Source organism: Homo sapiens, chromosome 3, assembly GCF_000001405.40.
Source record: "Homo sapiens chromosome 3, GRCh38.p14 Primary Assembly".
NCBI classification, from domain to species: domain Eukaryota; kingdom Metazoa; phylum Chordata; class Mammalia; order Primates; family Hominidae; genus Homo; species Homo sapiens.
This window is the reverse complement of record NC_000003.12, coordinates 27,005,895-27,075,724: the sequence shown is the minus strand read 5'-3', so window position 1 is coordinate 27,075,724 and position 69,830 is coordinate 27,005,895. Positions and strand designations below refer to the sequence as shown.

At 38.8% G+C, this 69,830-nt stretch overlaps 3 annotated features.

Annotated features, from left to right (window-relative positions):
* Window positions 31,545–32,109: an enhancer, noted in NCBI's record as "OCT4-NANOG-H3K27ac-H3K4me1 hESC enhancer chr3:27085107-27085671 (GRCh37/hg19 assembly coordinates)". NCBI's record gives its function as "activates a minimal SCP1, AML or CMV promoter by ChIP-STARR-seq in primed H9 embryonic stem cells {active_cell/tissue: H9 hESC(primed)}" and the evidence as "EXISTENCE:reporter gene assay evidence [ECO:0000049][PMID:30033119]".
* Window positions 32,110–32,673: an enhancer, noted in NCBI's record as "OCT4-NANOG-H3K27ac hESC enhancer chr3:27084543-27085106 (GRCh37/hg19 assembly coordinates)". NCBI's record gives its function as "activates a minimal SCP1, AML or CMV promoter by ChIP-STARR-seq in primed H9 embryonic stem cells {active_cell/tissue: H9 hESC(primed)}" and the evidence as "EXISTENCE:reporter gene assay evidence [ECO:0000049][PMID:30033119]".
* Window positions 32,674–33,238: an enhancer, noted in NCBI's record as "OCT4-NANOG-H3K27ac hESC enhancer chr3:27083978-27084542 (GRCh37/hg19 assembly coordinates)". NCBI's record gives its function as "activates a minimal SCP1, AML or CMV promoter by ChIP-STARR-seq in naive and primed H9 embryonic stem cells {active_cell/tissue: H9 hESC(naive and primed)}" and the evidence as "EXISTENCE:reporter gene assay evidence [ECO:0000049][PMID:30033119]".

Below are 69,830 nucleotides of genomic sequence, written 5' to 3'. Positions count from 1 at the left end.
ATTAGAGGTTGTCCTCAGAGACTTGCATATAGAACGAAGGGAACTAAAACATGTAATTCATTCCTTGATTGTGCAGGCACTGGGTAGAATTTATTTTTGTCTCTTGTGTGTGCACATCCTTACTGCCATTATTCCCTTTAGGATTTGTCCACATGCTCCTTCGTTTCAATTTGTTTATGGTTCCTCGGACTCTGGCTGGATTGCCATTTACTGCCTGGTTTCCTTCTTTGCTTTATTTCATGGTCGGTTCTCAGAATGGACATGTTCTGTGTTATCCTGGTTCATGGAGCCACCCACAAAGCCCTTAGCTTTTCACCCATCAATCCTCCGGACTCATTTCTACTTGAGTTTCCTTTGTATCCTCCCTTCCGTGCACATTACCATATAGAAACACACAGTGCCGGGGTATGATCTGTGAAGTATACCAAACTGGGACATCCTCAAAATATTCTAAACAGATATTTTGTCATAGAGAACTAAAACACATATCTCCTTACAATTAACAAGCATAAATTAATTCCTCTGACTAAAAATAAGAAATGCGTTGAACATTGCTAAAGTGCAGTATAAACGACACCTTGCATTTTCAAATTAACGTATGACTAATGCTCTCTGACACTTAGCTTATTCATAGCTGGGTTTTGAAGACTCTGAGTCCACTTACCATTCCAGGTTATCACTGCCATTTTTATTTGTCTGTGTGTTAGAGAGCCAAGAGATTAGGAAGACCTCAGGCTACCAGAATGCTGAGATGTTCATGTTATCTTTTTTGTTTGTTTCATTTTTCAAAATGAATACAAAATTTTATAGAGAACCGAGAAGAAAGGAATTGAGAATTGGTGTAGGCCAAAACAGAAAATGAAGAATTTCATGTGTCAGCTGTCAGAGCAGGAATAGTACTTTAAGCTCTGTTAGAATTCTCTAATTAGGGAGCAGTTATCCCAGCCTTAAGAATATTGTAATTGGGTGATATCAACTGGGAAATAGGTTAAATACGTAGTTATCATGACTGGATTTAAACTTCTTATTTTTTAAGCTAATTCAATGTTTAATTTTAGAGGCATGAATCTTCAGTGTGCTCACAAGGGTAAAATACACTTCCTTAATTCCTTATGGGCCTAATAATAATTTCTTACATCCTTTATGGTTATATCACCAACATCACCTTGAAGTTTATTAACACGTCTTATTGCTAAATATAGTCACTGCCTGCTGTCTGTCATGGGATGTGGTGGATGACCTAAAAAAGTTGTAAATCCACAGATAATCCTCAAAATACTCTTGGCCAGCAGTTACACCATCAGTGTTTTTGCCTAGATATAAATAAGCTGCACATCACACGATTAGATGATTAGAGTGTTTCTACTCTCTGTTTCTGGGCTCTTTCTCTGATAGAAGTAACGATAAGCATTAAAAAAGGTTGTGGGGACACTTATCAAGAGCTGACAGGGTTTTACATTTATAACTCATTCACGTTTTACAATCAGTAGCACTTATACTCTACTGCTTATGAGAATCATCTGGGAGAGTTTTCAACAAATTCCACTGACCAGGTTACATCACAGAAGACCTCAGTGTTTTATGAATTTCCCAGGGGAGTCCAACGTGCAGCCAGGACATTGCTCACAGTGGCCCCTTCTGTACATTGGACTCTGAAGCCTAGTAACTTTAATTGACTTACTCAAGGTAATAGCCAGGAGTAAGTCTTAGAGGCAACATTTGAATGCAAATCTGCTAGCGTCCAAGCTTAATGCTCTTTTACCTATACTTTCTCAGCCTCTCATATTTGAATAAATAACCCTTGGGAAATTGGAGTGCATCACATAAGAACCAATATATTTAAAGTGTTTGCCACACTATTTATGTTAACATTCTATTCTATTCTGTATTTCATTTCTTATGTTGCTGCTTTTTTAGAAACTATACCATGGTGAAAAGGCAGTTATGCCTACTTCATTGGTTGAGACTTAGTGGCTGCAGGATGCATGTTCCTGGATTAATGGATTTTTCCTATGAGCCTCCAGGACCCCAAATGGATATTTAGCTGTGCTGAGGCTTTCTTGCCTCCTCTTGCAAGTTCTTCCTGTGGATACACTCCCAGAAACAGATGCTGAGTTGGTAGCCACAATGCTCAGTGCTGAAGAGGAGGCAGCTTTGCCACCTCTAACTGAGGTTTGGAAGTAGTCAGATGGCGGACCTCCCCCACCTGCCTTCTCCTTTCCTGGTCTGCTGGGCTGTGGGCATTAGCATTTAGATAAATAAAGGGATTAGGTTCCTGGGTCTGTGCAGACAATTTCCTCTTGCCATTTTTCAACCTCAGGAGATTGCCTGGTGTGACAGAAAACATTCTAAGCGAGACTGAATTTTAAGGAGGAAATGAAGCAGTTGGCTTATGTGAGAGCAACAGGGTAGAATATTAACTTTATTTGTCTTCCTTGTTATGGTTATTGAATCTTGAGGGAAGGCTATGCCGATTAGGCTTCTTTTCCTACTAAGATTCACCAGGAGCACTGTTTATTACTGAAGGTAAACGTGGAGAGTGAGGAGGAAAGGAAGCACGTGGGAAGCCAAGAAGGACTAAGCACCTTAAAAGATGTGGCATTGCTAACCACTAGCAGTGGGGAGGTCACAGACTGCAGAGGGAAGATGCTTTCCTGCTTTCCTGCTTTCCAATAGCAGTTTTGTAGGTAGTCTCAAAGGGACTTCTTCCCCCAGCCCTGCAGTTAGCATTTCAGGTTGACAGGTGGGGCCGACTGAGTCTGGCTTGTGGGTCTGCTTTGTCACCAAGGCCTTTCAAGTCCACAGAGCTCCATTTATTTGTTTCTTTTAACAATCAATTTTGAGGCTGCAGTGGTGGATGCGCTTGGCTGGGAATGAGGGAAGCCGGAATAAGTGTCCTAGCAGAACCAGTGGGTGGAGATTTTTTGCTCTTTTGATTTAAAGTGCAGAGGATGTCTCGCAGGGGAAACAGGAATTCCAAAAAACAACTGCGCCTCCAGGGAGGTAGCTTTTGACAAATCTTAGTCTTTGCCCCATTCTGGCACTGCTTAGTAGAGGTTACTATGCCTTGAGAGTAGGAAATTGCGCAGGTTGCCTCCTTCCAAGGAGGAAAATACGAACGTTTCTTTGAGAGAAAAATAACCTCGAATGCAACCATCACAGTATTGTGGTTGAGTGGGCAGCCTCAGGAAACAGACATATGTGTGGTTACAATCCAGGTGTGTCACCCCAGAGATTAATTTAGCCCCTCCAACCCTATTATCTGTACATAAGGGGTGTAAGAATAAGAGCAGTGGGTCTCAAGCTTTATTTGCATCAAAATCACCAGGTGGACTTGTTAAATATAGATTGCTGGGCTTTACTCCCAGAGTTTCTGATTCAGTAGGCCTGAGATGGAGTTGAAGAATCTGTATCTCTAACCAGCTCCCCAGTGGTGCTGATGCTGCTTGTCTGGGAACCACATTCATTAATTCCGTGGATATTTATAAACCATGTGCCTGGCACTTATCTGGACACTGAAGCTGCAGTAGTGAACAAAAATATATTCTTGCCCTCATGAAGTTTATATCTAGTTATAAACCAGATAAAGAATAGACAGTAAATATTTAGTTAAATAAGTATGTAGCATAAAATAAACAGGATAGGGGCTATGTCAAGTTATGGTAGACATATTCTTCTACGTCCAATGGTCAGAGTAGAATTCACCAATATGTTGACATTTGAGCAGAAACATGAAACAGGCGAGTGAATAGACATTACAGATATTTGGGGAAGAGCATTTTAGGCAGGCAAAATAGCAAGTCCAAAGGCCCTGAGGCAGGAGTGTGCTACATGTGTTTGAAGAATAGTGAAGTGGCCACTATGGCTTGATAAGGAGTGATCATGGTAGAGTGTAGGAGGAGGTAGGGTCAGAAGTGTAATTGGGGGAATGCCTCTGGGACATTGACATGGGCCATTGAAATAGGATGGCAGTGGAGAATTTTATTAGAGGGGGAACCTAGCCTGACTTCCATTATAAAAGATTTACTCTGGTTGCTGTGTTGAGAGTAGACTGTGGTAAAGTAAGGATGGAAGTATGGAAATTAGGTAAGAGGCCATTGCAATAACCTGGGTGATACAGAATGGTACCCTGGATCAAGGTTGGGAGAAGTGGTTGAAAATATAAATAAATTATGTGGGTATAACTAACAGAATTTACTGATGGATTTAATGTGGGATAAGGGAGACAAAAAGAGGAGTCAAGAATCACTCCAAGGTTGACTTCATTGTCTGGAAAAATGAGGTTGCTATTGACATATATAAGGAAGACAGGGAGAATCAAGTTGCACAGGAAAGGGTTAACACAGCAGGTCATGCACTTTTTCCCTTTGATGATTGTCATCAATATCCTTTCACTATAATAAACCATCGCCTGAATATAAGAGCTTTTCTGATTCCGGTGAGTGCTTCTAGTCAGTCATCAAGCCAGAGTGTGGACTGGGGGGTCCCCTGACACACAACGTACAAGGGCAGCCTGTGAATTTGATTTTGGACATGTTAAGTTTGAGATAGCTATTAGAGAGACATCAAAATGGAGATGTCTGCTAAGTAGCAGGAGATATAAGTCTGACATTCAGAGGAAGGATTTGGGCTGGAAATATAAGTGGGAGAGATGGTTGTAGTGTAAAATCTGTTATTCTCTATAGTCCTCAGAGTTCTCCTTCTTCATATATTAGGTTTGGATGAGAACCTAGCAGGTAGTACTCAGAGTTCTCCTTCTTCATATATTAGGTTTGGGTGAGAACCTAGCAGGTAGTACTTCTTCCAGAGGTATTAATATTTAGTATGTTGAAGTCTCTTTCTACCACAGTATAATCATTTTTAGCTTTTTACTTAGAAACATGTTTCCATTAGAATAAAGTGAAAAGCATGATCCTACTTAGCTGCTGGTAAGTAAGTGCATAGATGTGGGACAGAAATAGCCAGAGAATAACTGAATTTATTACAAGATTTGCTGCTCTCCAACCCTCTGTTTTACAGCCATTCAGTGTTTCAGATATCTTCTAACATCATCCTAGGTTTTTGCTTGAGAGATGACAGAAAATGGTAGGAGGACTAATCCAACTGCTTTGCACTAATAATAATGAAAGGAAAATATTTAGGTAGAATACCTCTGGCTGGGCCCCTCCTCTGTTGTGTTTAAAGCATTTGTGAGCAAAATATCCTTCTCACTAAGGACTAAGAAACCCATTGTGTGAGTGAACAGGTTCTTGGTCACTGCCCATAGACATCCAATAGAGACATCATTATAAAATGGGCTCACTGAGAACAATTGAGTGTGTAGACAAGTAAGCTACTAAGATCACAAATTATAGACACTTAGCACTGAGTTTTAAGCCTGGGTCTACTGCTATTCCCTTTAGGATGACTAGCTCTTGTGGTTTCTCCAGGACTGAGAGGTTTTTGTTTGTTTGGTTATTTGTTTTTATTTTTTTATTATTATTATTATTATTATTATTATTATTATTATTATTATTATTATTATTTTTGAGATGGAGTCTTGCTCTGTCGCCCAGGTTGGAGTGCAGTGGCACGATCTCCACTCACTGCAAGCTCCGCCTCCCAGGTTCACGCCATTCTCCTGCCTCAGCCTCCCAAGTAGCTGAAACTACAGGCGCCCGCCACCAAGCCTGGCTAATTTTTTGTATTTTTAGTAGAGATGGAGTTTCGCCATGTTAGCCAAGATGGTCTCGATCTCCTGACCTCGTGATCCACCCGCCTCGGCCTCCCAAAGTGCTGGGATTACAGGCATGAGCCAGCGTGCCCGGCCCAGCTTACTTGTTTTTCCGTGCTAACCTAGGAGAGTCCCAGACAAACTGGGATGAGTTAGTTACCCTAAAGGACTCGGAGAAACATATTAAACTTTTGCCCTTCATCTGTCAAATGCAAATAATGATTCATATTTCACAAGGTGGTTATGAGGATTTGAGGAAATCATGTATTCCAAGGAAGTTACACAGAGGGAGTACACACAAATATTTGTTCTCTCTCATTCCTGAAACCTAGACCTTACATGGTGTGGTAAGAATGTATTTTGCTATTGTCTAGGGCCCTAGACAACAGAAATTTTAGAGTTAAATGTAATCAAAGGTTGGCTGGAATGTTAACTAACCATCCCTAATTACACATTACATTTCGTGCTGCACCTAGCTGCCTATAAAAACCCTTTTGCATTCTTCATTGCATTTGATCTCATTAAAGGTCCTGCATTTTGCAGATGAGAGATGAGAAACTCTGACATGCCATGGTTGTAAGAGTAGCAGCCAGGGCTTCAACATCAGATATTCTGGTTTCAAGTCCAAGATATGGTATTTATGCGTATCTAAGGGGTGAAAATGGTAATCTGTTAAGTGACACTTTACCTGAATGTAGTAACCATACACATACCCCTCGCTTCCCATGAATATATTATTTTTCTTTTCTTTTCTTTTGAGATGGAGTCTTACTCTGTCACCCAGGCTGGAGTGCAGTGGTGTGATCTCAGCTCACTGCAACCTCCGCCTCCCAGGTTCAAGTGATCCACTCACCTCATCCTCCTGAGTAACTGAGACTACAGGCTTGCACCACCACACCCAGCTAATTTTTGTATTTTTAGTAGAGGCAGGGTTTCACTGTGTTGGCCAGGATGGTCTTGAACTCCTGGCCTCAGGTGATCTGCTTGCCTTGGCCTCCCAAAGTGCTGGAATTCCAGGAGTGAGTCACAGCACCTAGCCATATTATTTTTCAATTGAAAGCTTTGGTTACCTCCAACCTCCAAAATATCTCCTCAAGTACTGTGAAGAATGGAAGAACACTGGCATATGTTGGTGAATTCTATGTTTTCTGAGACCAGACCTATCTTATCTCCCAATGCTAAGCTTGAAAAGGCCATTTTCTATATAAGGCCTATGTAACTCTAATAGACTCTATTATTGTTAAAAAAAAAAAAAAAAAAACCAAACCCAAGCCTTTTTTTATGTGGTACTTCAGAAAGTTAAAAATGACTTTGTAAATTAATTGTTGAAAATAGTGATCCTATACAGAACAGTGTATTGGCAAACTTTTTAATAAGGAGACAGATAGTAAACATTTTAGGCTTTATGAGCCATAGGATCTCTACTGCAATTATTTAACTCTGCTATTACAGTGTAAAAGCAGCAATAGATCATACTTTAATGGGTACACCTATGTTCCAATAAAGCTTTATTTATAAAAACATGGTGGCTGCCATGGGCCTTAGTTAGAATCCTTTAAAACACACTGTCAATATATTTCATAAGCATAAGACGTATTCTTGCACTTAAAAATAGTGGCTAAGACTAATAAATATTAATATACACCATCCTGGTATAGTTATGACTTGGAGTGGTTTACTTATTTTCTGTGTTAATTTCTGAGCCCTCTGCCATTTTCTGTAGTGGTAGCCTTCTGGAGAGTCTAAGACATTGCATTAATTTCCACCATAACTAACTCTTCCCTACTTTCCTAATATACCCACCACCATACCTTCTTCTTAGACAATCTGTATTGCCTGAAGTTCTAGAAGGGAAGGACTATAATTCATGGGACAGCAGTGAAACAGGCTAGGGGAGAATATTTAATCAAGATGGGAGTTAGTATTTTCTTTGCATGGGCATTGGAAAAAAGATGAGAGTCAGTTATTTTTAAGGAGTTGATTTTGAAAGTCAGATTGACCCAAAGGCTGAGTGAGGCTGCCGCCTAGGTAGGTATCTGAGTGAGCATAGAAGTTTTTCTCCAGAAAAAGAAGAATGAAGCATATGACCAATGCCAACCTGGACCTAGAGGCCACAGGGGCTCAGGAAGAGAGAAATGGAGAGACTAACTACTCAGGAATAGTCCAATTCCCAAAGTTCTACTTTTTGCAACTGGATTCCATGAGATTCTTATGAAATCCTAAAACCAATTTTTAAATGAGTTTCTTTAAATGAGTTTCACTTCCTTCTATCATTACAGTCCTTGTCTAAGATTGTGTCAAACTCTTCTCTTTTTTTCTTATTTATTCTCTGCTTTAAAAGCCTTCTATGATGTACTGCCTGCTGGAACTTCTGATATAGGAACAGCACTGACAACTTTGAAGAAGGTTAGAATAACAGAAAATCCCTTTTATGAAATGTAGCTTGGCCATTATATCAGTAAAGTGCGGAGTTATGGAAAGATCATTGACTTTAGAGTAAGATGCATCTGGCTTTGAATCCTGGCTGTACCACATACTAGCATTGTGATTATGAGCCAATGATTTAACTTTTTGGAGCCTACATTTCCTTATCTGTAAAATGGACACATTAATATCAATATCATCATATTGGAATTAAAATGAAATAAAATAATATAGCTAGAGGTATTGGTACAGCACTGGCAATGAGTTGGGGCTGAATGCAAAGTAAATTTATAAGCAGTGAACATCATTTTTGTTATAGTATCAAATTGAGAGGGGTCAGGAGGCTCTCTTCAAGGAATTATAGCAGATACTAGGCTGGAATGGAGGATAGAGTAAACTTTCTCTTAAGTTTGGGAGAGGGATGGGAAGTGACTTTGGTTGGTTGTTGTCAAGGATTATCCATCTGGTAAAGTCTGAAGCGCTGAGGTAAATGAGAAGATCTGGGCAAAGTCAGGTGCCTCAGATTCACAGTCTCCTGGAGGAAGAGCTTTGAGTGTATGAAGGAAAGCAGTTGGTTGAAGTGTCAAGATAAATATTGCAATTGAGAAACCTTCTTCTTATGGCTGTCTGTATGCTTGCTCTCCAGCCTTCCTGGTGCACATGAAATATGAACTCTCTGCTACTTCATTCTCCTCTCTTCTCAGAATTTCCTTTTATGTGCACTTGATTATGTTCTTATTTTCACTTGAACTTCATTCCCATATTTCTATTAAGTAATGATGATCTCTTAAGGCCTGGTTCAAATGACCCCTTCAATCTTTCCAATTGTAGGCTCTTTTTCACCTTTAATTTTCTGTAGTCCTTTATCCGTGTTTCTGTCTATACCATTTAGTATTATATGCCCTGCATTATAATTTATAGCACAACAGATATTATAAATTTATTAGACTTCCCAGCCCATTACCCCATTCTGTTAAAGAAACTTAGATTTTGCCTATCTGCATTTTATAATTCCTACTAGGATCCTCTTAATGACAGACTACTTCATTAGGCCTTCATAATATAGAATTTGGATACTTGGAAGAAGCAGGTTTGGGTCATATTTCTGATTGTCTATGTAACACCAGTTCCTTCTTTCTTCTTTGCTAACAGAATCCATTTTGGGAATTGGGTAGGTATCAGCGCCCTTAGTTAAGGAGGTATTTCTCCAGTCTTAGGATATAATATGGTTTGTCTCTGTATTTCCACCCAAATCTCACATTGAGTTATAATTTCCAGTATTGGAGGTGGGGCCTTGTGGGAGGTGATTGGATCATGGTGGTGGAATTCCCCCTTGCTGTTTTCGTGATAGAGTTCTCACAATAGCTGGTTGTTTGAAAGTGTGTAGCATGTCCCCCTTCTCTCTGTCTCTCTCCTGACACCGTGTAAAGATGTGTTTGCTTCCCCTTCACCCTCCACCATAATTGTAAGTTTCCTGAAGCCTCCCCAGAAGCAGAAGCCTGTACAGTCCACAGAACCATAAACAAATTCAACCATTTTTCTTATAAATTACCTAGTCTCAGGTATGTCTTTATAGCAGTGTGAGAAGGAACTAATATAGGGGAAAAATCAGAGTTAGCTTTATCTAGTCATGGTGCTCTCAATTCCTTTACTAATGACTAGAGAACATAAGACTCAGTTTTGGCCAGTGAGAAGATGCGGAAGTCTGCTGAGGGGTCCTAGAGAAAGTTTTACTTTCCAATAAGAGATATAGATAGACACATATAGACATAGATATGGATATATAGATCTTCCTTCTAATTTTGCTTCCATACATATTGGGTGAGGGTATTATGCTTGCAGCTACAGATATCTTGCAGCCATGGTAGGAGATTTTGCCAACACACCAAGGAGAACATAGCAGAGCAGAACAAGTAGAAAATCCACAATTGAGGTGCTAACTCAATCCTATCTCTTTTCTTTTGTATAGTGAAATAATGTATTAGGGTAGACTAAGTGTCTATAAAAAATTTATACCCCCTAAATCCAGTAACTTAAGGTAATTGCTTACTTCTTGTTCATGTAATGGTCAGTGGTATTCAAGTCAGTGAGGATATTTCCTTTCCGCATGGTCATTTAGGGATTCAGGGTTTTTTCATCTGTAGCTCTGCCTTCTCTTTTGCATCAAGTCATGGGAAAGAGAAATAGCATGGGAAAATCCACATAGGAGGTTTTTATGGGCTAGGCCAGGAAGTGACATACGACTTCCACTCATATTCTATTGAAGAGAACATAAAAATTTACAGACAACTTCATCTAACTTCAAGAGAGGCTGGGAGACATAGTGTATCTCTGAACCAAATATGGGGAAAAGTTTTTGTTAGAAATCTAGTGAGCTCTCTTACAAATATACTCATCCTTACTGTTTAAGCCACTTTTAGTCATATTTTCTGTTATAGTTCAAAGCATCCAAACAGATACAAGCTAAACCACAGAGACAGAAAAAGAGAGAGAGGTAAAGAGAACATGAGTGCTAGATCTGGGGAAGAAGTTCTTTTCTTGGAGAAATAAACTTTATAAATCAGGGGTGGGACAGGGGTATGAGAGTAATGTTTAAAAAAAGAAGCGCTGGATTAGCAGTGACATGTGAGGTTAAGTGGATTGTAAAGAAGGGAGATTTAATAAGTGTTTCTATATATTTTGTCTTTGGATCCTGTTTTCTGCATTTAAGACACTCCAGTTTTAGTGTTTAAGTCAAGAAACACCTTGACTTACTTAAAAATTCATCTAAGTTGCATCACTCTGTTTTTTTTTTTTTTTAAATCTTGGAATTACCCTGAGAATGAACCACATGAGTATCTTATTTCATAAGGGTTACCTAGTATGTACATCTAATCCATCCCACTAGACTACATAGTTTTTTGAGGATAGTGAGGTCAATGTGACAGAATTTGGAGAAGACAGAGGCAGAGATAACAGCTATATTAACAGAGAAGTGATAAAAACCTCAATTAAGATCTTTGAAAATAATCTTCACTGCCTGAACTGGCCTTGGGCATGTGGATAGAAGGAATGAACCAGGATTCCAAAAGTAGGGTACGGATAAGCAATGTCACTCTAGCGTGCCCTGTGTTGGGATCCTGGCTAATAATTAAGCCCAAATACTCTCATGGGGAGCAAGGAGATTTGAAGAAGTCTCCTTACCTTCTGAAGTTATCTTGTCCACTCTCCTATTCAAAAATATTGAACTTATAATTACAAAAAATTTCTCAAGAGCACCATCTGTCTTTCACTTTGGGGACTTTTCATGGGACATTCTCTCTATTCCCCATTTTCCCTCATGCTCCTCTACTCCAAGCATATTCATTTTGTTCAGTTAACCCTGAATTATCCTTTAGGTGTATGATTAGAATGTCACTTCCTCTAGAAAGTCAACTCAGCTCTCCCTAAACTGGGTTAAGCTCCTCTATTGCATGCCATCATAGCACTTTTATCTTCCTTAGCATATTTCCAGTCACATGGCTTGGCATGCCCTTGTTGAATTATCTGCCTCTCTAACTGTGCCAAAAGTTCCCTGAGCTCAGGGATGTGTCCTCTCTTTGCTGGTAGCCCCTAGCACAGAGCTGACAACAGGTGAATGCTCTATAAAGACTTGTTAATTGAATGAATGAGTGAATGAATAGGAGATTGATATGAGCCTGAGATAGTGGCAGAGTAGCATTGAGTCAGAGGGCTGCCTTGTCAAAGTATGGGAGAGAGAGGAGCATGAGTACAGCCTGGTGCTGGAGGTGGGTTGGGTATCTTGCGGTTGCAGGACATCAGCAGCATAACCTGAGCAGCTAAAATCTGCCTGCTGGTCCAGTGCCCATGCTGAGCTTTAGCAGGATTTGCTATGGAGTGGAAAATAGAAAGATCTAAATAACTGAAAGTGAGACAAAGTGAAGTTTAAGCAGTTGCCATTAGGGTCTGCCTTTTATACACACAGCAACCATGATAAGCTAATTAGGAATTAACTAGACCTTGATTTGAACTAATATCTGACTTGATTTTATCCCATTCACTATTGTAGACAAGAGATAAAATTAAACAGTTCCATGTCAATATGACATAATGAGCAGAAGACTGGAGAACTTGACTGGAGACCATCTACTCTTCTACTAAATACACATCCACCTTCTCCCCAGGGGAAATCACAACTCATTTCAGCCTAAGGAAAGAAAGCTGGGATTGATCCCCACATTGGAGTAACCAGGAAACCTGGGTGGGAAAATGATCTGACAGATGACACTGTCAATATTTAGAGTTAAGCTCTTATTAATCAAGAGGCCCTCCTGAAAAGCGACTGAGTGTATTGTGTGTAACCTGGAGAGTAAATCCTTTTTATCTCTGTATCTATCATCGAGGGCAGGGCCTCCTGGTGCTTGACACAGTTTCTGGCAGAGAAGGTCCTCAGTATGAGTTTAGTGAAAGAATGAATGAGTGGGTGAATGAATAGAGTCCTACATGTTAAGTAGGGGTGGGGGATGAGGAGGAGGACATGAACATTTCTTGCATACCTAAGTACCAGATGATATCGTATAAAATCATGCATCTTCTTATTACAATAACTCTGTGAAATTGGAGAGATGTTCTGTTTTCCCCATGAGCAGTTTCATCTTTTACCAGCTATGTGACCTCAGGCAAGTTAACGGACTCTCCTTGCACCTTCATCTTTCTCATCAGTAGAATGGGAATAAAAATACATATTTTACAGGGGTGTGATGAGAATGAAATTAAAGAAGGTATACAAAGTACTGAAGAAATAGTGGGCACCCAATTAATGTTCAGTTTCCTTTCCTCAGTAAGCATTTCTGTGGTCACCAAATGGTAGATTTAAAGACAGTGACTTATACGGGTACTTTGGCACGTTCTAAATTGATGATATAGTCACACAATTTTTTGTTTAGTCTTTGTGAGTAAGTGATCATCCAAAGAATTCCCTGAATCAAAGATATGGGATGTTCCATACATGAGATTTCACTGCTCTGGAGCACCAGGTATGTGAAGTCCAGCCAAGGTAGCTATCAGGCTGTAATTCAACCAGAAAAAAAGGTGAGAAGGGAAATTTCTAGGGGAAGGTGGCACCTGTCACTAGGGCCACTCTCTTTTTGGGTGGTGATGCTGGATGGCCCAGCTCTCTGTAGCGAGAGGCTTTCCCTGAGGAAGAGTCCCACACTTCCACAATGAAGGTAGAAATATAGGCATCTGACAGCAAAGGAGTCCCAGCTGGATGTCTTTTTGTGTCAGTGTGTTTGTCTCCAGGATTGTTGGAAATTTCACTGCCTTGCAATGTAGACATCTGGTTGAGGAACACAGGATTGCTTTTTCCTTATGTGAATCTTCTTTATTGCCTGACATGTTTTTCTGCAGTGTCTTGAAATTTCAAAATTGAGAATGACAAAACATGCAAAAATGAATCACAGGTAAGAGTGATGGTTGAGAAATGACAAAATGGGCTGCAGGTGGAATGCAGTTTGAACTGGAATATGAATGGCAAAACGCTTTCTCTTCCTTTTTCTCTCTTCACCCTACTCCCAACTCTTGTCTAGGAAGAAAGGCAAAAGACAATGTGAGGAATAACATGTACTATACTCAACAAGCCATGTGAGAGATGGAATTATAAAACTGCACAATTAGGACAAGAGAAAAGGAATAAAAGGTGAGGCCAGGGATGAGGGCTAAAATGAACACAATTTTATTGCTCAAGACTGGGTTGCATTATCATTTCCTTCAGTCTGCAATAGAGAGCCGAGGGACAGGGTAAAATAGGTAAAATAGGGAGATACATGTTGTGGAAAATGACACACTTTTGATTTTCAGTTGTGGTACAAGTCATGCCAAAGCTGCAATTCTAAAGAAGGAGAAATTAGTCACATATTGCACTGGCATTATTTGTGTATCAGTTAGTGATTGCTATGTAACAGAGGCCCAGGCTAAGGTGGCAGCAGCCACCTGAGGGAACTCTTCTCATGTCAATGGCAGAAGTACAGGAAGCCAAAAGGAAACATATGATGCTTTTAAGGTCCAGGCTTGAAATTGGCACATTGTTACTCTTCCCCACAATTTATTCCCAGCCATTCTTATGGCCAAGACCAATGTAAAGGTGGAGGGAATATACATTTTGCTCAGGTGGGAAGAACTGCCCAATTAGATGGAAAAGGGTGTGGATACCAGAATGGGCAAAGAAAGGTCTCCATTAATTACACCACAATTAGCACGGTCTCTAAACTTCTCATCTTGTGCTTTTAGAGGGGTTTTGTTAGGAAAACTGAACAGGGCTACTATAACCCGCACTGGGGGAAGAACTCAAATTTCAGCCTTTTTGGCTGACCTGGGATAAGAGCAACTTATTTCAAGAAAGGATGAGGTGTAAACCCCTTCTACCCTGAAGGGTCACAGGATGGACAAATTGAATTGCCGATTTTTGTTACTTAGTTTAAATTGATTCACTAAGGAGCCACTATTCTCACTATGGGAGAATGGCTTATTGCAGAGTTTGAGAGGCATCTGTAAGAGGGCTGATAAATGCATTGCAGGCCTCCCACAACAGAGCTGTTCCAGAAAAGCTGGTGAAAAAGGACATTTCCAATTAGTGGACTTTATTTCCCATTTTATGAATACAGGCATGTACAGTAAGGGGGAAATCTTCAACTTTTTGATTAAATTCATTGAAAATTTATTTGAAAAAGTACCTATATTATTACTTTCTTTGTGTTTGTTTGGAGATTAGAATGTGAATTCTTGTTGGCAACTTCCTCTCTAATGCTTTGCTGTCTCTAGGGTATTATTTTTGCTGTCTCTTCTTTTTCTTTTTGTTTTTTTTTTTTTGCTGTAAGATCGTCGACTTTGGTCTTCCAGTTAAAAGATGACTTTGAATTTAATTTGACTTTACTATTTTACTTTCCATTTCTATTTACTGACCTTTATTGTTTTAGTAATTGGTTCACCTTTTTGTTTACTTTAAAAAGTAGATAAAATCAACCACAGAAGACAAATCTATAGCTCAGTGAATTATTATAAGGCAAACACCCATGAAACCACTGCCCAGGTCAACAAAGAATGTTGCCAGCACCCCAGGAAGCTTCTATGTGCCTTTTTCCAATCATAGGCCCTCTCTCTTTCCAAAAGTAAACACTGACAACTTTTGAATAAAACTTTCTTGCATTTCTTAATGGTTTTATATCCCAAATGTTCATTCCTTAACATAATAGTTTGAGTTTTCTCATTACATTAAAAAAATTTTGAAGTCTCTTTTTAAATCTGGAGATTCACCTTTCATCTTTTTTTTTTTCTGTTACAATTTTTTAAGTCTCTTTTTAAATCTGGAGATTCACCTTTCATCTTTTTTTTTCTCTTACAATTTAACTGCTGAAACACCTGTGTCATTTGACCTGTAGAATTTTGCAGTCTGGATGTTATGGATTGCATAACCATGGTATAGTTCAACTACATCCTTCTGTATTTCCTATAAATGTACAGTGGAATGAAATTTTATCAGACTTAACTTCACCCTTTGACTAGACTCTAGATGATATATATATATTATCATTAGGTGCATAATGTCTCATTTATTCTCTCTCTTTTTAGCAGGAATTGATGCCTAGGTCCATTAATTACTTAGGTGTTGTAAAATGGTGATATTCTATCATTTTATTTGCACTTACTAGTCGGAATTGTTTTATAAAGAGATACTTCTCCTTCATCAACTAATTAGTTACCCAGTGGTACAGTTCACCTAGGAAAGGTGAAATGGATCCTTAATTTGTTCCCTTTAATTGCCAGTTTTCAAAAACAATGAATTTGTTTTCTGTCATCCTTTGAATAGGACCAATTTTTGATATTATTATTATTATTAATTCATGAATTTAAAATATTTGATGAGTTTGCAATTCTTATCTTTACTGAAGCTCAAACTGTCCCAAATTTGGCCAGCAGGAGACTCATTATGTTGGCTCATGACTCCATTTCCACATCCACCTATTGGGTTTTGGTATCTTCCTACCTGGTAGAAGGTTACAGTTCATCTTGTAATTTCCTGGTCAAGAGTGGAAAAGGAAGCCTGAGCATCAGGGATGTCCCTAGCTATTTGACTTGTGATTCCTTTATTTGCCTTTCCAATGGTTGGACCTGGCTGTATTTGAGGGAAACCTTGGAGTGTAGTTTTGTCGTAAGCATTGTTCTTGGTTTTTAGTGTTGGTGTCTAGTTGCTCTGTTCATTTTTATGTGGAAATTTGGGAAGAAGCAAAAACTATGTTGTCTTTATTATGGTTACCTTTAATTTGATTTTACTATTTGAAATAGGGAAATATTAAAGAATATAAAAACGTGATTGTCATGTTAACTCACATAACTGAATGGGAAAGGAAACATGTAGGGGAAAAGCTCACTTCTTTTTCAAGTATGTACTTTTTTGTTTTCTCGAGGATCCAATCTTATAGTAAGATATTTGGAATTTTCTGGATTATACACTTAATGATTCTTAAATTTCATTATCAATTTCTCCTTTTACTTGTGTCAAAGGTGAGCTGAAGAGTAATACTTTATAACAAGTGTCACCATTAATCTTTTATCTTACTTTTAATATTTCTTTAATTTGAAGATTTTAGTGCTGTTAAATGACTTAATTTAATATTTGAATAATTTTTCAAAGTGAATGTTATTTTCTGCAGTCTCAGAGGAATGCCTCACAAATATCCTTTGGGCTTACTCTGGCTTCCTCTTGCTCACATTTGATGCCTAATAAACAGCCTATCATCATAGATGTCACCAGGATTGATGTACACACCTTGGGAGAGGAAGTGCTGGGCCTGGCAGATGTTAGTTTGGAGTTCTTTGTGGCCATCTTGCCTACTAATGGAAGGAGGCTGTCTAAAGAATAATGGCACACAGAGAGGACCAGAGCTGGTAAGATGAAGAGAGATACAAAGCCTGAATCCATCTGGACCTAAATCTAGATGAATCCCTGTTTTCCCCACCTAATGAATAAAAAATGAAGACTTAAGATATGTGCAACTTGAATTTTCAGGGGCAAGCTTATGAAGTTGGTTTTTCCATCTGAGAGACTTCAGTAAGACTGCTTTGGGAGAAGGGGAGAGAAAGGATAGAATGAAAACTAAAAATGAAGATAAAGAGTGAAAAAGCAAAGATAAAGAGTGATATGGACCTCACAACTTGCTCTAACTTTGGCAAGCACAGGGGACCAGTGGGTCTCTGAGGGGAGTTTTAGACCCCCTGGAGACCTAAGCCTCAGTGTGGACTATTTCTAAGGGATTGGGGGAGCACAGCCCACCAAAGCCCTCACCTTGGGACAAAGGAAATACTGGCAGGCAGCAACTGCTGAAGGGGGCATCATCAAGGTCTGGGACCGGACTTGAAGAGAAATTCACCTCTCATCCCCCACTTCCCATCCTTAGTGCACTGTTGCAGATGCAGCAGTGGCTCTTCCCATTGGAGCATGGTAAGCATGTACTGAAAGAGGCTGCTTCTCATAATTCTCTAGTGGCTCCACCCTCATCAAAAGTGAGTGTGAGCTGATAAAGTACCCTATTCATGTTTCTCTGGCACTGCTGTCCCACTGAGGGCAAGTGCAGCTGAGTAAGAGCCTATCTGTTTAATTCAGCCTATCTGTTTAATTTACTCTTACTTGCTATCTACTAGAATGTACCCTGAATTATACCATCAAACAAAAATACTTTGCTAAATCAAGCAATATCTGAAACCTACTGCATGAACCTATCTGCAACCAAGGAAACCCATATAGGGCTTTGGCCCTCTGAAAGAATCTAGAAACAAAGCCAACCAATTGTATATAAAACATGCCCCATAGTCATACACTCAAGGGAAAAAAGAATAAAAATACAAAGCCCCATCCAAATGACAGCAAATTCAAACAGAACAAGAAGTGTTGGCTCCCTCAGACGAGAAGGAATCAGAACAGGAACTCCAGCCATACAAAAAGCGAGAGTGTTTCATCACCTCCAGAGGATTGCATTAGCTCCCTGCCAATGGATCCTATCCACATTGAAATGTCTGAAATGATAGATATGGAATCCCAAATATGGATGGCAAGGAAACTCAATGAGATCCAAGAGAAAGTTGAAATCCAATCTAGCAAAGCCAGAAAAACAATCCAAGATTTGAAACATGACATAGCTATATTAAGAAAGGACCAAAAAGAACTTCTGGAATTGAAAAATTTACTGGAAGAATTTCAAAATACAGTTGGAAGCCTTAATAACAGACTAGACCAAGCAGAAGAAAGAATTTCAGAACTCAAAGACTGGTCATTCAAATCAATCCAGACAAAAATAAAGAATTAAAGAATTAAAAACAACAAAGAAAGCCTCTTAGAAATATGAGATTATGTAAAGCAACCAAACCTACAACTCATTGCCATTCCTGAGAGAGAAGAGAATGTAACAACTTGGAAAACATATTTGAAGATATAATTCAGGAAAATTTCCCCAATCTTACTAGAGAGGTTGACATGCAGATACAAGACATCCAGAGAACTCCTCTGAGATACATACAAGATGATCATCCCCAAGGTCCATAGTAATCAGACTTTCCAAGGTCAATTCAAAAGAAAAAAAGCTTAAAGGCAGCTAGAGAAAAGGGCTATATTACATATCAAGGGAATCCCATCAGAAAAACAACAGACTTCTCAACAGAAACCCAAGCCAGAAGAGACTGGAGACTTATTTTCAGCATTCTTAGGGAAAAGAAATTCCAGCCAAGGATTTCATATCCTGCCCTAATACACTCCATAAATGAAAGCGAAATAAAGTCTTTCCCAGCCAAGTAATTGCTAAGGGAATTTATCACCACCAGACCAGCCCTACATGAGACGCTTAAGGGAATTCTAAACATGGAAATGAAAGAATGATACTTGCTACCACAAAAGCACGTGTAAGTACATATCTCACAGACCCTGTAAAACAGCTACATAATCAAGACTACAAAGCAACTAGATAACAACACCATGTCAAAAAGAACACCTCACATATTAATATTAACCTAAATATTAACCTAATTATTTAACCTAATTAACCTAATTAATTAACCTAATAACCTAAATATTAATCTAAATATTAACATAAATTGTCTAAATGCTCCACTTAAAAGATATAGAGTAGCAAACTGGATTAAAACAAAGACTAAACTTTCTGCTGTCTTCAAGAGACCCATTTCACATGTAATGAAACCCCTAGGCTCAAAGTGAAGGGAAGGAGAAAGATCTGTTATGTAAATAGAAAACAAAAAAATCATAGGTGAATATTATTGTGTCAGATGAAACAGACTTTAAATCAATAACAGTAAAAAAAAAAAAGGGACAAAAGAGAGCATTACATAATGATAAAGGGTTCTATTCAACAAGATTAACTATCCTAAATATATATACACCCAACATTGGAGCACCCAGATTTATAAAACAATTACTACTAGACTTAAGAGAAGACTTATGCAGCCACACAATAATAATGGGAGACTTCATACTCCACCGACAGCATTAGACAGAGCATCAAGGGAGAAAACTACAAAGAAATTCTGGACTTAAATTCAACATTTCACCAATGGGACCTAATAGATATCTACACAATTCTCCACCCAACAACCACAGAATATACATTCTTCTCATCTGCACACAGATCATACTCTAAGATTGACCACGTGCTCAGTCATAAAAAAAGTCTCAACAAATTCCAAAAAACTGAAATCACAGCAAGCATTTTCTTGGACCACAGTGGAATAAAAATAAAAATCAATACCAAGAGGAACCCTCAAAACCACACAAATTCATGGAAACTAAACAATTTGTTCCTGAATGACTTTTGGGTAGACAATGAAATTAATGCAAAAATGAAAACATTCTTTGAAATAAATGAAAATAGAGACACAAGGTACCAAAACCTCTGAGACGCAGCAAAAGCAGAATTAAGAGGAAAGTTGATAGTGCTAAATGCCTACATCAAGATGATAGATTTCAAATTAAGAACTTAACATTGTACCTAAAGGAACTAGAAAATCAAGAACGAAATAAACCAACAGCTAGCAAAAGAAAAGAAATAACTAAAATGAGAGCAGAACTAAATGAAATAGAGACCAAAAAAAATCATTCAAAGAATCAACAAGAGAAAAAGTTTGTTCTTTGAAAGGATAAACAAGATTAATAGACCATTAGCTAGATTAACAAAGAAAAAGAGAGAAATGGTGCAAAGAAGGACAATAAAAAATGACAAAGGTAACATTACAACCGATCACACAGAAACACAAAAGTGCCTCAGAGACTATTCTGAATTCCTCCATGCACACAAACTAGAAAATCTGTAGGAAATAGATACATTCCTGGAAACACACAACCTCCAAAGATTGTACCATAAAGGAGCAGAAACCCTGAACAGACCAATAATGAGTTAAGAAATTTAATCAGTAATAAAAAGTCTACTAACCAAAAAAATCCCTGGATCAGATGGATTCAGAGCCAAATACTACCAGACATACAAAGAAAAGCTGGTACCAATCTGACTTAAACTATTCCAAAAGATTATGGAAGAGGGACTCCTCCTTAACTCATTCTAGAAAACCAGGATCATTCTGATACCCAAATCTGGCAAAGACACAGCAGAAAAATAAAACTACAGGCCAATATCCCGGATGAAGATAGATACAAAAATCTTCAATAAAATACTAGCAAACCAAATCCAGCAGCACATCAAAAATCATGTTGAGATGAAACCATGATCAAGTGGGCTTTATCTCTGGAATGCAAGACTAGTTCAATATATGCAAATCAAAAAATGTGATTCACCACATAATCAGTGTTAAAAATAAAAACCATATGATCATCTCAATAGACACAGAAAAAGCATTTGATAAAGTCCAGCATTGTTTCATGACAGAAGTCTTCAACAAACTATGCATTTAAGGAAATATACCTCAAAATAAGAGCCATCCATGACAAACTGACAACCAATATCATGCTGAATGGGCAACAATTGGAGGCATTCTCTCTCACAACTGGAATAAGACAAGGATGTCCACTCTCACCACTTGTATTCAACATAGTACTGGAAGTCCTAGCCAGAGTAATCAGGCAAGATAAAGAAATAAAAGGCATTCAAACAGGGAAATAGGAAGTTAAATTATTTCTCTTCACTGATGCTGTGATTCTATATCTAGGAAACCCTAAAGATTCCATCAAAAGATTTGATGACTTTAGTAAAGTTTCAGGATACAAAGTCAACATACAAAACTCAGTAGCATTTCTATACACCAATAACATTCAAGCTGAGAACCAAATCAGGAACATAATTCCATTTACAATAGACAAACACACACACACACAACTAGAAATACATGTAACCAAGAAGTTGACAGATATCTACAAGGAGAACTACAAAACACTGTTGAAAGAAGTCATAGCTGACACAAACAAATGGAAAAGCATTCCATGCTTATGGGTTAGAATAATCAATATTGTTAAAATGTTCATGCTGCCCAAAGTGATCTACAAATTCAATGCAATTTCTATGAAATAACCAACATCATTCTTCACAGAAATAGAAAAACCTATTCTAAAATTCATATGGAACCTAAAAAGAGCCTGAATAGCCAAAGCAATGCTTAGCAAAAAATGACAAAGCCAGAGGCATCACATTAGCCAATTTCAAACTATCCTACAAGGTTACAGTAACCAAAACAGCATGATACTGGTAAAAATAGATATCTAGACCAACAAAACAGAATAGAGAACCCAGAAGTAAAGCTGCATACCTACAACCAACTGATCTTTGACAAAGTAATCAAATAGTGAGGAAAAGACACCCTATTCAATAAACAGTGCAGAGAAAACTAGCTAACCATATGTAGAAGAATGAAACTTGACCCCTACCCCACACCATATACAAAAATCAACTTAAGATGGATTAAATACTTAAATGTGACACCTCAAACTATAAAAAAAATCCCAGAAAAAAACCTAGGAAAATCCCTTCTGGACACTGGCCTAAGCAAAAAGTTTATGACCACGTCCTCAAAAGCAAATGCAATGAAACAAAAAATTGACAATTCAGACCTAATTAAAATGGAGAGGTTCTGCACAGCAAAAGAAACTATCAACAGAGTAAACAGACAACCTATAGAATGGGAGAAAATATTTGCAAACTATGCATCTGACAATAGACTAATATTCAGAATCTATGGGGAACAAATTAACAAGAAAAAACCAAACAGCCCCACTAAAAAGTGGGCAAATGAATAGACACTTCTCAAAAAAAGACAAACCATTGCCCAAGAAAATGAAAAAATGCTCAACATCTCTAATCATCAGAGAGATGCACATCAAACCACAATAAGATGCCATCTCACACCAGTCAGAATGGCCATAATTTAAAAAGTCAAAAAAGGACAGATGTTGGCAAGGTTGCAGAGAAAAGGGAATGCTTAAACATCATTGGTGAGATGGTAAATGAGTTTGGAGATTTCTCAGACAAATGAAGATAGAATTGCCATTCAACTCAGCAATTCCATTACTTGGTGTATATACCCAAAGGAAAATACATCATTCTACTAAAAAATGCAATAAACAGCTGCACTCCATGTTTATTGCAACAATATTCACAACAGAAAAGATATGAAATCAACTTAGGTGCACATCAAAGGTGGATTGGCTAAAGAAAATATGGTACATATATACTATGGAATTCTTTGCAGCCATAAAAAAGAACAAAATCATGTCATGGATGCAGTTAGAGGCCTAATTATCCCAAGAGAGTTAAAGCAGAGACAAAAGCAAATACTTCATATTCTCATTTATCAGTGGGTACTAAACATTGGGTATACATGGATATAAATATGAAAACAATAGACACTGGGGAATCCAAAAGTGATGGGAGGAAAGGGTTGAAATACTGCCTATTGGGTACTATGTTCACTATTTGGGTGACAGGTTCAACTGAGGCTCAAACCTTAGCATCAGGCAATATATTCATGTAACAAATCTGCTCATATAGCCTCTGACTATAAAAACAAACTCCAAAAGACTGGTGAGGAAATAGAAAAAGTCATTAGAGTGGGGGTTAGAATGAGGAATTTCCATCTCAAAGCACTAGGAACAGAGCAGAAAGTATTCTGGCATAGAACCCATATAACCCTGTTGTGGTAGACTGTGTTATTGGTCCCAGTTATTTACCCCTCTCTTTATCCATGTGACTTTACAGTGCCCACCCAATGTTGGCAAGGAGTACTTCTCTGCCTCTTGACATTGGTTTTGGCCATGTAACTAACTTTGGTCAAGAGAATAAGGTAGAAATGATGATATCCAGACCAGGACTAGGTCTCAAGAATATTTGCTTTTGCTTTTTATCGGGGGAACCAGCCCCCAATATTTCAATGTAGGTGTTTTTTCTATTTTCCCTAAGTGTCGGCCGGTCTGAGAAATAAAGAGGAAGAGTACAAAGAGAAGAATTTTATAGCTGGGCCGCTGGGGTTGACATCACATATCAGCAGGTTCCATGATGCCCACCTGAGCTGCAAAACCAGCAAGTTTTTATTAGGGATTTTAGAAGGGGAGGGGATGTACGAACAGGGAGTAGGTCACAAGGATCACATGCTTCAAAGGGCAATAAAAGATCACAAGGCAGAGGGCAGAGCAAATCACAAGGCAAGGGTGAAATTAGAATTACTGATGAGGGTCCATGTCCCACTGGGCATGCATTGTCTTGATAAACATCTTAACAGGAAACAGGGTTCGAGAGCAGACAACCAGTCAGACTAGAATTCACCAGGCTGGAATTTCACAATCCTAGTAAGCCTGAGGGCACTGCAGGAAACCAGGGCATATTTCGTCCCTTATCTCAACCGCATAAGACAGATACTCCCAGAGTGGCCAATTATAGACCTACCCCTGGGAAAGCATTCCTTCCCCAGGGTTATCAATTATTAATATTCCTTGCTGGGAAAAGAATTCAGCAATATTTCTCCTGCTCACACATCTGTCTATAGGCTCCCTGCAAGAAGAAAAATATGGCTCTATTCTGCTCAACCCCGCAGACAGTCAGACCTTATGATTATCTTTCCTTGTTCCCTGAAAATCACGTTATTCTGTTCTTTTTCAGTGTGCACTGATTTCATATTGTTCAAACACACGTTTTTACAATTTGTACAGTTAACACAATCATCACAGGATCCTGAGGTGGCATACATCCTCAGCTTACGAAGATGATGGGATTAAGAGATTAAAGTAAAGACAGGCATAAGAAATTATAAGAGTATTGATTGGGGAAGTGATAAATGTCCATGAAATCTTCACAATTTATGTTCAGAGACTGCAGTAAAGACAGGCATAAAAAAATTGTAAAAGTATTAATTTTGGGAACTGATAAATGTCCATTAAATCTTCACAATTTATGTTCTTCTGCCGTGGCTTCAGCCAGTCCCTCCGTTCAGGGTCCCTGACTTCCTGCAACAGCTTTTCTGTCTCTGCTATCACCATAAGAACATGCCAAGCTACTAGTCTTAAGGAGAAGGATGAGAAACATGTGGAGCAGTGATGAGTGTTGAGCCTCGCCTGGATCAGCCAGCCCACAGAGAGCTGCAGAATGAGTGAGAGAGCCAGCCAGTTCACAGATTCATAAGAACACATTATTGTTGTTCTAAGCCTATAATTTTGGGGTCAGTTTGTTTCACAGCATTAGTATGAACATAGTTAATGGATATACTGCCAGCATATCACCTAGAGATAATATGAAATGTAATTATGCTAGATACTTGCACACCTTCTAGAGATAGGGTAGGGGGCTTGAGAATCCTGTGCAGAATGGAGATAGAGGGAAAACCTAATTTCTGCCCAAGGTGGAACTCAACAGAGCTAGTGAGGAATTTCACTGTGATTAGCAGAAATTGAGAACTTAGATAAAATCTTGTTGGTGTAAAGAGGGTGAGTCTATGATTTATGAAACTACTGATTAGATATTAGTCATTCAATTCTGTCTATTGAGGAAACTCAGGATGTCAGATTTGCTTTGTTTGTTTGCTGTTACCCCTTACCTAGATAATCGTAGAATCTGCTCCTTGTTGGTCACCAGCCTTCTTTCCCTATAGTGGATACCCTGGCTTCATCCATCTATTTGCTTTCTGCTGTTAATGTCAGTCTATGTCAACAAAGACCTGCCATTTTTAGCAACTTCTAAATGATAGGCCATGTAGGAATGCAACATTTTATTATTCCATAAATGGAAAAGCCAAGTACTTTTTCAGAATGATTAAACTCAGCAACTAATCCATTATTGAGGTAATTACTTTTAAATTTGCTGAAATGTTAGAGCATAGCTGGCTGTGACATTGGAAAAAAATTGACTGCTTGTGGGCATTAGAGGCAGAGGGATTAAACAAAGTATGACAATGGCAAAATGTTCTGCTCAGTGTAACAGGCCTGAAGGTATTTGATGTTCTTCTCAGAAGTTAGTAGGGTAATCTATCTTTTAATGTACTAAATTCACGTCACTTCCACAGCTATACTCTTTGGCACTTCCCTCAGCTGCTAAGAATAATCACACAGTGGGTTTCCCCTTTATATTGACTGTCAATCACAAGGTATGACCTTGAAAGGGTCACTTCCCCTCTCTGAGTTCAGTTTTCTTACCAGTAAAAAGAGGTTGTATCTGAAATTATCTCTGAGGTCACATTCTGTTCTAAAACTGTATGATGCTTGAAAGGTCAGGTTAGGAAGGTGCAACTTAAAAAAAAACATGGATAAGGACGAAGGAACCAATCAGAGGCTGTGTGAAGTTGAATGGTGGTCAAGAGCATCTCCAGTTAGCATTATCATGGACAAAGAAGTGTCTGAAATGGTTAGGCCAGATTTCCGAAACTCTGGTTGCCTGCAGTTTAAGATATAATGGAGGCCCACACCGCTGAAAGGGAGATGTTGGGGGCTGAGGGGAAAGACAGAGTAGGAGTATGGAACTTCAAAGAAGTGAGTTAATGGGGGGAAATCTCTCTGACCTATGAACTTTTGCACTGTTCCTTTTGATTATCTTTTTTCAAGTTCTGTCTTGACTGCTTCTGCACATGATATAGAAGGTATAGCACCTGCTGACTGGGCGTGGTGGCTCACACCTGTAATCCTAGCACTTTGGGAGGCCAAGGCAGGTGGATCACCTGAGGTCAAGAGTTCGAGACCAGCCTGGTTAATATGGTGAAACCCTGTCTCTACTAAAAATACAGAAATTATTCAGGTGTGGTAGCAGGTGCCTATAATCCTAGCTACTTGGGAGGCTGAGGCAGGAGAATTGCTTGAACCCAGGAGGTGGAGGTTGCAGTGAGCCAAGTTTGCACCATTGCACTCCAGCCTGGGCAACAGAGCAAAAACTCCATCTCAAAAAAAAAAAAAAAAAAAAAAAGTATAGTGCTTGCCTATATTCAGAGAGACCTGAATGCAAATGTCTTTTGTCCTATTAACTGTGTCAGCTTAAGATAACCACTTAACCTGTGAGCTATGATTTTTATGTCTATAATATTGGAAAAATAATACCTGCATCAAAGGGTTGTGAGTTTTAGTTGAAACAATACACATGGCAAAGAAATCTCAACTCCAGCCTAGACTGGACCCACCATGGGTTTCAGCATCTGACAAATTTATGAGTTGGCCCAGGAGAAGTGTATTTTCAGGGGCTGTAAGGAAGTTTCCAGACAAAAATTCACCTTATGATGAGAAGGAGACATGCTTGATGAGCTTGATTATTTGTAATAGTCAGGGATCAATCATAAAAACTGTGAATTCCAAGGGATTGGGCCCCACATAATCTTGGAAACTTAATAAGCAGTCTATGCAAGGATGGTCCCTTTGTGTCTGCAAAATGGCAGTTGGTAAGGGAAGAGGAAATGAAATAGCAGAGACCAAGGGCAAACTAAAACCTGCAAAGATGAGCTGGAATCCATGTTTGTCCCTCCCTTTATATAATCGCAAAGACAAGGGCAACCTGCAGAAGACGCTGATGCCCTTCTCAACGGAGCTGAAAATGTATCTGCTCTAGGATTAGGGGAAGCCGAAGGAAAGATCTGGAAGGAGCTGAAAGAGCCGTAAGCCCACTGCCGCTCCTTGCCAGCGAGGTGGACCCACAGGTCAGTGACAATGTGCATCAGCTGCATCAGCACCTGGCCCCACACTCACCTTCAGAGCTTAACAAAATTGCCATGGATACACTTCCACCTTCCAAATCTCTTGTAAATCTCAGTAGAGCACCCTAACCTTAAGCCACATAAGGGAATTATGGGAAATGTCATTCCAGCTTAGATAAGTTGACAGTGAGAGACCATCACCTCCATTAATAAAGCCTTAGGAGGCTCTAAGCATAGCAAGGGGTCTAGTATTTGACCCCAGGTCCAGCCTAACTAAGGCCTTGGGAAAGAGTGAACACTGAAAGAGTGGATTTGTTCCATTTTGTCACACATTGACATGCAAGCATCACTGCTAGCCAAGATTAAGGGGGAGGGTATTTCTTCTTTGCTCACTTTATTCCAGGCTGAACACAGTGAGTGTGCTTGAAAGGGAATATGTAAATGTTTATACCTAAAATAGTAGGTATTTTTGGTGAAGAAAAAAAGAATATGACTTGGAAATGAATTCCAGAAGTGGGATCAAGTGGTCATCTTTTCAAGAATCAAAAAGTCCCTCTCAAAGGGAACAGGCACTCCCTGTAATTCAGGAGGCAGAAATTGCCAAAAAGAGAGGGACAACACAGTGGCAGCCCCAACTGGAGGATAGGCCCAGCTAAAGGAACAAATCAAAAGAATTCTGGTGATTGACAATGTGTAACTTTATAACACAATTTTAGAAAACTTGGATGAAATAGATAGTGGTCTAAAGAAAATACAAATGAGCAAAGCTGACTTAGGAGGAAATGAAAAATCTGAGTAGACCAATTATCAAAGACACAGCTGGAAATGATTAAAGATCTTTCCAATCAATAAATGTCTATTTCATACTTTTCTATGGGAAAATTCTTTGAGTCTTGTAAATGACAGATTATTCTAACTATATTTAAATTGTTGCAGAGCACAGAAAAATAAGGAAATGCCCCACCTAGATCTCCTATACTGGTCCAGAGTACCTGTCTCTGGGCTGCTGTGAATCTTGGCAGCTAATGGCTTACACTTCCCCCCTTTTCAGAGAACTGCTTATGGCCTCTGGGAGCTACTTCACCCAGAAATACTTGAGAGTTTGTACCCTATCTCCTGGGACAGCCCACATCAAATGACTAACTGTAGTGAGGGTACATAAACCCATCTTCCTTGCCTTGAAATGGGACCGTTCTGTGATATCATTTATGTGTTAGTGTTACCTGTGGGACTGGGTAGTCTAGAGTGCAACGTGAACTGGAGCTTGACATACTTCTTCCCCTCGTCCTATTATAACTGGCAAAAGGGTCTGGTTGCTTGCCATTTGTAAAAAGAAGCCAACATAGCAAGAGTGAGGTGTGATAAAAAGAGAGCGAGTTTTATTACCCATGTTAGCAAGGGGAGGAGTGGGTGTATTCTTTCCAAAAATTTTCACTGTTCCATTTGTGGAGGGAATGCGGAGGTTTTTAAAGAGAGGGTTTGGAATGCAGGAGAGGCAGCCGGGCTAGGCTATGTCAGGTGGCATGACCCACTCTGATGGCTCATCTTGAATTATTGTTTCATCTGGTGTCATCAAGGTTGGAGGTGTTGGTCTGTATCAGGACTTAGCCCCTGAAACTTCTAAGGAAATATTTTTGTATTATATGACCAGATAAGTGAGTATGGTGTGTGCTTAGCAAGCATCTAGGTAAATAAATGAGAATAGAATGGGAAAAGAAAGGGAGTGGAGGTTCACAGCTCATTCTGAGGCTGTATTTCAAGATGAAAGGTAAAATACATGCACTTTGTCTCAAGGTTTTATCTTAAGACTGGGAAGTAGGGGGAGGAGAAAAGGGGAAAGAAAAAAGAAATTTAAACATGGTTTGAGGCTAAGCTGCTAAGCTGTTTGGTTACATCATCCTGCTTCCATTCCTGTCTTACAGGTTTCTCTGGGGAGAAATCCCTCAATAAGTCAGTTGCACAGAATCCCTGTTTCAGACCTTGCTTCTATGACTTAAATAAGAATCAATCTTTTCTTGAAATTAAGAATCACTGATTTAATAGTAAAAAAGGAAAAAATATATCTTTAATAGGCTAGCAGAAAAAGAAAAGAAGAGACCAGTCTCATTTATAAATATTGACTCAAAAAATCCTAATAAAATAATTCAAATGGGATTAGTGCCACATCATGATTATTTGGGTTTTATTTCATGAATGAGTAAAAGGAAAAGAAATCTCAGGACCCTAAAACCTCTTAAGCCAAAGGGAAAAGTCAAGCTGGAAACAGCATCAGGCAAACTTGCCTCCCATTTTATTCCTAAATAACATAGCTATAAAGATTTTTTTTAAAAAGCTGCATACCTCCTTCACAATTTGTCCACAAGGAAATTACTTGGGGGGGGGGCCCTCAAGATCGTTACCCTGAGACAGTTCTGCTGAATTTTACCCTGGTAATGTAAACTGATAGCTTATCTTCACAGGTGTGGGGAAGTCATCTCTCTGCTCATCTGAGACAAATGCATATCTGATTGCTTCTTCTGCTCTAGTGTTTATGTAAAAACGCAAATTCACCTAGCCAGACTAAAGCATAAGTGACTATTCCTGTATTCTCCTGTCACATGTAAATTGTGTATTCAGTGAAAGGCTAATCAAAGACCCCAAAGAATGCATGTTAGTCTCTTATCTACCCATGACATGGAAGCCCCCCACCCAGTTCTGCTTTGAGTTGTCCCACCTTTCCGGACCAAACCAATGTACTTCCTACACATAGTGTCTGACTTCTCATGTATTCCTAAAACGTATAAAAGCAAGTTGTACCCTGACCACCTTGGGCACATGTCATCAGAACCTACTGAGGCTATGTCACGGGCATGTCCTTAACCTTGGCAAAATAAACTTTCTAAATTGATTGAGACCTGTCTCAGACACTTTGGGTTCACAAGTGCCAGGATAACTTGATGTTTCCAAATTGAATGCCATCATTCTCCTATTAATAGTTCAAAGAAAAAAGCACAATGATATCATAATAGCATATATATTTTTCAAAAACAAAACAAAAATGAAAGCCTTTCTTTTCATCTTTTATATCTGCTACAAGTCTGTTATGAGTTGAACAACTTCCTCATGAGGGCTATTGTCAATCAATCATGCGGTATTTTCTATAACATGGTATCATTTGGAAATGTAAATATGTGTACTTTAAGGGAGTGAAAGCTTTGAAAGACAGACCCAGGAAGGAAAATTTATTGCCTACAACATGGGCCCTCCAGGCTGGGCTACTGTTACTTTTACAAGTTCCGATGTTGTACTTTTGTGCCAAGTAGCATGAAATCTGAGGACAGATTAGCAGATTGACAAAATGGCCTGGGGGCTGCTTGGAGAGAAAAATTCTTGCATATACAAATGAATATAACAGTAAGGAAGTTACAAGTTTTACTAAGCCTCCAAGATCTGGAAGCAGTGACATAGAAGAAACTAAGGACATAAAAGCTGTGTGTTAACACAGGCTTTAGGAGTCTAGAGTAGCCCCAGCTACTAGGGAGACTCATGCAAGAAGGACGGCTACCCCAAGTTGTGGTTTTACATGGCAAATTTTCTAGGACTAATGATATTTAATAGACATAATTTATTAGAGATAAAAATTTTTGGTAACTATTTTAATACAAGTAAAACAAGTTCATTTTAGAAAACACAGATTTAAAAAAATTAAAAATTAATGTCACATATAATTCTTGCATACATCCTAGAAAATATCACTGTTATTGTTTTGCTATATTTCCTTCTCGGTTCTCTAACTTATTGTCTAGCTGTCTATTTACTGAGCTGTTTGTCCACCCAGGTGTCTGGTGAATGATCTTACACTATATTTTATATGCATGTCCTATAAGTGGTATGCCAATATAGTATTTATTGTATATTTATATATTTCTTTTAGAAAAATTGAGGCAGGAAAATAGGGTCTGGAGGCAGGGAACATAAGGTTTATTCACACTTCAGCTATAACAGGAAATATCCTCTCCATAGGGTATACACCATAAATGACTTTTGTAACTTTAATTCATCCTCTCCATTTAAATAGGGCATACCTAAAGGAACCAGTGGAATCCTCTAGGGGATATTTAAACTCCCAGAAATTCCATAATGGGGCCTTTGAGCTCCTATGCTTGGGCCCACTCCCACACTGTGGAGTGTACTTTCATTTTCAGTAAATCCCTTCATCCTTTCCTTGCTTTGTTTGTGCGTTTTGTCTAATACTTTGTTCAAGACACCAAGAACCTGGACACCCTCCACCTTTAACATATTTTGGTGAGCCAGCCGGGAGGAAGAGACAAGCCCAAAATTTGGGCTTTCTTCTTCTTTCTCCTTTTCTTTTCTGCTCCATATAGGGGAACCTCTTTCTCTCTCTTTTCCTTTCCAACCTGGGACCCGTGGTGGGCAGTGGCTAAACATGGAAGCAACTGCAGTTTTCTGGCTGTGGCCAGTGAAACTAAGGGGTTTTCATGTGGAGAAGCCTGACCACCATGGCCCAGTTCACTTAAGGAACCTGGGTCTTTTTCGTTTGTTTGTTTGTTTTTCTTTCTTTCTCAGTCTTTCAGTAGCTGTTTATAATTGCCCTGCCCCGAAGAGGGAAGGACTTCTTTTTATGTTTTCCATGCATGGTCCCTGATCCAAGCAAACTCACACGTGTTTCAGGGGACTTAAACTTTCTTTTCTTATGCAAAATTCTTCCCTCATTGTACTCAACTGGCTAAGGAACAAAAAGGCCCACCCAGCATCCAATTCTCATTACAGTTCATGGCTATGCTTATAAAGCTCACAGTATGTTCTGGAGGGGAAAATCTGCATGTGGTGTCCACCTAAGGTCAGAGACATCTGGCACTCTAAGACTGGACCCCACAGGAGGACGCTCCGTGGGTCCTGCGAACCCAACCACTCCAAAGAGGACACTCTTGGCACAGGTTCTGAGGTCTAGTATTAAGCCCTCCTTAGAATTTTCTCTCACAGTTGCAATGCTGCTTGGCCCTAGCATTGTTTGGAATCTGGAGTTTACTGTCTAATGGGAAAGTGGAATGGTATTCCATATATCCGGGCTTTTGTACTGTGGTTCTAAGCAGGGGGCCTGGTTAACGTGTGATGCCCTCCTTTGGTATGGTTTGGTCCCAGTGCTCTTTTGAGTCTGGGGAGGTTTGGCCTTTAAAAATGAAACTGCCATGGAGACTGCTTTACCCAAAATTTTGGTTCGCAGCCTTCATTGGATTATCTATTGGGGCAAAGTAAAACTGGGAAGCTTCTATTGCTGTCTCATGGCTAAGGTTTCAAGCTATTAGATCTTTGTTTATGTGTGTGTATACATGTCTAGATATGTTTATTTGTATATACACTTACTGTTACATGTTGTGTCTACCAAGTTGGCTTATAAGTAAAAGAGCACTCATAAATTAGTAAATGAGTCTAAGCAATTTTCAAGTTCACGTGACTTAAAGTATCACTTTACTAAACAAGCTAGCTTTAAAATTATTGATGGAAGAAAAATAGAAATGCCTTTAGAATTGTCAGCATATGTTTTGTCTGAATTTTATGTTTGTCTTTGCTAGATATTTTAAAATGTCAGTGTTAATTCAAGCTGGGAGCTGCTTGGGGTGAGCCTGCCTCCCATTCTATTCAAAGTCTCACTGAGATACATGCATATCTGATTGCTTCCTTTGGAAAGGTTAATCAGAAACTCAAAAGAAAACAACCGTTTGTTTCCTACCTGTGATCTGATAGCCCCCAAGCCTCCTTGCCTCAAATTGTCCTGCCTTTCTGGACCAAACCAATGTTCATTTTAAGTATGTTGATGTATCGTATCTCCCTTGTTAAAAGTAAAAAATTAAGGACAGTGATAGGATAGTTGTTTTAGGTAAACTTTTTGTGTAAATTAAAACTGTAAAGTTATTTTTGATGCTCATTTAATATCTGAATCATTTCCAATTAAGAAAGGATTGCAATATGAAGAAATATGTTTCTAAAATTGTAGAATTTTTCTTATGTATAAATGCCCATATCTAATAGTTCAGGATTTCTTGCTTTTTAGGGATTCACTAAAGCTTTATGTTACTAAGGATAAAATTCTAGTTAACACGTAGTTCTGTATACAAAATGTGCCAGAAAGGGTTTTGTTATGAGTGGAAAAAGAATAATTTTGTCTAATTCAGAAGTCATCTAAAAGTTGGCTCAAATTACATATTTGAAAAGTTATTTATGAAACAATGTAGTAAGGAACCATCAAGTAGGGGAGAAAGATGTGGAAAAATTTAGATAATAAAATATTCTTTAAAACCCGATAAATAACTGGAAACATTTGACTAATATTTCCACAGTAAAGCTCTTAGTCTTGATTAAAGTAAGAAGTATTGTGAAAATGCATCAGAAGTTTGACAATTTTTTTAAATATAGTTAAGCATGAATCTGGATTTAGTGTGGAGTCAAATTTTACATACACGCTTGCATTGCTTCACACTATGTTTACCGTTTTGCATGGATAGTGCTGGAGTACTTATTGGTTATGTGCCTAAAGTGAATTTCTTACTTGCACAGGAGGTATGATAATATTACTGAACTTATGGATATTGTGTATTAGTAATAAAATATTCATTATCTAGGTTTTCCGGGGCCCTAGGTAACACTGTAGCCTCCAGGGTAAATTGAGTAGGAAAATTTAGGGTTGGTTTTCCGCTTATTTATTTTGCTTCTAGTTTTCATTCACTTGCTATTTATTCTCCTCTGGCTTTGCTTGTGTATGCATATGTATAAAACCATAATTATTTTTTATAGTTCCTAGTGGAAGGTTTTTATTCAGTTCTGTGTTCCTATGCATTTCTAGCAAGTCATTATCCATTCCATTTATATGGAATTCCTAAGCTACCTTTGTTGGGCCTGCAGGGATTAATGGAGCACACCAGCATTTTATCTTTAACTAACTTTTTGGATTTTAGGCTTCCTGATACTTTAAGTGTATTGAGTATACTCTCATAAATAGAATTTGAGTCATATTTCTCTCTCTCTGCCTAATTTCTCAAAATTTGTTAAGTATTTGTGAGTATTCTTAATTCATGGCAGTGTGTTTGTTTACATATAGTCAAGCAGGGTTGCCAGGGCTGCTTAGGGAGAGAGAACCCAGAAACCTGGCATGCTGGCAAAAGGGTAAGAATTTCTTACCGATCAGTCTCTGGCCTCTTTCTCTCTGTGCAAACTGGTTAAATATAAAGTAAAAGCCAGTGTTTATCTGCTGTGTAAAGTTTTAATTAATTGGTTTATTAATAATAAGAGCTTAAATCAAATATTTTGTTAGAAAAGTAGAAAGTGTAATGCTTTTTACTTCATGTGACTTTAGCAATCTTTCGGAAATAAAGATGGTTTTAAAGATTATTGGTAAAATACAATTGTCTTCAAAATGTTAACATGTGGTCTAAATTATGTTCAGATATGAGGTTTGCTAAATGCTTTAAGGTGATAAACTGCTGCTTTGGCTTTTGAAAATTGTTTAACTTGCCTGCTTTCCAGCTAGGTAAGGCCTGGACATGCAGAGTTGTCCACACCCTAGCTATACTGTAAACAGTCAAACCCTATCAGAATATAACTTACCAGGTTTTACATTAAAGTTAAAATTGTTGAGTCACCACTGTAACATGCAATTAAGACTACTAGAAACAGTTTTACATGTTAGGTGTGTAAAAAGAGTAGAATGTTTTTGTTTCCATTTTTATAAAGGTTATAAAAGGTTTTTCTTCTTTAAAATTTCTGAATCATCATTTTGGCAAAATAAATAATTTATGGTAATCTGGAATTCCAAAATCAAACTTCAGTTACAAAATTGTCTTTCCTAATGCCTGGTTTCTGGATGGATCATAGGACCCCTGAAAACATCCAGAAGAGAGGTAAACAGGATTATTTGATGTGTTTAGGTACATGGGATTGCCAAAATGATGTTCAATCTTATTTAGATTACATTTTTGTGGATAATACTAATATATATTCCAAAATTGTATGGGATTTCTAAAATTCTAATGTCTAAGTATATGCCACCAATCACAATTATAGTTATTGTTAAGTTATTGTAGGCCACAGAAATAACCAAATTTCCTTGTATAAAGCTACTAACTCAAGTAAAACCAAACAGTTAATTAAATATCCAGAAAATACTTTAGTGTTAAACCAGCGAATAGTGAAATTGTTTAAAATAGTTTATAACCAATGCTTGATCCCATATTCCTGGGAAAACAATTAAAGCTTCACATTTGGTCACCTGGTTGGCCATTTAATATTTAAACATTTTATAAAGGGATTTCATTCAATTATTATTTCCAATGCATGTTTTCTGGTTGTATAAAAGCTTTCCCATGCAAGGGGGCTGATGTTATAGCAGTAGATTATTATGCTACATTGTATTTCACCAGTTAAAGAAAGTTTTTTATGGCTTGAATCTTCTGGAAACATCAGAAAAAGACTGTCCTTGCCATCCACACTACAACAAAACTTTGGGACCTTGAACTTTGGGTTCATTGTCTCACAACTGAGAAGGGTCCCTCCATGCTCTTGGAGCTGTGCACCCATTGGGGCTCTTAAGATAAAACTAAACAGGAAAATTTCTCCCAAGAAGAGGATGGCATCCTTGATGTGAACAGCTTTTCCCAAGTTCACAGATTAAGACTTCTACTATCATGAAACTCTTGTCTTTGAATATTTTTTCTTGCTTATGCCTCTGTGAACAATAGAAGTGGAAAAGGGGTCTGTTATGTGCACTTATGTGGTATACTTTTATTTGTGAAGAAGTTTGGAGCCAGCCTTAGACATGGATAACCTTATACTTTGATAGATAAATGATGAAGGCCTAATGTAGGTAAGAAACTTTAATGGTACATGCATTGCATCATAATCAGTCAAAAACAATACATTGGTTCACTCCTCTTAATCAGCATTATGGGTTAAAGAGAGCATTGCCAGCAGGCCTTCATTCTTCTAAAAGGGCGTCATTTGTTAGGTCCTTTTTCCGTGGTTTAAAGTATAAGAAACAATGATTAGAAATGTATCCCTTATGACAGGTTCTATAGCAAATTCTACTGTAAAGGATACAGTTACACAGTAGACTCTAAATTCTCTTGTGAAAATTATAACAGAATTGGCTAAATAGAGAAGTATCTGTGCAGCTGCTGGCACTTGTGGCCTATGGAGAAAGACATCAGATGAAGATTATAGAAATTCAGTGATAGGGGATTGATGAAGAAATTGCTTAGTCAAGTGAGTAAACTCTTTATCTGGCTCATTCTTTGATCTATTTGATTTTAGGAGGTTTGGTTTATGGGGACCTTGGGTAAGGAACATACTCCAAACTCTTGATATTATCCTCCCAATAGTCATAATAATAGTCTCCCTTGTATGCTGTATTCTCTCAAAGGTTTTAAATGCTTGCATGCAGCCATCTCTAGAATGTCACATGGTCTCTCTTCAACTGGAATAACAGGAGCTGAAAGAAATGTGCAGCCATGAGAACACCATAACCTATAAATGATTTGCTGAGACGAGAAACCCAAAATGATGATAACTGAGAGTGGTGCTAAGGCCCTAAGTTTTGGTTACACTCTCACCCAAGTGAGAGCCTGACCAAAAATGGAGAACTTTCTAAAACAAAATTATGGGAGGCCATTGTTTTGAACTGAGCTCATGCACTAGGACATGAGAAACCAAACCAAAATGGAGTTGCTCATGCTAAGACTTTAAGGAAACACGTAGATTCCAGAACAGACCAGGTTTTGTTTTTTCTCCTGCAAATCTCTATAACAGCATAGGTATCCACCCCCTGAAGTTCCCATTAAATTTTTTAATCAAATTCATTTCCTCGGCCAGGCATGGTGGCTCACACCTATAATCCCAGCACTTTGGGAGGCGGGTGGATCCTGAGGTCAGGAGTTCAAGACCAGCCTAGGCAAGATGGTGAAACCCCCATCTCTACTAAAAATACAAAAAAATTAGCTGGGTGTGGTGGTGGGCTCCTGTAATCCCAGCTACTCAGGAGGCTGAGGCAGAGAATTTCTTGAACCCAGGAGGCAGAGTTTGCAGTGAGCCAAGATTGCACCACTGCACTCCAGCCTGGGTGACAGAGTGAGACTCTGTATCAAAAAAAAAAGAAAAGTCATTTCCTCCTGCCTAGAGACTATCAAGCTTCAGATGGTCATGCAACAAAGGTTCCATCCAATTCCAGGTGAAGCCATCACCCCTGGCCATCAAGAAGCTACCCTGCCTCCACTAGCCATAACAGGGCAAGAGTTCCGTGATCCCCAATAGGTAGGGACTATGCCCCAAGCCAGCATGAAGTAGTTACAAGAGAAAACCATCAGTCCCTCTGCCTCCCATAAAGATTTATGGGGATCACATCTCTCAGGGGGGAGATGAGGCAGGAAAATAGGGTCTGGAGGCAGGGGAATATAAGGCCGATTCACACTTCAGCTGTAACAGGAAATGTCCTCTCCATAGGGCATATGCCATAAATGACTTTGTAACTTTACTTCATCTTCTCCATTTACATAGGGCATACCCGAAGTAACCAATGGAATCCTCTAGGGGTATTTAAACTCCCCAAAATTCTGTAACAGGGCCTTTGAGCTCCTATGCTTAGACCCACTCCCACACTGTGGAGTGTACTTTCATTTTAAGTAAATCACTTCATCCCTTTCTTGCTTTGTTTGTGCATTTTGTCCAATTCTTTGTTCAAGATGCCAAGATCCTGTATACCCTTCACTTTTAACAAAATGATATTATACACGCTTGTAAATTGCTTTTAAAAATTAACTTATAATATCATTTCTTTATGCCTATGCCTGTTCGGAACATTCAATGGCTACCTGGTGTTTCTTTGTATGGATGGAGCATAACTTAGTTACTGTGTCTCTTCTTGTTGGACATTTAGATATTTACTAGTTTTTGTTGTCATAAACAATGTTAATGTAAAAACCTTGTGGCAAAATATTTGCATATATTGTTAATTGGTTCTTTAAGGCTAACTCTGAGAAGTAGAAATGCTGGATCAAACGTAACACACTTTAAAAATAGTGTTGTTCTATGTATTGACAAATTGCTTTCTGGGAAGGTTATGTCAACTTATATTCCCAAGAGCAGAGAAATTGGCTCTGTTTTTAAATAATTTGAGGGAAAGAATTTCCATAATCATTCACTGCAGGCAGAATTTAAGGTCTATCTCCTATAAACCTAATCTATTAATTTAGCTATTAATATTCTGCAAGTAAACTAGCATTTCAGCTAGGATACAGTCATTGAGACTTTGATCTGCTAAGGACATTGCAGAGTCATTGCATTCAGAACTTGACAGTAAATCACAGTAGTGGGAATTAAACTCAAATTTGAGTGACTTTGGCTAAATGCTTAATCTCCATTATTTTTAGTCACCTCATAAATGGATGTAATAAAATAATCTGTACTATAGAGTTGGGCGAAAATCAAATAAGATAATTCATATAAAGTGTACAGCACATGGCTTGGCACAAGAGAAAGTGCATGAAAGCGTTATTATATTGGCTAAGGAAAAATTATTGAAAAAATTGAGCTAATCTAGACCTAGAACAATTCTAAGTACCTACATAGATTAGGCATTCAAAAATATTGGCTGAACTAAATTGAATTTTTGGGGGACATATCAAGTCAATAAATCTTTCTGATGCCTTACTGAATGCACGACCTAATTCCACAGAAAAGTTGTAAGGAATAGGAAGATGATGAAGTGTGGTCTTGTCTTCAAATAGCACACAATCTAGTAAGGGAGATAGGGCAAACACCAAGATAATTAGAAGCACTAAAAAAGATTAAAGGAGGGAGAAATCCCTTCCATCTCTGAAGATCAGGGGAGATTTCATGAAACTCTAAGTGGCTTTTAAACAAATGTGTGGGGAGAGCATTCCAGGAGGAGAATGTACCCAGTGGGTTGAGAAATCATGGGCTGTGTGCAGAGTTACCTAGTTGCCTAGAGTAAGAGAATCACTAGCGAAAGATAGGTCAGGTCAGGTATAGGTGGTGGAATGGTAGAGGTTGTGAGTGCCTCCAGGATGGAGGGGGAAAGAGAAGCTAGTTGGGAGGCTGTGGGAGTGGTTCAGTTGTGACATGATAAAGGCCTGAATGGGGAGGTGTGAATGCTGAGATAGAGTTCACAGGATTAGGGCACCATTAGGGGAGCATTCCAAAACCGTGGGGCCTCATCTTGCTCTGGCTGCCATCTCAACAACTAGCTGCCTCAGCCAATTTGCATAATTTTCTTGGGGTCAGCATCTTCTTTCCCCTTTCTCCCTTCCTCTCTTCCTTCCTTCTTTTTCTTTTCTTTTTTCTCTCAGCTGAGTCAGATGTCAAAGTAAGGGCAATAAATGTGATTCAAAGTACCCTTCGAAAATGGTGTGAATCTTATGCTTCTTAATTAAAATAATACTGAGGCTGATGTAATGAGAGGACAAGAGTGGGGCAACTTCTCTGTTGCCTTTTGTTATTGTTGGTTTTAATTAGATATTTTTTAAAAAACTTTTCATTTTGGAATAATTTTAGGTTCACAGAATAGTTGCAAAGATAGGACGAAGAATGGCCACATACCCCACACCCAGTTTCACTATGGTTAACATCTTAATTTACCATGATATATTTGTCAAAACTAAGATATCAGCATTACATATTACTATTAACTGAACTGCTAACTTTCTTTGGATTTTACTAGTTTTTCCATTAACTCCCTTTTTTTATTTTGTTCCAGGGTCCAATTCAGGGTACCATACTGCATTTAGTTGTCATGTGTCTCCCCAGTCTCCACTGGTCTGTGACAGTTTCTGAGGCTTCCCTTGTTTTTCTTTACCTTTACAGCCTTGAGGAGTGTTGGCCAGGTATCCTGTAGAATGACCCCAGTCAGGATTAGTCTGATGTTTTTCTCATGATTAGACTGGGGTTGTGGGTTTTTGGAAAGACCACAGAGGTAAAGTTCCTTTCTAGCCAAATCCTATTGGTAGGTACATGATATCCATTACAATTCAGAAAGTTAAGTTTAAACTTACCTACTGGGTGACTCAATGTATTATGTCCCTGTTCAATGTCACGAATTCGTTGTTTTTTTCCTCTTCATTTTTTTTGGGGGGGAGAATTGTGGATTTGTAGGAAAAATGCAGTGAGTTTCTGGGGTACTGGGACTAAAGATGTAAGAGTTTAAGGTTTATGAGTATTAGATGTGGTGGTAGACACTGTTGGCCCCTCCCCCAGATTTCATTCTCCCACTGGTGCACCCATCTGTGGCTGTTGCAAGTGCTGCATCTGATAGATTTACCTGTGACTTTCTCTGGGAAATTGCCCTTGGCTGAGTGAACCACCTCATTCAGAGATGCTTGAGAAGTTAATACCCACTATTCCAAGCCCTGAGTCTTAGCCAATGACGGACTTTTTGGGGGTATAAAAGCCTAGGTCCCTTGCCTTAGAGATGCAATATGTGGTCTTGTCTAGAGCCCACCCCTGCTTGGGTATGGGGGTGGTCAGGCCAGTGCTTGACATTACCTGAGATGCTTGTTCAAGTCTGTCCCTTTCCTTAATTTGGTTCTTTGACTCTGTTAGCATTTTTCTCTTAAGAATACTTCCCTCAATTAATCATTTGCAGCTGAACAAATCTCTCAGACTTTGCTTGGAGAAACTGGCCTAATGTAGACACATATTCTTAAAAATGTGTTAGCCTTTGAGAGTGCTCTGTCTAGCCCAACACTCAACAGCCCGAGAAGAATTTAATTAAATTTTATATAATGCTTAATCATTAAAGGTTACTCAAATCCTGGTTGTTTTCCTATAGTTGGAATTATAATGCTGAAAACATTACTCAAGGATTCTGAAAAGAATTAATATTAGTAGGATGCTTATTATGATTTAGATAGGCTATGAAACAATCACTCTTTGTCTATCAAACTGTTAACTGCTGTGACACTGTGGGGAGAACAAAACTGGTTCTCTAAATAGTTGCCTTTTTGTATAATCATGAGTGGCATGATTACTAAGTGTGGTGCTATGGTTACACCAGCTGCCCTGGGTGTATCAGAGGTCAAATTATTCTTATGGCCACATATAGGGAGCCTATGGTTCAAAAAGTTACAGATCCTGGAAACCAAGCAGCTTCATGTCCCCAAAGTCTATGTCTTTGCAGCCTTGGGCTTAGCTAGGAAATTGGTAACCTAACATCCCTTAGTAAAATAGTTTGAAGCCAGGTGGAATTAGATAATAGACCCAAGTTAGGTTGCTTCAAGTCAGGATTCTAAACATATGTTTTAAATACATACCAATAAAGAGTCAGAATATGAGGAAAGGGGTGAAATCAGAGATGACTAAGATTTCAAGTCTAGGTCATTACGATTTTTTTCTTTATGAAAGACTAGCTGGAGTTTAAAACGTTTGGTGATTTTTAAATCCTAAAGAACAGTATAGTTTCAGGGAAAAAAGCTGGAAATATTTATTGTATTAGTTAGGATTCTCTAGAGGACAGAACTAATAGGATAGATAAATATATAAAAGGGAGTTAAGGAGTATTGACTCACACGATCACAAGGTGAGGTCCCACAATGGGCTATCTGCAAGCCGAGGAACAAGGAAGCCAGTCTGAGTTCCAAAGCTGAAGAACTTGGAGGTCTGATGTTTGAGAGCAGGAAGCATCCAGCATGGGAGAAAGATGTAGACTGGGTGGCTAAGCCAGTCTAGTCTTTTCATGTTCTTCTGCCTGTTTTTATTCTGGCTGCTGATTAGATTGTGCCCACTCAGATTGAGGATAGGTGTGTTTCTCCCGCTCCACTGATCCAGATGTTAATCCTTTTTGACAACACCCTCACAGACACACCCAGGAACAATACTTTGCATCCTTCAATCCAATCAAGTTGACAATATTAACCATCACAGTTATTTACTAGGCAACAAATTCATTCTTTCAAAGACTAACCAGATAAAGGTAGAAAGGTTTATTCTGTCTCATTGCATTGTTGGAGAATGCAGCGAAAATTAAGAAAGGCAAAGAAATGATTACTTCAAGAAAGAGGATGGAGGTGCCATGTGGAGAATTGAAATTTGATAGGGTGTCGGGTTTGGGAAGGAACACACATAGGTAGATACTAGTTACAGGTGATACTATAGTTCTTGGATTATTAGGTGGTGAGTTCATAGATGTTATATTATGTAAAAAATAATACCTAAATTTAATATATAAGCCATGAATTGAGTTTAAACTAATTCTTCTCAACTAAAAGAGAGAGAGGGAGAGAGAGAGAGAAAGAGAGAGAGAGAGAGAGAGAGACAGAGACAGAGAGGCAGAATATGAATGCAGCAATTGTGTCTCAAAGGTATTGAAGTTTAGATATATTTATTAATTTACTTGGTGTTGTTTTACTTAAGAAAGACAGCACAGCTGTATAGAGAGCGGTAACAAAATAAAAAGGGTGGTTAAAAATATGTATTTCAAGGTATTCATTAATTTATATGGTCTTTTATATTTCCACATATAGTCACTTTGAAAACTAGTGATACACAAAAAGTTGAGACATGACTGTTTCAAACTTTTCAACTCTGCTGCTTCCTGGTTGTTTCTTGAACACCTTTCCTAAACTCTATCTGATTTAGTTGCTTCATGTGAAAATGGAGACTATAATCCCTACCTTACAGGGTGGTGGTAAAAAATTAGGTAACACATGCACAGTTCCTGGGACACAGCATGGGCTGAGCAAATAGGAGTTGTTTTTAGCATGTTATTGCAACAGAATGTCCAGCCTAACATTCCTGATGCCCCAGAATTGGAAAATTAACCAAAGACTGAAGATTAAAAGGTATGAAGTAAAATGGGATGGGACACTAGCCTCATAATCCAAATGAAGCTGAAAAGAATTGGAGGCCTGATAGTCCTTCTAGGGCTTATTAAGTGTGGGCAGCCAGACTGGTTTTGCTAATCTCCTGCATTCCCCAGGATCCCTTCCCTGGTCAAGGACATTCAATCCATCACTGATTCAACAAATATCCATTGACCTATTCTGTGACAGGTACTGTATTAGGTGCCTAGGATCCAGCAGTGAATAAATAAGACACAGACATAATAAAAAGACTAGGATAAGGGCAAAAGAACTTTTAGACATTAGGCAGATCTTTAGCTTAGTAGGATGGGCCGTGGTTTTTCTCTGTGAGACAGGGGAGGGATACTTCCCTCTCTCCTGAGTGGAGAAAAGGTGGGGGGCATCAAGAGAGCAGTCCATAAAGATAGGGGTGCCAGCAAAAGGGGAAGTAGATTAGATGTCTGATTTAGCTGAATACACTCAGCTGTCCTAGATATAAGCTTATAGTAACTGAAAGTAACCATATAATTATATAATCTTCCTGGAGTATTGTTACAGGACAGTAAAGTGATTGGAAAAAAAAAACATACAAAATACAATATTGCATGATTTAGTAAACCGATTATATCACTGTCAACATCATCATTGTTGTCATTGTTATTATTGTCATAATCTTCCTCTTTACCCAGCCCATTAATTTGTGGGGGGTGGGCACCTCTTGCCGAAAGGAAGGTAATATGAGGTTTAGGGAAGCTGAAGAAAAACTCTTGTTTGGGAAATACGAGTTTTGCAGTTGCGCATGAAGATGGCTTCTGGCTCAGCCTGCCTTCTAGTATCTAGCTCCCTGAGGAGAGTTCTCAGGTCACTGCAGCAATACACAGGGGGAACCAGGGTTCATATTTCAGGCCTGTTTGAAAACATATCTGCAAGGATTTAGCCAGGGGATTAATGCCTTCCACAGAGCTGGTGTGACTTCTCTTCTCTGGCAAGAACACAGATGGGTAAACAAGTATAAATTCCATTTTTTCATGAAGAGGGGATTAGGAATCTGCACGAAATAGCTTTCTTCTCAAAACAACTTATGTTTGGTTCTTGTCCTTGTTTCTCGAAGGGAATCTTGGGCCATTGGGAAATGAAGCTGCTGGAACACAATGGTCAGAATTTGGCTAGCATTCAGAAGCTGCCTCTTCAGTGGCCTGGCTGAGTCCAGGTGGGCTCTCTTATTGGGTTCCTCAGAGACGGTATCCTCTAAAGACTCAGAGATGGGTGCAAGACGTAAACACTTTAGCATGAGGTATCATGGAATCCTTTTAGAATTATGGAAGCTGCCTTCTTGCTGAGGAAAATTGGGTTCAAATACTACATCTGGCTTTTCTGGATTCTTACCTGCCATCTTAAGCAAGAAAGAAAATCTTGCCATGGCTCAAGCTTTGCCATGCTCATTTGGAGAGTTTTGATTGGTGTCTGGGATTATACATAAAGCTAAAGACAATTTGGATGGCCTCCCAAAATAACAACAAATGAGGGAAAGAAGTCAGAGAATCCCAAAATAAATTTCTCTGTTATTTGCTCGTATAAAAGGAGCATGGGTTCTGTAGTCAACATCGTTTCTCTTAGGCACTTGTCTTTGTGACTTTGCAAGTAAACGTCCCAACTTATATCCATCCCTATTGAATTCATCTTCTATTTTTACCCTTGCTCATTCCTCAAGTTTCAATTGGAATGTGTTTATTAAGTGGTAGAATTGGTGTACACAAATATACACACAAACAAACACACAATTTTATATACTCTCACCCCAACCAGTGTTTAAAAAAAAAAAAAAGCGTAAAACAATTTTCTGGAATCTTACTGCTCAAATCAACCCCGCAGAAGGATGATACCATCAATTTTGTACAGAAGCCATATAGTGAGTGAAGACCAGCTGCCTGAGCAATTAAAAATAAGTAAAATATCAAAATTTAAAGCCACTATACCCGCATTTCTTAAACTTTTTGGTCTCAGAACACCTTTACACTTTTAAAAATTATTGAGTACCCTCAAGGGCTCATATTGATGTGTGATATAGTTCTCTATAGCTTTAATATTAGGAAAAAAAGCAAAAAAATTAAAATATTTATTATCAGTATATTTAAAATAATAAACTCATATCTTAATATAAATATTTTTATTAAAAACACTTTTATTTTCAAAAACCAAGAAAATATACTGAGAAGAGTAGCATTGTTTTACATTTTGTAAACCTCTTTAACCTCTAGCTTACTGGAAGACAGCTGGAATCAAACATCTGCTTTTGCATTTAATCTGTTGGAATATATTGGTTTGGTTGAAATATATGAAACAATCAGGCACACAGATACTTAAATTGGCAAAGACAGGGACCTTGTGGAATCCCTAAAACCATTTTAGTAACCCTCAGGGATTCTTAGACTTTACTTTGAGAACTGCTGCTCGGTCTAACACCCAGGACTGTGAAAGATTCTGACTAGAATGCAGAGGACTCACCTCTTCAAAACAAAGATGTGCCCACTGGGCCCCTTTGCGCAGCAGGCTGCACTCAGAAGGGAATTCTAAGGAAGTACAGAAAGCAGTCTCAGGGCCAGGCATGGTGACTCACATCTGTAATCCCAGCGCTTAAAAGACTGAGGTATGAGGATTGCTTAAGGTCAGGAGTTCAAGACTAGCCTGAGCAATATAGCAAGACTGTCTCTATAAATATAAAAAATTAAAAAATATTAGCTGGGTATGGTGGTGCATACTTGTAGTTCCAGCTACTCCAGAGGCTTAGTTGGGAGGATCATTTCAGCTCAGGCACCCTGAGCAACATCCTGGGTGAGAGAATACATGAAGTGCTTAAAAACAGTGCTGGGAGGCACACAATAAATGGCTGAAATTTGCATTTTTAAATTCAATGATAATAAGGCTAATACTTATGAAATGAAACAATAATAACTATCCTTTATTAATAATATGCAGGGTATGGTCTGTGGACTTCACATGTATTATTAACAAATGTAGTCTTTGCAAAAACTCTGTAAAATAGAGCATTAGTTTCCTAGGGCTGTTCTTAACAATGTACCGCAAATAGAGTGGCTTAAAACAATAGAAATTTCTCACAGTTTTGGAGGCCACAAGTCCAAAATCAAAGTGTTGGCAGGGGCATGCTTTCTCTGAGGGCTCTAGAGGAGAATCTGTTCCACGCCTCTCTCTTAGCTTGGTGTTGCTGACAGTCTGTGGTATTCCTTGGCTTGTAGATCGATGACTCCAACCTCTCCCTCCATTGACAAATGGTGTTCTCCCTGTGTTTCTCTTCTTCTTTAAAGCACACCAATCATATTGAATGATGTCATCTACTCTAATAATATCTGCAATGAGCATGTTTCTAAATAGGGTCACATTCTTAGGTTCTGGGAAGGATCTGAATTTTGAGGGGACACTATCCAATTCAATAGAGGTAGATATTATTTTATCTTCATTTTATAGATGAGTAAGCCATGCACAGAGAGGTTAAGCAATCTGCCCAAGATTACACAGCTAGTAAGTGACAGAGCTGGGGTTCAAGCCAAGGCAACCAGACTTCTGAATCCATGTTCTTAGTCAGTGTGCCATACGTAAGGCACATTAAATTAAATACGTAAACTATGATATGTGATATGTTATAGGATTTCACCTATTTTTAAGGGCAAATATTTTCTTCAAATGAAATATGATAGAAGTCCATGTTGTAAATCTGAAAAATATAGAGTTCTCTAGTTGAATTTGTTGCAGAAGGGCTCTAAAAATATGCAGAATGCTGAGGAGCATGCCTTAAAAACCACTTTATTAGTTTCTTCTTGTTGCTGTAACAAATTACAACAAGCATAGTCACTTAAAACAACACAAATTTATTATCTTGCAGTTCTGGAGGTCAGAAGTCCAAAACAGGTTCCACTGGTGTTGGCAGGCTCTAGAGGGAATCTGTTCCTGTGACTTTTTTGAGGTCTACAGGCCATCTGTATCCCTTGGCCTGTGGCCTCTTCCTCCATCTTCAAAGCCAGCAGTATAGCCTCTTCAGATCTCTCTTTGACTCTGAATCTTCATCCTCCCTCTTCCGTTTCTTAAAGACACTTGTGATTACATTGGGCTCACTTGGAGAAAAGGAATATCTCATCTCAGTTTAATCACATCTGTGGAATCCCCTTTACCAAGGAAGGTAACATGTTCACAGGTTTCAGGGATTAGGACAGGTGCCGTTTTTCTGCCTACCACAACCATTGGCCAGATAAGAAGAGGAGAGGGCAATCAGGAAGTGTGGAGTGTTGGCAGGAACTCACTGAGCAGAGGAGAGTCTGAGGTAGATCTTACAGATGGGGAAGTTTTCCATGATGTGGAGAGGATTCCAGGAAGGCTAAGCAGCATGAGAAAAGCATAGCAGTTAAAGTGAGCCTGGCATGAGCACGTTGGGTGGCAGGGAGATGGGTCTAAACTGAAGAAAAGAGGTGTGAGTTGGAAAATTATGGAAACTGTGCAAAAGTTGGGTTCAATTCTTCTTCAACCATGAAATGTGGAGGGTAGTGCCTTCTTTTTAACAAGCAACATTTCAGTATAATTTGTGAATGGTCTGTGCTGGAAATTAGGAATGGATTAGCTAAGCTGAGATTCTATCACAGAGCTTTTTTTTTTTTCTGACTGGCATCTTTCTATCTGTCTTTTCTGATTCCGTTAACCCTTTTTTACTTTTGTTCTTTCAAATTGAGTTTTAGCTTTGTAGCAGACACCGTCAGTACCCCTAATGCACCCTTTCCTCCACCCTGCATCTGTTTGCCTTCAAAATGCCAGCAATTTTTTTTTCTAACATCTTTCTCTCGCCCCAAAGATTGCTTTGCGTACCTGCCAGGTGGTCAAAAATTTTGAAGGATTCACCACTCCTCCACTTCACAGCAGCTCTCTCCCAATGACTGAGGGGAGTTGACATATAAATTATATTTCTGTTTTACCCCTTCACTGGGATAACTGAAGCATGTGTCCTACACTGGCTCCCTGAGTTACTCAGCAACTCCTGCTCCAGTTGCCCCCAGTGGTAACTTGACTGATATTGAACCCTCTGCTGGCTCCTTCCCTTCCTTGTCTCATTTCCCTACTCCCCTACAGGTGTTCGTTGCAATCGACTCCCAGGTGAACTAGTTGCCCTGTGGATCCATATCACAGGGGGCATGAATTATGTCTTTGGGGAGACATGCAAAACAGGCTTTCATCAACCCCCAATTCAACCCCTCTAAAGGGTTAAAAGAAGTCAAGGGGGAAAGTGTTCACTAGGAAAATGTAAGAGAAGAGTTATGTGCAAACAGGAAGGGGTAAAAAATGTGAAAGAAGGGACTATTGCATGTAAAATGGTTCTAATTAGAAATATCCTGGAAAATAAATCTTGGTCCATTGTCAGGGGCAGCGTATAGCATAGAAAATATGGTCTGTAGAATCACTGGGAAGAAAGGTCCAGCCAAGAAGGCTGGGCCCCTGTAGTAGACATGTTTGCAGTTCTTAACCAACTCCAATAACCTTGCAGTCTGAGTGTTAGCAAGAGGGTCAGTTGAGACCTGACTTGCCCGTGATTCAGATAGTCCAACCCTATTATGGAAGGACATGGTTTCAGCAAGTCCAGTTTCCTATGAAACTAATCACCTAGGGAATGCCTTGAGGGAGATCCAACATGAGTGCCCGCCTCTCAGACACTGGGAACGCCTTTTTTTTTTTTTTTTTCTCACAGGGATTTTGGGAAGTATTGCCCTGGCAAATACACTATTGACAATTTCCTCAACCCCTGGAAGAATCCTCTGAACTAAGGCTTATTCCATAAGCCTCTCCTTTTATTGGTTAAAGATCAAGTGATTTATTATCAAACAATGTATTGCTGTTTGAACAGAAACTCAAAATTGCCTTTTGAATTTGTTGACGTCGGTTTTAGATAAATATTCAGGGTCTGGAAAAGAATGTTGACTTCTTTGTTATACTTTGGTTATAATTCTTATTTCTGTTATCCTTTGCTTTTAATAAGACTGGATTAAATTGAATGTTTAAATGAATTAGAGGAAATTTGGGACCCTTTGACAAACTCCTTTTACATATGCTGAACTTTAAGAGGTGAAGTAAGAGACAAGATTGGAAAGATTCTGAGAAAAGTGTTGGTTGGTGCTGGGAAGTAGGAATGAATACTACTGATGAGCAGGCTGAGTCCTCTCTAGAGGGCTTTGCTCTTCACTCTGATGAATGTAAGCTAGTAGTGATCAACTGAATATTTTTGAACATGGGACTGATGCAGTCACTATGATGAATAAAGGCCCTCTAAATATTTTATTTTTCTTCCATGACTTCTTTGTCATTCAGACAGATCATACAGGATAGATTAGATTGAACCATATGAGATTAGGTTTGACCATTTTTGCAGGCTAACCAGTCAAATATTGGCAATTTCATGTGATTTCACCTAATGTCTTCTAAGCGAAGTAACTAGAACTGGCTTAAAACTTCTAGTTGTGAAATGGACTCTAGAATATTTTCTTCTTCCTGTCCATTGGCAGCTGCAGAGGCCTGCCAGTTGGAAGATTGGCAACACCCAGGGTGGGAGCCCCCCGGGAGGGACTACAAATATTATCACATCCTTGCCTCCTGCCTGGTGGAGTCAGTTTTCAGGCCAACATTAGAGGACCCCTGCTGAGCTAGTGCCTCTTCCAAAGCCAGCTTCTCAGTGGGAGGAAGTGTCAGCATGTGGAGCTATCTTTTTGTAACTTCCATGAAAGAGGAAGGGCAGCTGGCATCTTCAAAAGACTGTTGCTATTCTGTGGAGTCACCTAGAGACGTCACAAGCTTTTCCCTGGTAGTCACACAACCAGATGGCCTATGGTGAGCCCCTGTGAGAAGGGAAATAGACTGATCTGTCAAATACTTTATGGAAGTGTGAGAAAAGGAGGAGAGAGGAGGATGGATGGAAAGAGGGAAAGGGGAGAAGAGAAAGCATGAGGAGGGGGCTCGATATTGACAGAGAATTGAAATTGAAGCTTAGAAACAGAAAACTACTTTTCTACACGTGTGCCTCCATGCAAATCTTCCATGGGGAAATTGAGGGTTGCAAAATGTCCAAATCCCAAACAAGAAATATAATCTGCTAAAAATTTTCCTTTTTTTTTTGTTCTGTGGATTTGTTATTTTAAAAAATCCTAAAAATGTCTAAAATGTGTCATCTGGATTGAAAAAAATAAAATAGTATTTAATCAATGGTTGAGCAATAATTTAGAAAGACCATTGCACTTCTGAACTAGTTTTCTCTCTCTAGCTAGCCGTATAGCTTTGTGCCCCTCTCCCATTTTCTCCCTTTCTGGCCTCAGTTACTTAAATCAGCTACATGACCCAGTCATGTAGGCTAATTGTTGAAGGCAGTAGGGTCTGAGAAAAAGCTGGATAGGCAGAACTTTGACCTCTCACCCCATGTCACTTGGATCATGTCAGTGCCAGAAACTTCGTCTCATTTAAAAAAAATTGTCTATCTTTCCACTTAATAAAGCTAGAGTCCTTTCGATGAAGCCCTTCCCTGTCCTGTCTGCAGTTCACCTAAGAAACCTCCAGACTTCTCCATGTTTCCAAGAACCTCTATCAGATTGCTTACTTAAGATTCCATGAGCCATTATCATACCTCCTTCAGCCAAGACTTGTCATCATTGATGGTAAAAAATAGAAAATAAGTGTGTCTGCTAATAAAAGACATTTTCTTTTTTTTCTCCCTGATAGCATCTTGGTAGATATGGCCTGATTCAATATTTGAATGGAATGGTTGGCCTGAAAATAAGACTTCAGACAAAAATAAATGAGATTGATGGAAATACATCATCAGTGCACAAAATCCAAGGCATCTGGTAGAATTCTATTACCCATTTTTTCCACTTGGGGAGAAAGATTAGTTTCTGCTGCTTTCTGTAAGTGCAGCAGAGGGAAGGTTGTGGTTTTGGTTGAGAAAGCATTCTTATTATCCACCACTATTTTTAGAAGTTTTAGACGTCTATCTTATTGACTTGAGTTTATAATTTAGACTTGTAACCATTAGAAAAAATAGGCCTTCCCCCTTGAAATTTCTCATGCATGCTTTTAGTCCAGAGGAGAATTTTTTTGAAAGTTTACCAACCTTTCCTTATCATCAGGGTTATAGAGCTACTCAAAGAGAAAAGAGTGCTATTTTATCCATAATGTCCTGGGACACTCCCTAGATTCCCACTCCCTACCCGAAATTCATGGTATCCCTGAGGATCTGTGGGTCACTGAGGATCCACAGTATATGAATTCAAGAGTTGGAGAAGTTCTGAGTAGTACATACTGAACATTCATTCATCCAACTTATATTACTTGCTGTCTATTTTCTGTTTAGAGGTCGTATTTGGAGTATATAGGGTGGGGGTCGGAGGTGCTCATGTGAGACATTACAGAGATGGACTCTTTGGAAAAATTGAGGGTAGCTTTAGTAGATGCTGCTGGCCCCATAGAGTGTTACACTCCCCTTCTCACTGCTCTAGGTATTACCCGATAAGAGCTTGCTGTGGTCTGAAGTTTGTGTCCCCTCAAAATTTATAGGTTGAGATGTAATTACCAAGTGCAGTAGTATTAAGAAGTGGTACCTTTGGGAGGTGATTAGGTCATGAGGGCCCCACCCTCATGAATGGGAGTAGTATCCTCATAAAAGAAGCCTGAGGGAGCTTGTTTGCCCTTTACTCCATGTGCAGATGCAGCAAGAAGGTGTCGTCTATGAGGAATGGGCCCTTAAGAAACCTAGAACCTGATGGCACGTTTATCTTCGACTTCCCGGTCGTCAGAACTGTGAGCAATGAATTTCTTTTGTTAAAAAATTTACCCAGTCTATGGTATTTTGTTATAGCAGCCTGAATGGACTAAGACAGGGCTGAAAGCTGAACCCTTCTACAGAGACTTGTCCTCTACCATGAGACCTATATTTCTAGGAAATGCTGAAAGGTATGCTCTCCTCCCGAGGAGTAGCCACAGCTGATAACTGACTGAAATAAGGCACAAAAGCCCAATCCCATTTCCTCAAGATGAGACAGCTCATGGTGCTGCTCATTCTGCAGAGTTTCTTGTGCTCAGGCTGAGACTGAATTTCTCATTCAGCTTCTTCACCTGCCCTATCCTGCTTCTCTTACTCTCTTATGGTTGGTTTTCTTCTGGGGGCACTAAATCACCTGCATAAGAATCCCCATCTTAGGTTCTTGTAGAGAACCTGATTTAAGATAGTAATATTTGTTTTGTCAATTAATGTTGGCTTTGTTCTATATGCAGTGTATATTCTTTGTTGAAAATAAGAAAATCTGATAAATAACAAAATAAATAGCTCTGGACTCTAGAAGTGACCTTTGTTGACCTTGGCAAATATCCTTTTATACAGAAATATTTATGTAGTAACCATTACATTGATGGCCCTGGGTAGACTATATCTCCCATATTTATGCCCTTGTTTAGTCCTTTCCCATTTTGTCTCTTGCTTTGGTCATGTGATTTATTTTTATCAATGGGATCCCAGCAAACATTATGCAAGCAGAGGCATGGCAAGAGCTTGCATATCAGGGTTTGTATTGACTTTACTTTCTTATTTTCTGTATATTTGATGCTCTGGCATTTGGGTACTTGATCCTGGAGGGAACATCCATTCCAGGGCTAGCTAATTCGTAGAAATAGCAAATGACTCCCCTGTGAGAGTACCTTTGATATACAAACCAAGTAGCCCAGAGCCCACACCCCTAATCATCTTCTTTATCTCTCACACACCAATCCAATATTCCTTCTATCCTAAATCACCCCAGGGCCAGGTATCAGACAACTAGCAAGCACCCCTATAGCCCAGAGCTCTCTGAAATGATTAAAACTCTCTAGTCTTAAGCTTACTCAGCATGCCTACCCTGCCCCTTCCATTCCTTCTCGTGAAAACCCCATCAAAGGGTCTCAGTCATTCTCGTCCTTCTCCCACTTCTGCTTCCTAACTGACCTTAGTGCTTCCCTCTTTAGACCAGCACATCAGGCCATGCCTCCTGTTTCTAGAGGTCTGTGCTTATGAACTTCCTCCTTTGTGGCAGCTATTTCCTTGTCTGCCTTACCATATCTGATTAAAACAAATCCTGGGTACATATTTAGAGCAGAGTTTGTTTTCTTAGAACTCTCCCTCTTTAAAGCCAGTCCCCATGCATAACGAATTTACAGTAACTGTCCTGAATGATGAGTGAGACCCTGGAGAATGAGAAGCCCCATAGGAGGCTCTACACCAGGTGAGCTCCTAGCTGAATGCAGATGCATGTGGAATCTCAGCTGTACTACAGGGGGCAGAGCTGCACGTTAGAGCACAGTAAACCCACAGAATTGTGAGAAATAATGTCATTGTTGTTTTAAGTCACTGAGGTTTGGACTTCTTGTTATGCAGCAGAAGATTATTGAAACAATGTAGCAGGAAAGGAACCTTATGGTGCCAGGTCTGCCTTTCATTCCGCAGGTATGCAGCATATCTCCCTCCGCACTACCCTACCATCCCAGGGAAGGAAAGCTTCTCATTTCATTGATAAAATTCTATGGCATTCATAGGCCCATGTTTCCCACTGGGCCAGGTTGCTGTATTTAAAAGGTGGCTCCCAGGTAGTTTACCTTCATTGGCTCTCCTCATTCCATGCAGTGAGATCAATAAGGCAGGGCCCAACTCTCCTCTCTCTGTATGCATGGCTAAACAGAATTTTTGGTTTTGGCTGTGGTGATGCGGCAGAGGTCCCACTTAGGCTCCCAGTTCACCTTTAACTGTCTTTATGGACATTTCAGGCAGTGACCCAACTAATAAACTGGTACTCTGTTTACTATTTGGATTTGTTCCTTGGATTGCTTGGGACCCAAGGTGCAAGCCACCTTGGGAATGCTAACAAATAGGAAAACTTAGCAGGGCAAAAGCCAGGCATTCCTGAGTTTTCTGACCCCAAATACTGAATACCATCAAAACCTCTCCACATTTTTACCTCTTACACTTTACATCTACCAAAACAAACTCACAATTTCTGTAACCTTCTTTTTCATAACAAATATGCTGCAACTATATCTTTATGTCTATAAAAAACTTCAGTGTAATTTTCAATGGCAAATCGCATTCTATTGTATAGATAGTGATTCATTTAACTGACATGATTTTTAAAATTTAAGTTCTGTTTTTTTTTCACTATTATAAAAAATACTGTGCTGAATATTCTTAAAGCCGAATGCTTATGCACATTCTTAAATATTTTCCTAGGATACATTCATAGAAGTAGAATTTTGAATCAAAAGGGTATGTGAATTTTTAAAGCATTTAGTAAATATTGCCAAGCCTACCCCCACCACCAGCCACCACCACAAAAGACTGGATCACTTTGTACTCTTAGAAGTGGACGAGTATGACCATCTTCTATCATCCTCACCATCACTGATATTTTTATTTTTACCATTTTTATAAGAAAGATGTGGCCAGGTGTGGTGGCTCACGCCTGTAATCCTAGCACTTTGGGAGGCCGAGACGGGCGGATCACAAGGTCAGGAGATCGAGACCATCTTGGCTAACACGGTGAAACCCCGTTTCTACTAAAAATACAAAAAATTAGCCGGGTATGTTGGCGGGCGCCTGTAGTCCCAGCTACTCTGGAGGCTGAGGCAGGAGAATGGCGTGAACCCGGGAGGCGGAGTTTGCAGTGAGCTGAGATCGCGCCACTGCACTCCAACCTGGGGGACACAGCGAGACTCCGTCTCAAAAAAAAAAATAAAAAGAAAGATGCTATCTCAATGTTTTAATTTCTATTTATTTGATTACAATGAGGCTAAATAGTTTTTATATGTATATTTGTCATTTTGCTTCTTAATCTGTGACGTGACTATTCATAAAATATTTTAAAATATTTTAATTTCCATGTAGTATCATTTATCTAGAAAACTACATCCAATTGGCTATCAGTTTTGTGAATTATGGGAGAATTATGGACAACTCTTATTTGACCTGGTTGGAAGCAGAAAATTAATGTCCAAGTACATTTGTTGAACACAGATTTGACTGGATGGTGGAAATCCAATGTGAATAAGCCACAGTTCCTATACTCTAGTCCTCTGCAGGCTAGGAAGGAAAATGCTTAATGATATTTTTTAATTTAAAAACTATTATTTTATTTTGATAAGAACACTTAACATGAAATCTACCCTCTTAACCAAATTTTAAGTGTATAATACATTATTGTTGACTATAGATACAATGTTGTACAGAATATCTCCAGAGTTTACTTATTTTGCTTGACTGAAACTTTACTCTGATTTATTAGTAACTCTCCATTTCCTCCTCTCCCTAGAATGTTGTTCTTTAAATTCCATTTTGATTCAAGACATGACTAGGGTTTAATACATAATTTTCCAGTTGCTTGGAGAAGTACTAGACCTAGAAAAATACCAGAAAAAAGTATTGATTTGGTCCCAGAATTGCCACAAGGATATTGTGAACACCTAAGACATTTTTTCACAACTTTCTGCACCCGGCATGCATGATTCAGTTCTTTGGATCTAGGCCTTTGGTTCCAAGTATGGAAAGACCTCTGCAGTGGGATTTGTAGTATATGCAGTAAATCCTAAAACTTTTTTTTTTTTCTTAGCTCTTCCTACAGCAGGAGCTAAGAAGCCATACTGAGCACAATTTCTGAGTTGCTTTCACCTTTCCTTCTTCCATGTAATCTCTTCCTTCTTAGTCTTTTAGACAGCTCTATTTTCAGCTTTGCATCCGCAGAGTGAACCAGAGAAGATCTCTGGAGGCCAGCAGTCATGTTCGATTTTGTGTGAGCAAGGACTAATTGTATATTTGAACATTGCTCTCATGGGGCATTTGCTTCTTATTTTAATAATAAAGCTTGCAGTGATTATAACTACTCCACAAAGGCAAATTTCATTCATATTGCCCCTCAAATAAACATCATGGTACTAACAGTAGTTTAGTATGCTTTAGATAAAGATTTTGAAAAAAAAAATTCTGCCTTCTCTGTCATTCCTTTGTGTCTGCAAGAAATAAGAATGCAACAAAGAAACCAAAGCATACTGAATTAGTTTTCTGATGGTATCAATAAGGGACCTTTTGTGGGTAGGTGTGCTTGGCATTTCTGACAACTCCTTGAATACCTCCAATAGCTCTAATTTGAAGCTTATGATTTCCTATGGCTCTCCTGTCCATAGATTTATTTAAAGCTCTTTGTTTTTAGCTCACACCAAATTTCTGGTAATGAATTAGTTATGTTCCCACTTTCATATTGCAATATAATTTAGTATTTTCTTAAATTATTCACTAATAACTTTGTTTCTCCTTTTTAAAGAACTGTTATTTTTCATGAACAGGAAGTATCTCTTACTTTAATTTCTTATTTCTCTTCTGAAAAGCAGTCCACTCCTTGCCAAATAAATGTGAGTTCTGAGGATTGGTAGGCATCTTTCTTGGAAGCTCTTCTCAGCCAAGTAGAAAGTCTCTCATGGGACTCAGTTTTATAGTTAGTTCTCTTCTCTACATTTAGTATGAGGCTCTCAAAAGCAAACTTTGGAACTTATGTTTTGCAGCTCTGCTTGAGCAAAGAGTATGGTTTTGGCTGGTCTTACCAGAGGATGCAGTTCAAACACAATAATTTTTGAAGACTTTTCAGGCTGTCAAGCTTCTTCCCATCTTTTGACTTCTAAAGAGCTACATCTGGGCTCTGAAAGTAGTTCAGAACAGTGCCTGAAAAAGAACAGCTTTAATAGTCAAAAGGGAAAAATATGTAAGGAACAAGTTAAAGAATGGGCAAAATCTTCATGTTTTTGCTCTTTAACCCATATAAACTAATGAGAATGCATTGTCAACATGTCATGTTTATCCTTTTAGTGTTGGCCTTCTTAGTGTTGGCCCTCTTGTTGAAGATTGCTTCATGAAAATAGTGGAGAGGACTTAGAGGAGATTGCCTCTACCTGCTGGCTCTGGAAGAGGACACTGCCCTCCTCTGAAGACATTGTACACCACGATTGAATTCTCTTCCAACTCCACATTTCAAAATGTGCCTAGTAGACCTTTCAGGTTTTCTGAATGCTATTCTTGGAAGAATCATAATGGATGCTAAAAATAAACAAATTGTCTCTAAAAGAATCAAGTAAAGAGCTTGTAACAAAAGCAAAAGCCGTCACCATTACCAATTTTGAGTCATTACTATGCATTAAGTCCTGTGTTTATTAAGACTATTACATCCATTGACTCATGTAATCAACTCACGCAAATGCTAGAAGATTGGCGAGTTTTATTATTCTAGTTTTATAGAAGGGGAAACTGAAGCTTAGCAAGATTAATAAATTTTGGCCAAAGATCTACACGGATAAGTAGTAGAGCCAGAATTTAAACTCAGGTTAGACTAACTTCCAACTGCATACTGCATACTGATGTTTTCACCATGCTAAGAGCTAAGGATCATAGAATTTTACAATTGGAGGGAAACGCCTCTACCTCTCCCATTTTACAAGTGGGAGACCTGAGACCTGGTCTGGTTCTGGTGAGTGTCCTCTTCTGGATGCAGGCTTTTAACTTCTAGTTTTATCCTCACATTGCACTAGCATGAGAGAGTGCGCTAGTACTCTGGCCTCTTCTTATAAAGGCACTAATCTCATTCATGAAGGTTCCAGTTATGACCTAAATGTCTCCCAAAGATTCCACCTGCTAATGCTATCACATTGATGATTACATTTCAACATATAAATGTTGGAGGCACACAAACATTCAGTTCATAACAGAGATCTACTCACAGCATAGCGATTTGCTTCTTTCAAGCCAGCAGCCAAGAAAATCTCACTTCAGTCTGCTGTAGGTAACATGGCATGATCATGGGAGTGATATTTCATCACCTTTGCCATGGTCTGTTGACTAGAAGCTAGCCAGTATTCATTCAAAGAGGTTTTCTTCAAGGGCATAACTCATTTAGGGTCATGTTAGAATTCTGCTTTCCCAAGACAGAGGAAAAGTTCAGAGAGGATGAATGTAGCAGACGATATCAAACTGAAAGTGACAGAATGTTCATATAGGTGTGCATTCAGGAATTACCTGGTGTCATGGGTCTTAGCTGTGGCTGAACATTAGCATCACCGAAGGAACTTTAAACAAATAACCCCATGCCTGGAGAGTCTGATTTAATTAGTCTAGGTTAAGACCTGGGCATCACATTTAAAAAAAAATCTCCCCACATAACTCAAATACATCCAGGGTTGAGAAACCTGATCTAGTCCAACTACCTTGTTTTTTAGATGAGGAAGTTGAAGCTTCATTGTTTTTTAGATGAGGAAGTTGGAAGAGACGAGGGAGTATTCTAAGAAAATAAACTCTGTTCTAAAAACCAGGTAGGTTATGTCTTCTTGAAATACATGCATCCAGCTACTTGCAGGAGTAGGGTAAGACCCAGTTGTTTTAGCTAAGGTCAGGTCTTCCTAGCATTGGACAAACATATGAAACCTTGTAGAGGTTGTCCAATTTGCCATGTGATTATGGCCAAAAAATCTCTAAATTTTAGGTTTGACCAAAGTTATGTTAAATTCTCTCCTTTGATGTATAGTCAACTTCTTATTACCAATATGATTTTCCCAGATTGAGTTTTCCAGATTTAGGGGAAAAGTATTTTCCGTTGTGGCTTAAACCTCACATTATTTGATCCTTATAGAGGATGCTATTTATTTTCTGACATGGATGAAATGGGAACATGAACTGTATCATTTAGAAGGGTGGTCGAACTCTTTTGGTAAAACATAATTAATCTGAAAGGATAAACTAAACCACCTGTTGGGCTGATGGGTCCTGATCTAGTGATGAGTAGACAAGGCCATTTTTGGGGGTTTGGCCATGCATTAGAAAAATGAGTTCTTTACTTTCCCATGCCATTCACTCAGTCTCTACTACTATAGAATCCCAGTTGGTAGAGAAAGAAATATATTCCAATCAAAGCCAAAATTTGCTATATTTAGCCCTGTGTATTAGTCAAGGTTCTCTAGAGGAACAGAACTAATATATGTGGGAGTTTATTACATAGTATTAACTCACACAATCACAAAGTCCCACAGTAGGCCATCTGCCAGCCGAGGAGAAAGGAAGCCAGTCCAAGTCCCAAAGCTGAAAAACTTGGAGTCCGATGTTTGAGGGCAGGAAGCATCCACCATGGGAGAAAGATGTAGGCTGGGAGGCTAAGCCAGTCTAGCCTTTTCATGTTTTTCTGCCTGCTTTACATTCTTGTGGCATTGGCAGCTGATTAGATGGTGCCCATCCAGATTAAGGGTGGGTCTGCCTTTCCCAGCCTACTGACTCAAATGTTAATCTCCTTTGGCAACACCCTCACAGATATACCCAGGGTCAATACTTTGCATTCTTCAATCCAATCAAGTTGATGCTCAGTATTAACCATTGCACTCTACTTCCCTGTTGGCTTAGGCAAGCCATATTTCCATTTTGAAGAGATAGTAGGGACACCAAAGCCCTAAACATGAGATTCCCTTGGCTCCCAAACTTGTCAGGAACAATCTTGAATAGCTGCTCTTTTACTTGACCAACAAAGTATTTCTGTATGTTTTATCAAAAATAATGGGAGTCCCCAAGAATCTGGCACTAGCTTCTAATTATTCCAGCCCAGTGATGTGGAAGGATCTAGACTGGGCACTTTGGCATTTCCTCACCAGACTAGCCTAATACTGAAAGTCACAACCTAGAACAGATGATCCCACAAGATTTTCCAGATACTGACAATGAGGACAAGTTATCTGTGAAAAATTCTCATTGAAAAGTTCAAGGATGTGATCATGCATTTGAGATGCACATAACCATATTGAGTTTAATTTAGAATGAAGAAGAGTATGTTAACTCATTTTGATTAAAAACTCCTCTAGAAGAGCTGAAAAATGTCTGCAATATCTGTAGAGAACTAAATATACAGTTAAATACCACATAATCACAATAATCACCATGGAAAGTCTGCATAAATTCCTGGGAGCCTAAGGGCCATAGTAATTAATGCTCCTGCAATTTATGCAGGGCTTTTTTTTTTTTAAATGGTAACTTGTTCTCCTCTTCATTAACAGAAATAGTTACCTGTTACCGAGAAATGTAGTGACTGAGAAATACAGCCCTAACTCCACAGAGAAACACAGCAGCCTCTTCCTGAGTCTGAGGAGGAACCAGTTTTTAAAATCAGCTCTCTGGCCTGATGTAGGGTACTAAACATTGAAGGCTGAGAGATGTTTCTCAGAAGATTGAGCAATCGTATTAACTCTATAATCTTTCTTCTTGTCTTTCTTGTAATCAGCACTGCCCTTGGTGTCTTACCTTATGAATTTCAGAATGCAAAATACTTGAGTGGGGCCAGGTATGGTGGCTCATGCCTGTAATCCTAGCACTTTGGGAGGCTGAGGCGGGTGGATTACCTGAGGTCAGGAGTTCGAGACCAGCCTGGCCAACATGGTAAAACTCCATCTCTACTAAAAATACAAAAATTAGCTGGGGGTGGTGGCAGGCATCTGTAATCCCATCTTGCAGACAGATGGCTTTTTTGTTATTTAAAACACACACACACACACACACACACACACACACACACACACACACACACATTCATTCTTTATTCTCATTGAAAGAGTATGGGGTGGGGAAGAGGATGGATTACTCTAAATCTTTTCAAATATTTATTAAATGAATTTCTGATTAGCACACACATTATACATAGTAAGTATAATGGAGCATCTGCAAATGTAGCTAAGTTTGACATTCTTTTCCTGTGATATTTCTGTATAGGTGGGGCAGTTGGATAGTCATGGAGACAAGCACTAGACTGTGTGCCCCTGGTCCTGGATACAGTTTGTATCAAGAGAAAAGATGAATGACTATTTGGCAGGAGGCTTAAAATAAATTACAGTATCTATCCCCCCTCAATTCACTTTTCATATATATCTTCTTTTATGGAAGAACTGAACTTATATCCCTGTGATAGTACTTAGAAGCATAAGATACAGGATTCCATGAGAAAATTGAGTCTGGAGGAGTGATGCAATTTGATCAATGTCATACAATGGCCAAATATAGGTTAGAACCTTGCTGTTCAAGGTATAGATGCAGATCATACGTTGAACAGACTGATAGAAATGCAAAATGTTAGACCCCATGCCAGACATACCACATCAGAAATTTACATTTTAACAAGTCTCGCTTGTGCAGATTCATATTCACCTAAAGTGTGAGACATACGCTAATTTTGAAGCTATAATTGTTTCTACTAGATCATTGTATTATGTGTGATGTTTTGGGCTGCAAGTAATAGCATCAAACAGGAATAGCATACGAAAATAGGACTATTATTGTTTCCTGTAACATGAAGTCAGGAAAAGGTGTTCTCATGATTGATTTTATCAATGACTAAAATTCATTTTCACTCTTCCATTTCATTATTTTCAATGTTTTGGCTTTATTGCCTCATTGATACAAAATGGCTGCTATAATGCATACAGCTGAGTCTGAAGACAAGAATAATTGGATGAAGGGAGAGGGTAGAAGAGGGATCCAAAAGACTTTTCACTTATCATGTTATAGCCTGTTGCAAAATCTTTCTCAGAAAATATCCCAGGGCATTCATTCCCTTGGGTCTTCTTGGCCAAGTTTTGGCCACATGGTCATACTCTAGCTGGAAGAGAGATTCAGAAAACCCCACCAGGTTTTACAGTGGGAGTTGGCCACTGCCAGTGAGGAAGACAGTGAGGGATGCCTGGGTAAGTAACGTACAGTGTCTGCCTCATCATGCTGCCTTAAAGATATCCTGGATGTAAATAATTATAGAACATGAGAGATCTTCTATGTTATTATTCCTTTTTGTTCCTCCCCCACCTTTTTTTTGCATGGGAAAACTGGAATCCTGAGAATTAAAGGGCTTCCCCTTAGTTAGATGTTTAGTTAGGTCAGAGGATTAGATAGAAGCCAGCACTCATTACTCCTGGTCTGCTACTGTGGCAGACACTGTAGTTACAAAGCAGTTAAGTGTAGACACTTTAGTTACAAAAGTTTTGTAACTAAGCATTATTAACAGCCCCCATTCTTTATCTTCCTCTACTGAAGTGGTTGAAAAGCTAAAATATTGCTTGATTTGTTGTAGCCATGTGAAAAGCTTTGGCTTAATATTATATAGGCAGATGTCACTGAGGGGAACTTCCCCTTTTTCATACAAAGACAAGACTTCACAAGGAGAAGGCTTTTGGTGCTTCCCCCTTTTTCTGACCTGGAATGTCAATGTGATGACTGAAGGAGCAGTAGCTATATTGCAACCACATACTTGAAAGCCAGGCGCTAAAGTTGGTGGTCTTGAAAAGATAGAGGAAAACAGAACCTTTTATGAAATTGTAAGACCCTTGTAATGATTTTGTTCTGTCAATCTTTAGACTTATATGAGGGAAGAAAACCTTAATTATTTAAGTCATATTAATTAGATTTATAACTACATGCTGCATAATGTGATCTAAGCTGGTACAGCTGTGTCTCAAACATGTCCCCTCAGGAAAACTATTTTTCCCAGAATACTTTGTGGAGGGGACTATTGTATCAGAACAATTTTAATGCAACAGTCATCTTCAGAAAAATTACTATGATCACTTTTTTTTTCATTTATGTAACCTGGAGATGCAGGAGACAGAATGGAAGTATGAAGCAGGGAACTATTTCCGAAGAGTTTTGATGTTCTTGGAGCAGGTACACAATTTTGTTTTTCTGTGGAATTTTCTCGGTCTGACATTCTTATCTTGTTGACTAATCACTTACTCTATGCTGAAACAATGGAATTCCTCCATCTTCAAATAGATCATAAAGTGATGCTGTGAGTAATCCAAGCCTGAGGGGTCCTTTCCACACGTTTTTCTCATTGGCCATTGTCTAGTCTTTTGATATTCTCTTCATTTTCTCTCATGCTAGTCTCTGCAGTTCTGCAGAGAGTGGACACGATTATTATTTTCTTTCAAATCTGTGTAAGGAACAAACTAAAACCTTACTTTCTAATGATAGTAGGTCAGGTTTCTGGGAAATGGAGTCCCTTTGTTTTGTCTAGCAATGGAAATAGGATCTGGGGGACAACTGAACTACTCTTCATAGTAGAGGGAGAAAAATTTGGAGCTTGAAGGGAATACGTGAAGAAGGCAGTAAGGAGGTAGGACAGGGAGGCAAGGGAAGAGAGAAGCCAATAAGATAATAAGATACTTCATGAGATTATCCCTTTGTAGCAAATTGCATTTTCCAAAAATAATCACAAACAGGTGTCCTGTCCCACATTCTCTTTCAAAACTTTGCTATTCCCCCATCAGGAGGAGATAGCCTGTCTCTTCTCCTTAAAACTGACTGTGACACTGTGACTTCCTTGACAAGTAACAATGTGGTGGAGCTGACTCCTAGGCTAGGTTAGAACAGGCAATATGGCTTCTGCCCAGCTCTCCCTCAGGATGCTTGTGTGGGGACTCTGAGCTGCCATGTATGAAGTTTGGCCATCCTGAAGCACAGATGCTTAGAAAAGATCCTGTGGATAAACCATAAAGAGAATGACATATGCCCTGAGGAGATCCAGCTGTCTGGTCCCCAACTATTTGAGTCTTCCCAGCCCAGGCACCAGACACATAAGTGAGGAAGCCTTTGTGACTCCAGCCCCAGCCTCTGTAACTGCTTGAGAGAGACTGAGTGGGAACCACCCAGCTGAGCCCAGCCTCAGTCAACCTGCTGACCAGGAGGTGTTATAATAGTCATAACAATAATAGAAATAAATGATTGCAATGGTTTTACAGCACTAAATTTTGGGGGTGATTTATTTCAGGTAGACCTTTTTTATTTTTAACATAGCAATGGATAACTGGAACATGTTCCTTGTGATTCTCAAATTTTCAGTAAAGTCTCATATACTCAAGAAATGCTTGCGATAAGTGCGTATATATGTAAGGCAGAGACAGGAGTACATATTTTGCCTTGAAGTTGATGACTGTCATTAGGATAGTGCAAAGATGGCATACTCACATATAGGAACAGAAGGAAGAGGGGGCCAAGAAGAAATTTGATGCAGCTGGGTGTGGTGGCTCACACCTGTAATGCCAGCACTTTGGGAGGCTGAGGCATGCGGATCACCTGAGGTCGGGAGTTTGAGACCAGCCTGACCAACATGGAGAAACTCCATCTCTACTAAAAAAAAAAAATACAAAATTAGCTGGGTGTGGTGGTGCATGCCTGTAATCCCTGCTACTCGAGGCTGAGCTAGGAGAATTGCTTGAACCTGGGAAGTGGAGGTTGCAGTGAGCTAAGATCATGCCATTGCACTCCAGCCTGGGCAACAAGAATGAAATTCTGTCTCAAAATAAATAAATAAATAAATAAAAAAGAAAGAAAGAAAGAAAAAAATTTGGTGCAAAAATTGTGTGGAAAGTATTATCCTCTTACAGGCCTTTGGGGGTTCAGCCAAAGGGCAAAGTCTGCCTAATCAGCATCTGCATTATATTCCATGGCATTGTCTATGAATTTCAAGTGAGGAGTGGCATGAGATCTACTTTATGTTTCTCAGTTCATCTGCATGATTAAAAGCTGCTTCTCCAGAGGTTCTTTTGGTTCGTTACAATACTAAATGAGAGCAAGATCATTTGAAATTCTGGGTCAAGAGGGTAGCCTCTTGAAATGTATTGATCTGGGATGAATAAATCAGCTAGTTGAATTTTAATCTCCAAAATGAGGCTTAAAGGAAGGGCTTCTTATGTGATAAGCAGGCACTTTCCATATATAGCTATAACTTAATACTTACTATGTTCCAGGTATTATGTTAAGATATTTAGGTAATTATTTAATAATCAGTGCAACTATAATAAAAGGTTTTAGGTGTTATAATCTGTAAGCTATACTCTATAATAACACAAATATAACATATATATAATGTATAATCTATATTAAATATGACTATATATTCTTATATATCTATGCTTTAAATAAACACACAGAAATATGTGAAATTAACTTATTTTTAATTTTAATTTTTCTATTACTTGGATTATTATCCTGTGAAAAGTTTAAATTAAAATCACACTTAAACATATTTAGAGATATGTGCTTAAAGTGCCTTGCTGATAAAATGTAAATAATACTCAAAATATGTCCTAAATAAAAGTGTGCTCCTCATTGAAAAAGAACTGTCTCTCAGAAATAGCACTAGTTGGGATTGTATCTTCCAGAGAAGAAACTATAGGTGTTTGATAATCTGGTTCTTTAAGTATGTTTTTTAGAGACATAATCTTCCAGTCAGGTTAAGACAGTGTAATAAAATGGAGGTATGAGAGTCTTTTCAGACAAGTAGATTTGAGCTTTTTCCTGTTTCTAGTTACTAGGTATGAATATATGAGTAAAATACTCAACCAATCTCCATCTTATTTAGCCATATCTCATTTAGCCATATGTATCAGCCATGTCTCTTTAAAAGTAATGGCAAAAACTGCAATTACTTTTGCACCAGCCTCATAAAATGGGGAGCTGAACATCTTGAAGGATTTCCACACAGATTTAAAATGATACAATATGGGAGCGTTGCCATATAGGGGGTACTTCCATCAATGTCTTTTTTCTTCTGACATATATGTAAATATTGGCCAGTGACTGCAGCCCCCATCAAATTCTACATAAAACTCACATTTACTGAAGGTAGTTGTACTTGCAGGTATTTTGCGGGGGCTGGATCTTACCTTGCCAAGGCCAGAATCACTATGACTCATTTTCTGGCTTTTGAAATGGGAAACTTCAGCTGAGGGATCTTTGGCTACTATAATGTTTCTTCAGCAGGGACTCTGTGAGGCAGGTCATATAGGATGAGTTAGTTTATGAATTGTAGCCTGAGGTGGATTGTATTCATGGTGCCAGGACTTCTCTCTATGAGGAACTGGGGCCATCAGTGCAATCCATGTTCTTTGGCGTGTGGTTTTGCAGTTCTGCCCACTGAGAAGGCGAGTGTATTTCTCTGCTCCTCCATTCTGAATTCAGCCATGTGACTTGCTTTAGGAGATTGGGATATTAGCAGAACTGATTCAAGCAGAGGCTTTAAAAAGCCTGCCTGCAATAGGGTTTGCACTTTTGAATCCCTGCTGTAGCTATACAGCAGATATACCCAGGCCAGTCTGTTGGTTTTAGGAGGGGGATTAGAAACACATGGAGCAGAGCTACTCCTGCCAATGTCAGCTTATGTCAGTCAACTCCCAGCCTATGCAAAGACTCAAGAAATAATGCATAACTCTTCCCTTAAGCCATTGAATTTTTGGATGGTTTCTCACATGGCAATATCTAACCAATACAGTCCCTCTTCATTTTATAAATTTATTCCAGTTTGGATGACATACAGTTACACTAGATATGAGGGACTCCCTTTCAAGGATTTTCTCCTTGACCTTTCTGCTAGTATCTTCTGGTTCCTTCGCATAGTATCTTCAGCTATGACTTAAAACTAAGCATGATATTTGGTCACTTGCTTTGCTAAATCATTCATGCTTGCTCTCCACTAACTCTCAAGGCCATGAAAGAGAACAAAATTTATGGAGGTGCAAATTGTATCTAATGAATTTTTCAGATGAAATTTCCCAGGAGGGTAATTGGAAATATTAATAGAAGGGACATTTTTACTTGAAAACCACCAGTATTTGCATATCTGGGAGCTTTTGCCTAACTGTAGTGAAGCCAGTCAGCAGAGAACAGTTCTTAAGGACTCTTATGAAGTACACTGACTTTGTCATCAGTTTCTCCAATATATCATTCATTGTCTTAATGTTCGTGGTTTGAGGAAAGCAAGCAGAATACAAGCAGATATGGTCATTCTTTTTCTGCATAGCCTTTTCTTTCTCCCGAGGAATTGTCTCCCTTAACTCTTTGATATAAATAAAATATTTCTGGGAGGCAGAAAGGAACATTTGGAAGGCAATCACAGATAAACTCTAGATGTGAATTGATAGTGCATTTTACTTGGTAGAGAATAGCCAGGTCAATTTCCTCCCAATATTTTGAGCTGATGTGAGTTGCATTCTGTTTTGACAGGCAGATTTTTTTTCAGGGTTTGTTCCTAGTCACTGGAGACATACTCAGTTTCAGGGAACTGTTAAAGTTACAAGCAAATTGGACAACTTGCTTTCTCGTATTCTGATCATTAGTGTACCTTCAAATGAGGGTGAAGTATGTATTATTAATCCACTACCACTATTTATGACACACCCACACATTGCTGAGTGCTGCCTGAATATCATTAATTTATGTAAAAGGTGGGTTGTTGAAGGCATAAGTAGAAATTTTTTTAATGAAATTGTAGGACCAGAAAGTCATGAAAATATTTTGGTTATTTCCTAAAGTATGGTAGAACTACCACTGGAGACTACAGGAAATGATCTTCAGTGGCATATGATATGATTTTAGTTAGTACCTGGATAAGACATTAAATAACATTACCTCCTAAATGGTGTTCCCTGGTTATGTTAAGCAGGAAGTTTCAGATTGATATTAGTTTTTTTTTTTTTTTTGTACCACTTCTGGAATGCTTGTTAATCTCTATTTTCACCAAAATGAGAGAGAACATCATCTAGCTAGGATCTAATGTAATTGTTTAATTTATATTTCTATGAATGTGTTTTATTTGTGGCAGGTAATAATGGCAATCCGTTGTAGCTGCCAACTTTGAAAAAGCAAAAGTCATGAAGATGGCACACATGAAGGTAGTGACTAAAAATTGTGAAATGACTAATCTAGTCTCACATAGATGAAGAGTTTTCTGGCAGTAAGGGGAACACATTTTTCATGACAATAAAGCCAATGGAGGAAACTTAAAGTGATATTAATATTTATAATAAGCAGTCATTCATACTAATGGTAAAAAAAGAAGGTCATCTGTTTCTGAAATTTTGCATAATTTATACGTGTCTTTATACAAGGGAATCAGCATAACATACTGGGAATAGTATGAACTTTTATACTCGAACTAACCTGGGTTTGAATCACAGCTCTTTTAATGTGTGACAGGAGCAAGTGGATTAACCTCTCCAGGCTTTAATTTTATCATTCAAAGTGTAATGAGAATGATATCAAACTCACTGTCATGGAGATTAAATAAGGTAACATAAATAAATCCCTAATATGGGCCCCTGTTGAAAGCCTGAGCTAGCCTCTAGTAGCTTGCAACTCTCTGGCTTTGGAGTGTAGCTTCATGTGGTTGGGGCATTTTGATATTCTTAGAGTCTTTTTCTTTCTTTCTTTCTTTCTTTCTTTCTTTCTTTCTTTCTTTCTTTCTTTCTTTCTTTCTTTCTTTTCTTTTTTTAAAATTATACTTTAAGTTCTGGGATATACATGCAGAACATGAAGATTTTTTATATAGGTATACACGTGCCATGGTGGTTTGCGGCACCCATCAACCTGTCATCTACATTAGGTATTTCTCCTAATGCTATCTCCCCCAGCCCCCTGTTACCCCCCAACAGGCCCCAGTGTTTGATATTCCCCTGCCTGTGTCCATGTGTTCTCATTATTCATATAAGTGAGAACATGCGGTGTTTGGTTTTCTGTTCTTGTGTTAGTTTGCTGAGAATGATGGTTTCCAGCTTCATTCATGTCCCTGCAAAGGACATGAACTCATCCCTATGGCTGCATAGTATTCCATAGTGTATATGTGCCACATTTTCTTTATCCAGTCTATCACTGATGGGCATTTGGGTTGGTTCCAAGTCTTTGCTATTGTAAATAGTGCCGCAATAAACATACGTGTGCATGTGTCTTTATAGCAGAATGATTTATAATCCTTTGGGTATATAGCCAGTAATGGGATTGCTGGGTCAAATGGTATTTCTGGTTGTAGATCCTTGAAAAAAAACCACAATGTCTTCCACAATGGTTGAACTAATTTACACTCCCACTAACAGTGTAAAAGCATTCCTATTTCTCCACATCCTCTTCTGCCTCTGTTGTTTCCTGACTTTTTAATGATTGCCATTCTCACTGGTATGAGATGGTATCTCACTGTGGTTTTGATTTGCATTTCTCTAATCATCAGTGATGATATGCTTTTTCTCATATGTTTGTTGGCCACATAAATGTCTTTTTTTGAGAAGTGTCTGTTCATATCCTTCGCATCCATTGTCTGAGGAGGCCCCAGGGTCCAGTGTTTTGAAGCTTCTCTGCTCTACATTGTATTTGATCTCCAATTTCTTTAACTTTCTCAGATTGATTAACTCCAGATTGATTAACTTTCTTGGAATGATTAACTCCGGATTGATTAACATAATAACAGCATTCTTCCCCTAAAAAAAAAAAACAGGTTCCCCCTCTTTCAGTGGTTAGCAAGTCTAAAGCTCTTCAATTTTGAAGGACTACCGCTGCTAGGGAATTAAGTTGATCTTGCAAGGTGACCAGGGAGTCGGTGACCTGTTCCATGTCACCCTTTAGTTCTTGAGATAGTTTGTAGTAGAACTGAGTAGAGGTTGTGATACCGCCAATGCCAGTACTTAGCCCACCTAGCACTCCTGCTCTGATAACAAAAGGAAGAATGAGTACTGTTTTGTTGTGGGGCTTAGGTATGACATAATTGTATAAATATTGTTCAGTGTAAATGGTCATAGGGGGCACTAAGAATGAGAGGAAGCACATAGGTTCTGAAAAGCCATTC